The 71,758-nt window shown below is 45.1% G+C and overlaps 1 protein-coding gene across 2 annotated transcripts; it reads left to right on the forward strand.

Annotated features, from left to right (window-relative positions):
* Positions 1-934: 934 nt before the first annotated feature.
* Positions 935-53,342, forward strand: ZCCHC2 (zinc finger CCHC-type containing 2; the record flags this gene model as incomplete). 2 transcript variants are annotated; one of them, XM_081253034.1, is made up of 15 exons in its annotated part: positions 935-1,861; positions 14,411-14,522; positions 17,091-17,167; positions 19,440-19,511; positions 22,713-22,825; positions 28,501-28,595; positions 31,214-31,297; positions 33,202-33,259; positions 35,327-35,462; positions 36,939-37,003; positions 37,393-37,487; positions 41,042-41,170; positions 45,729-47,213; positions 48,143-48,215; positions 52,499-53,342. In XM_081253034.1, 14 exons carry the CDS (start codon positions 935-937, stop codon positions 48,208-48,210), a joined length of 3,516 nt encoding a protein of 1,171 aa, XP_081109160.1. In that variant the 3' UTR covers positions 48,211-48,215; positions 52,499-53,342. The 2 variants fall into 2 exon arrangements, with proteins under 2 accessions (XP_081109160.1, XP_081109159.1); XM_081253033.1 differs by lacking the exon at positions 52,499-53,342 and having other exon boundaries at positions 48,143-50,331.
* Positions 53,343-71,758: the final 18,416 nt, after the last annotated feature.

Raw genomic sequence — 71,758 nt, forward strand, 5'->3', positions numbered from 1 at the left:
AGAGATCCCGGTAAAGCTGCGGTGGGAACTGTCCTGTCGTTGACTTCCAGACAGCCGGCCGGGCAGTGAACCGAAGAAATGCGGGTTAGCGCACTCCCTCCGGAGGAAGCCCGGTTCCTGGGACGCGTACCACGCGGCCGCGAAGGGAACCCGGCGGCGCTCTGGGGCGGCGGCCCCCGCGAGGAGGTAGGGCAGAGTCGGTAGTCACAAGCCGTGCTCGGGCCCTTGGAAAAGGTGCAATTCCCCACTTCCCTCCTCACACGTGGGCCTTGCACCCTCCTCGCCGCGCTCCTGCCCATCTAGCCGCCACCCACGGCGCCACAGCGTCCTCCCCCCGACCCGCAGGCAACCACCAGACATTAGGACCGCGCGGAAGCCGTCCAGAGGGAAGGCGCCTAGAGGGCAGTTGGGCGTGGCTTTTTGGAGAGAGGCGGGCCCCGCGGGCGGGGAGATATACGCAACCATTGGTTCGGGCTGCTGATTGGCTGAAGTGCCTGAGTGGAGTCCGCAAGCGTCTCCGCCCGGACTAGCCGCTCCTCCTCTTCTCCCAGCCGATCGGTCCGCACCGGTTCGCGAGGGAACCGGTCAGGTATCGCCGCCACAGCCCAGTGCCGACGACGGGAGAGAGAGGCGGAAGGAGGACACGCTCGCTCGCTTGCTCGCTCGCACCCGCACCCGGGCTCCTAGAGCCGGCGCGGAGCTCAGGGGGAGGAGCCACTGCGGGCACGCCCCGCCTCCGGCCCGGGAAGACTACGCCAGCGACCCCGCCGGCTGGCCACCGCCCCCCTTGCCGGCCGAGACCCGCCCCCGGCCCTCCCTTGGCGGCATGCAGGGGACCCGCTCCTGACGGCCGCACCGCCGCCTCGGCCCCCGCCCCTCCTCCTGGCCCCTCCCTCCCGCCCCCGCTCGCATGTCCGCGCCGCCTTAGCCGAGGATGCTGAGGATGAAGCTGCCGCTGAAGCCGACGCACCCCGCGGAGCCGCCGCCCGAGGCGGAGGAGCCTGAGGTGGACGCGCGGCCAGGCGCGAAGGCGCCGCCGCGCCGCCGCCGCGACTGCCGCCCCCCGCCGCCGCCGCCGCTCTCGGGCCCGCCGCGGGGCACCCCGCCGCCGCCGCCACCCGGGGGGCTCGGGCAGCCTGTTGCTGGCGGATCGGCGGCGGGGGCGGGCATGCCGAGCGGCGGCGGCGGGCCCACGGCGGCGCTGCGCGAGCAGGAGCGGGTGTATGAGTGGTTCGGGCTGGTGCTGGGCTCGGCGCAGCGCCTGGAGTTCATGTGCGGGCTGCTGGACCTGTGCAACCCGCTGGAGCTGCGCTTCCTCGGCTCGTGCCTGGAGGACCTGGCGCGCAAGGACTACCACTACCTGCGCGACTCGGAGGCCAAGGCCAACGGTCTCTCGGACCCGGGGCCGCTGGCCGACTTCCGAGAGCCCGCCGTGCGCTCGCGCCTCATCGTCTACCTGGCGCTGCTGGGTTCCGAGAACCGTGAGGCCGCCGGCCGCCTGCACCGCCTCCTGCCCCAGGTGGACTCGGTGCTTAAGAGCCTGCGCGCGGCCCGGGGCGACGGCTCGCGGGGCGGCGCGGAGGACGAGCCCGGCGAGGACGGCGACAACGAGGAGGACGCCGAGAAGGACGGCTCCGGCCCGGAAGGCGGCGGCGCCGAGCCCCAGCCCGGCGGCGGGCTGGGCTTCAGGGCCCAGGAGGAACTGCTGCTGCTCTTCACCATGGCCTCGCTGCACCCGGCGTTCTCCTTCCACCAGCGGGTCACCCTGAGGGAGCACCTGGAGAGGCTCCGCGCCGCGCTCCGCGGGAGCCCCGAAGACGGGGAGGCGGAGCCGTGCAACTTTGGCGGCCCCAGGGCCCAGGTAAGGCGCGCCAGCCTCCCTGCGCCCGCGGGGCGGTTACTGCCCCGGCGGCCTCCTCCGCCTGCCTTTCGGACGCCCCTTGACCGAGCCTCACCCCGGCGCAGGTGGCTCTGCATCCCCAGCCCAGGCTCCCAGCCCCAGAGCACTAATCTGCGTTTTGCTGGGCCGCTCAGTTGCACTCCCCCCCCCCGCCCCTACACACACGGGTACCCGCCATAACAGAATGCTCTAGAAGTCTCTTCCGTGCCGGAGTTGTCACGGAAAACATGGAGCTCTCAGCCCCGTCCCCCTCTCGGATGAAGGGTCTCGGGACCTTTCTGGCTTTGAGCATCTCGACGTGCTGGGAAAGGCGAAGCGCTAGGGGAGCCTGTGTGTTGGCCGCAGTCAGCCCTGGGCTGAGCTTTCCCTTTCCTGCCGCCTGGCGCTCTGGTCACACGTTTTAAAGCTCTGCCTTGCCCCTCGGTGGGGCGTCCTAAAGGTGCGCTCCCGGCGTGTGGCCCTGTCTTTGATACAGAGGGGCTCTTTTTGCTCAGTGTCTGCCTGAGTTAAAGGGAGTCGTAGGGTCTTTGGCTCCTGCTTAAAGAACTTGATGTTCCCAGGATAAACGTCAGATGTGGAGACCCGCGAAATGACTCAAATTAGATAAGTCGTAGCGCTGGTTGTGTGGGTAAAGAAACCCCACCTGGGGCGGTTGGTTATGCTCTTTGCCTCTGGCGTGTCCTGGTTTCTAACGGGTTTGAGTCGTGCTTACACATTTGGGTACGGGGATGTTTGTTGGTCCTTTACTGAGGCATAAGTGTTTTCTAAAAAGTTATTAAACGCCAAAGTGTGGAAGACGAGAATTAAGATAAGTCATTTGTCGCAGACATTAAAGAAAATAGTTTTATTTGGCCAAGAAAGCAATTTAATAATAATCTAGGCCCAATATAAAGTCCTTGAGCGTCACAATTTCATGGAGTAGTAGGTTTTATTTAGAGTAAAACCCGTACAGTAAGTTTATTTTCGTGGTTCACAACTATTTAAAAGGTATTTATTTGGATGCCATGTTTTTCAACTTAGGTGATCTCCAGGATGATATATTGGGAAGGGGGAGTTTTTTCACTCCTTGCTTGAAAGTTAAACTTATATATCTGCTGTCGTTCAATACCTTGGAATTTAAACTGGGCATTGTATGTCTCTAATCGCTGTGTGGACTCAGCACCCATAGAACCAAAGGAATTTGGGGGCTGGAAGGGATTTAGGGATAATCTCGGCCGAACCCCTCCTTTTTAAAACAAGGCTTCTGTGAAGTGACTAACTCACATTTTAGGACATACTTTATCAAACTCAGATGTAGTAACGCTAGTATCCAGAATTTTCTTGGTGAGCTTGAAATACTATCTTCCAGTGTCTACTACTAGCATGCAACGGTGTATACTGATGGTATAAGCCCTTACCACTCTTCAGCCTACTCACTAAAATAATTCCAAAAAAATCCTGCGCCCCGGGCTTCCCTGGTGGCGCAGTGGTTGAGAGTCCGCCTGCCGATGCAGGGGACACGGGTTCGTGCCCCGGTCCGGGAAGATCCCACATGCCGCGGAGCGGCTGGGCCCGTGAGCCATGGCCGCTGGGCCTGTGCGTCCGGAGCCTGTGCTCCGCAACGGGAGAGGCCACAACAGTGAGAGGCCCACATACCGCAAAAAAAAAAAAAAAAAAAAAAAAAATCCTGCGCCCGTCATTAAATTTAGAGAAGCAAGTCTGAACTCAGAAGCAGTACTTATATATCTTTAAAAAAATTGTTTTCTTGTAATAGTATATATTGTAAAGATAACCTTAGAGTGTAGATATAATCAGAATGTCCCACAGTGGAGCAGCTTATATTATTCCATTCGTATCATTTCAACAAGGGTAACCGATTTCTGGTTTTAAATGCTGAGTCTTTTTTTTTTTTTTTTTTTTTTGCCTTTAAAATTTGCTTATAATGTGTTGGAAGGTAACTAGACAAGGAGAGAGAAGCATGAAAACCACAGTAATGAAATTTTTATCTTGACTGCAGTGTGTGGCCTTTTCTGGCAACCAGTGAGTGCTGGGAAGAGTGAACAGAGTGAGGCTGGGCATCCTGCCATTAATTTCAGCGCATCATTACTTGTCAGGCAGTGCCTTGTGCTGTGGCCATCGGTAGAAGTGGGGGAATAAATAATAGGGGATACACACACTACAGGTGGCACTGAAAGCTATTTCTAGACGTTGGTGTTGTGATGAACTTTTTTTCTCCAGTAGTTGTTTAGGGTTACCGTAACAAGTCACTTAAGTCTCACTAAATTGTTACTGCCCCACACTTTCTGCTTGTTGGCGTGGACTCGGAGGCCCTCAGCTGTGGCTTGTTCTGGCCTTGAAGCCATTTCCGCGGATCTTACTGCTCCCAGGCTCTCTCTCTAGAGGCGGCAGATGGGGGTGGATTGATTTCAATCCCTGTTCACTGCAGTCCAACCCAGCTGTACCGCGGCCTTGCGCCGTCGATGCACTAGGGGAAGGGAGGGCCCACCTCCGAGTCTGCAGGGAGGTGCCCGAGGCTCGCGCCCGAGGGCCGCCGCGGACCGGCGGACGGCGACTGGGGGCCGGTCCTGCGGGGCTCCTCCCCTCGCCCGCCCTGCAAGATGGCGGCCGCCCGCCTCCCACGTGACTGGCGCTGGCCCCGCCCCCGAGGGAGCGGGCTGAGGACGGGCGGCGCTTCCGAGGGGGTGTTCCTTAGGCCTTCGCTGGGCGAGGCGGAGTCGCAGGGTCGAGCGAAGAACCCGGTGGATTGCATGGTGCACTCTGGGAATGGCAAAGGGGAGTTCTTGTGGCAGCCTTTTTTGGCCCCGGAAGTAACCTTTCAGACCCATACTTGTAACTTCTTCATTGCTTAGGAATAATTCTATTTCTTCACTAGTGTCTTAAGCATCATCTATATTAAATGGATGAAGTAGAACTAATTGTCTTTTCATTTTCTGTTAGAGTAAGGGTGTACTAGCCATGACTTTTATGGGAAGTTTTAGGTTGGTTTGGCTGCAGCAAAGAATACAAACAGTTCACTTAATAAATGCCTTTGGGGAGAGGCTTTTAGAAGATCACAGTTAAGCAGTGATTATTTTAGTAGCAAATGGGAGCTATTGGGTATCCTCCTCCAGTTACTTACATTTTTCTCTGCAGTGGTTTTCTCAGGTAAGGAGAACTCAGGGAAAATCTCACTTATACCGTAAGTTAATATACCATTAATTTTTCTGCAAATTAACTAATGTAATATATATCGTTGTGTTTTTTTTAAATTACCTTTTGTGGGGTTTTTTATGGGATAGGGGACAGGAAGTGTGTTGTAGAGGCTATCAAAGCCTGGAAGAGTGATAGCCATGTTTGGTAGAGCAGTAGACTTGGAGGCTGAAATTCCAGCTCTGCCATTTACTTTGTAATTTTAACCAGGCCACGTAAATCCGTGAGCCTCACTCTGATCTGTAAAATGGGAATAATAACTTATTTTTAAGGTTATGGTGATTGAATTAAGCAGATATGATGCAAAATAATTCACATGGTCTTGAGCACAAATTCTTTGAGAATGACGTTCAGTGCGTTTTCTTTTCCACTAAGATGCAGCCATCCAGATTGTTACATCAGTTGTTTTCAGGAGTAGGTTTTCTTTTTTTTTTTTTTTTAACCTAATAGAAGTCTATACATAATAGTATTTTCTGTATTCTCTATTACCATACCTCTAAATTGATTGGTGCTCAGGAAGGATAAGTAACTAAGCTGGTGTATGAGACACATTTGGGGCAGTTTTGTTAATTCTTACATTGTAAAGATCTGGTATGCTACAGATAAGCCCAAAGGGAAGCATTTCTCTGGGTCACAAATCATTAAAATACGTATTTTCCCCATATTGGATTTGGGGATGGGAATAGAGAAAATACGTATTTTGAATTTGGGTTATCCTGAACTCCCGTGCAACCATAATCTGCTTAAATCTTTTTCACATTTCGTTAGGATGATGTAAAGCTGTTTTGCAGTTTTGTTAAGTTATGTGATTTTTCGTTTATTTCAGAGTGCAGCCTGGAATCCATGGATAATTAAACATTTTTATGCCTTTTTTATAGAAGCTATTAAATTGGCTGATGTTTACGCATATTTAATATTTTTGTTCTTCTTGAGAAATTTTAAGCTTAATTTTTTTTTTTTTAAGAAAAGCAAAAAAAGAGCCTGAACTACCCTGAAAGCAGACTGAGCTTCACTTTTATCAACGTGTTTTCCATTATGGAGGACTGTGTTGTCACAGTGCTCCTTTTCTTCACAGAGAGCGCTTTGTTACACAAGCCGCCTTCATCCAGGCTGTGTAAACAGTCACTCCAGAAGGGAAGTGCCTCATCGGGTGCTTACGTTACAGGTGGCAGAGCTGCTGGGTGCTCCGCAGTCCGTTTCCTTCTGTTCTTCCCTATGCTCCAGGCAACATTGGGCTTTACTGCCCTTCTAAATGTCTGAGTTCATTAGGCCTGTTTAATGCTCATTCAAGAAATAATTTGAGGTCAGGTTTAGGTTTTGAAGAGGTCATTCTTGCAAGTTATTTGGTCTTTCAAGTTTCAGACTGCCTAGTATTGAATGGGGATCTCATCACCAGTTATTGCCTGTAACTGCTGTGAAGATGAACGTGATAACGTACATGAAAATGCTTGGTAAACACGAGTGAGATAGGTCAACCCATCTGCCTCTTGATGGTTCCAAGAGTGGATATAGCACAATTTGGTTGCAGTGGATGAACAGAAATACAGAAGCCTGAAGAGATGATAGGGGTTGGGTTACAGAGGGCCTTGAAGGTCAGATGAAAGAAGCTGGCTGCAGTGGGAGCAGGTGGAAATTTGTGTGTCTCCCTGAAATGTTCACTGTCACTTTAAATTCATATGTATGAAAAGAATGCATCACTGATTTGTAAAAAAAAAAAAAAAAAAAAAGAAAGATCTTCCAGACTCATCCAGTTTTCTCAATGGTACCATTATATTCCTAGTCACTCTGATTTGCTTGATACTCTTAATCCTCTCCACCTCTCATATGCTGAATCCACCCTTCTCTCATCCTTGCTGACACCATTCTGTTTGGGGACTTTTACCTCTGATTCCCTTGCTTTCAGCCTTCCCACTTCTCACCTGTTGGATACCACTGCCAGATACACCTTCCTAAAGCGATATTTAATCATACCATGTTTTCTTACAGTGACTGATGGGACGTGGTCTCTGCTAGGTCTTCGGACTCAGAATCTTTCTTCTGCTCCGTCCTCTCACGTCTGTTCTTTTATTCAAGGCTGACTCATGCCATCACTTCTTGAATGTTGTTCTCTGGAATTGTCCGTATGGTAGTCTTCTCCTAAGACGCTTTGCTGCCTCTGCATTCCAGTAGCGTGTATATTCTGTGTTACAATTTCGGTACGTATCCTATGATTCTTTTTTTTTTCTTTTACTTTGAATTATTTTTAACTTAAAATCCAAGAGGGAAGGTCAATTTTATAAGTTCCCCAAAGACTCAGGCCTCACGTCTCATTTTTTTGTCAACATTGCATATATTGTAAGTGTTCAGTCAAAATTGCCTATGCTTCGGATATTTCAAATATAGCTCTGAAAAGTACCATTATGGTTAATTGCTGTAAGACAAAGTGCATCAGGAAGTGATTTTTTTTGGGGGGGGGGTTGGTGAATTATCAGCTACTTTATGGTTACTTGCATCCATGTCGTATAGGCACAGTTGTTTTGGAAATAATAGAAGGAATTCCTTTAGGTAGAAAGCATGGAACACTATAGATTTGAACTGAAGCTTCAATGAGTGAATGCTGAATAGTTGTGCTTATTAATTATTCTTTCAAAATCAGGTCGTGTGTTATGTACACCACTCCCTAAATTAACTAAGCTTTTGTGTGTAGGGGTGCATATTGGCGCAAACCTATGGATGATGTTTTGATAGGATGGAAAAAGTCACAACTTACAAACTGTATTATTGTTTGGGTAGTTGTAGTTACTGTTGCCCAGTGTTGATCTCTGATCCGTGATTTGCTGGAGGGGTGGTGGGAGCCAGATGTGGAATTGAGATAGTACCTTGCTTATGATCTGAAAGTTAAAAACTTTGGTCACTCAAGTGAGCAGTTCTAACCTAAGAATTGTGGGGTTTTTATGTTTCTTGTTAGGAACGTTTAAATTGGGAGCGTTAAGAAGCATAATGTTCCCTCAGTATAATTGATTCTTGTTTTGGGTATCAAATGCTTGAAATTCTCTAGTGGTCCTGGAAGGAACAGCATGGTTGTGTGTCAGCCACAGTGCTGTGGTATTTGGAGAAGACTTCCTCAGGAAAGAGGTCAGACACTTACAGAGAGGGTGAGGTTGATTGGTTTTGTTAGTTTGGGGAAGGTGCCTGTTCTCCCAGTTGGTATTAAACACAAGTCCTAATGCACTGTTTCCCAACACTAGTAATTACCAGCCTATAAGTCACTTTCTGTCAAGGATGCTTCATAAGCTTTATAAGCTACAATTTCCACATGGTCCCAGGAACATTTCTCCACTGGGGGTGAAGGCTGTGCTTCAGCTGGAAGTCCCTGCAGTGCCATTTGGCGGTCAGGCTCCTGAGCCCAGGCTCACCTCCTACCAAGATCCTTTGGTGTCTGCTGTGGGGTGGGGCTGTGTAGGAGAGGGCAGTTCGGTCATACACGGGCTAGGGAGGAGAGACACCTCCTCGCTAGATCCTTTTGTACCCACGCTCCTGGGTGCGTTCTTTTCAACTCACCCAAGAAACATTCTGGCAAAGTGGGGATTTAAAAATCTGGGGGCTGCTAGCCCAGGGATGTAGCAGTTCTTGTTCAGCCTCCTAATTCCAGGGTAAAAGAAGAGATCTTCCCCCTTCTGTGGTAGGAGAGCAGAAGGTTGGTAAAGGAAACAGACGCTGATGTTAAAGAGGGGGGCACCCCAGCTTTGGTCTAGGCCAGAAGCCATTACCACTACTCCCTGCATTCTATACCTTTGTAGTCCAATACAGTTTATATTTTTTCACCAGTCCACCTATCAACTACAGGTGGCGCTATTGAGGTTCAAAGAGCAGAAACACAAAGGGAGTTTCGTAAACATCACATCCAGGCTGGTTCTCCGGTAAAAACTGCCGCCCTCACCTCTTTCATTCCCTACTCCCCTCATCCCCAGTAGGCTTTTGTATCAGTGTGCTTCTGCTAGATCTTCCCTAATTGTGCATCCTACAAGTTCAGTTCTCTAGAAAAGACGATGACATCGACAATTTTAAAGTTTTTTATTTGTAATAAATTCAGAGTTCCCCAGAATACATAGTAAGTTACAGTGAATCAAGTTTCCCACTCCCATCTTTGTTTGATGCACCCAGTTCCAGGCCACTCCTACTCTACACAGGTAGCCACTGTCCGTTCAGAGATGTCATGTTGGGAAGAACTTAACAGAGCCAGGTCTGGTCTGTGGGCTGTGATGGCAAAGTGTATACATGGATTCAGTACATAGTTTCGCACTTCCTCCCACATTCAGTAACTAGGGCGCGCTTACCCATGCTTTAACATAGTGAATTCTGCCACACTCGTCTTGCTGAATCACCTTATTCGCACATTTCTAGTTAAACAGTAAATTACATAGGAAGTGAATCCATGATCATAGCAGAAATCCATGGCATACTGTTTCTAAGCTGCTGATTCATTGCTCCCACCTTTCTGCACTGTTGGGTCAGTTTTGTTCTTTGCGGCATAACTTTAATACATTTACCATCCGTGTTTCTTCTCACACCAGAACTTGCCTTTTATCAGATTTCTTTGGGCTGGGTTATACTGTTTCATTGAGTAAAGATGAGACAGGTATCTGCTTTTCTACCACATCCTCTCAATTAAAGAGACAGACAGTAATTCTTAAATTCGCCTCAGCTTCTTCCCTCTTCTTCTACCAAAATAGATGAAATTTGACATCTCAGTAATGTTTCTAATAATGAATCATTTTCTGACATTCAAAGGAAGACTTTCTATGAATCTTGCTTAAACAATAGGATGTGCTTTGGGTACAACCCTGGTTATTTAAAGAAGAGAATCTAAAACCTAGAACTGTGACAGATTACCCCAAAACTTAGTGGCTTAAAGCAACAGCCATTTTATTATTATTTCTCATAATTCTGTGGCCCGGGAATTTAGACAGGTAACTAACAGCAGGGGCGACTTGTCTCTACTCCAGGATGTCTGGAGACACAGCTGGGGACGGGGGGCATCTCTCCCCCTCTCCTCTCTCTGCATGGTTTCTGGCACGGCAGCCTCAGGGGAATTGCACTCCTCACAGGCTGGCTCAGGACTCCAAGAGCAAGTGTTCCCAGAGGCCCAGCTGCAAGGCTTCTTATGACCTACCTATAGCCATCCCGGAACATCCCTTCCATCCCATCCGACTGCAGTCAGGTCTCTAAAGTCAGCCCAGATCCACTGGTTGGGAATTAGACCCACCTTTCAGTGGGAGGAGTATCAAAAGTATTTTTGGCTATCTTTCATCTACCACAAAAACTTAATAAGGTGTTGTTGTTATATATACTAGTGTTAAATTCTAAGACTGATTTGATGAGTGTAAAAACTTCTGAAGTTAGTAAAATTAGTAAAAAAAAAAAAACTAAGAAATTCATTTTCTGCTTTTGTTTTTTGTTTCTTTCTTAGAAAGAATGTCTTGGTATTTTAAAATGTACAGTCTGCATGAAAGGACTAGAGGGAGTGTGTAGAACATTGGTAGATGAGCTAAAATAAACTCTACCTACAGTTTGACCTTGGTTAAAGTAAAATGAGACCAGTGTGATCTTTGTTCTAACGATGTGTTTTCAGAGAAGAATCTTTTTAGGACTGTCCGGTCACTGACTATTTCACAGACTTTCTCCACATTTAAGAGATCTCAAGTATGTAATTGTGATGGCTCTACATGTGTAAAATAGAAATCTGAGCAATCTCTAGAATGAACGAGATACATTACATGACATGTGGATTTGAGCTAACCAGGAGCACGCCATAGGTCAGAAAAAGCTTTACACACTCAAATGAGTTATAGGAAGGAGAAGGGCACACACATACGAATGCTCTTTTTGTTTCTGTGCATTCTTTTGCCGGCTTAGAATTTTTAAACTTTGTCTTCTTAATCCAAGCAGAGAAAATTCTCCCACTTTCCCCTTGGTCCTGATTCTTTTTGTAAAATGCCAATTCTGGCATGTCATCTATATTGCATTTGCATGGGAATCTGAACTTAATAGAAAAAGTGGGCGTAATTCCTTCCTGTACGATTCCATTGAACCAGTAGTTCTCAGATTTTATGGCACCTTCCTCTACGCAGAGCAAAGCACACGTGACATGGAGAGGGGAAACGGCAGAACTGACCGCTGTTCACGCTGGGACCAATAAACGCCGTGATTCTGATCTCTGTAGCTCATGAGGCATTAAATTTTTGTTAAATTAATAAAATTTAAAATTTTATAGTTTCTAAATTTAGTCTAAATGATTTTATAGCGTTGGTACATGCTGAGACTTGGTGTTGGGCGGGGGCAGAAAACTTAATTAGTAGATATTTCATGGATTGACGAACTTCAGTCCTTGGATAGAAACTCAAATACCATTTTTCTGCCTATCTTATTAAACTAGGAGGCTTTTTACTTGGTTGTTAAATTGTGTTCTTTAAAGTAACTTCAGGCTTTAAAAATGTGATTTTGATTGTGAAGCAAACTACTTTCACACAGTGGCTTCAATGTAAAATTTGTGGAGACAACATGATAAAATTATTCTTCTTAATTTTTTATTGTGGTAAAATATAATAACAAAATTTGCTGTTTTAACCTTTTTTGAGCGTACAGCTCAGTGGCAGTAAGTGCGTTCACACCGTTGTGCAACCATCCCCACCATCCATGTCCAGAACTTTTCTTTTATCCCACACTGGACCTCTGTATCCATTAAGCAGCTACCCCTTGTTCCCCTCTCTCTGAAGCCCCTGGTAGCCACCATTCTACTTTCTCCATGAATTTGACTGCTCTAAAGTACCCCATATAAGGAGAAGCATACAGTATTTGTCTTTTTGTGTCTGGCTTATTTCCCTTAGCATAATGCCCTCAAGATTCATCCATGTGTCCATTTTATTCCTTTTTAAGGCTGAGTAGTGTTCAGTTGTATATATACCACATTTTGTTTATCTGTTCATCAATGGACATTTGAATTGTTTCCACCTTCTGGCTCTTGTGCATATGAACACTGGAGGACTAATTATCTGCTTGAGCCCCTGCTCTCAGTTCTTTTGGGTATATACGTAGGAGTGGAATTGCTGGATCATATGGTAATTTTATTTTTTTGACGAACCGCTGTACTGTCTTCCACAGTGGCTGCACTGTTTTACACTCCCACCAGCAATGCACAAGGGCTCCAATTTCTCCACATCTTCACCAGTACTTGTCTGTTTTTTGGATAATAGCCATTCTGATGGGTATGAAGTGGTATCTCATTGTAGTTTTGCTTCGCATTTCCCGAATGAAAACTGTTGTTTCGTTTATATTTTGCATTCATTTATATTTAAAGGTGTTATTTTAAACTCATGAACTACATATGAACAGTATGGAAAATACTCTATGTAAAATGGTTGACCTATTCAGCTAAACTTTCATTTACACAAGTATTTGAGAGGATTACAGTATTTTATTTATATTGATTTTTGAAGTATTTACAGCAATTTTAGGCCAATGTGGTTGTATTACTTTGTAGTAAATGATATGGTTTGGGTTAGGAAATACATGATTTTGTTATTGTTAGAAGAATTCCTGTATCCACTTTTTTTTTATTCAGTAATATTAAAATTGGTGAATGCCATTCGAAAGTTGGATGTTGACTTAAGAGGTCGGTCCTCTCCTTCTTAAGTGTTTCTGTGTAGACAGTCTTTACTTCCTTGGGTTTCTAGAACAAGACATACTATAAGGCTGAAGCTTTGCTCCCAAGAGTATCTATTATGAGGCCTTATTCCTAGAAATACAGGTGTCAACTGGCAACCCATACTCATTGGCAGGCCAGGATGAATGATGAGACTATAGAACAAAATATATATTTTTAAACATCTTTATTGTAGTATAATTGCTTTACAATGGTGTGTTAGTTTCTGCTGTATAACTAAGTGAATCAGCTGTACATATACATATATCCCCATATCCCCTCCCTCTTGCATCTCCCTCCCACCCTCCCTATCCCACCCCTCTAGGTGGTCACAAAGCACGGAGCTGATCTCCCTGTGCTATGTGGCTGCTTCCCACTAGCTATCTGTTTTACATTTGGTAATATATATATGTCCATACCACTCTCTCACTTTGTCCCAGCTTACCCTTCCCCCTCCCCGTGTCCTCAAGTCCATTCTCTATGTCTGTGTCTTTAAATTAGGATTCTTGGAAAGTTTAGGGTCTTCTGTTTACTTCATTTCTCTATACAGTTAAAAAAATTAATGTATATTATTTATTGCAGATTTGCAAAATTGTAATTGGTTCCTGTAACTGACATAATTTTGGTCTGAGTAGTGTTTTGAGATTCTGAACATAAAGGGGAGGATAAGATGTGAGTTGTGATAAAGAACGGTGATAAAGCTGTTTTAATTTTTGGCTTACCCAGTGGGTTAGAGTAACAATATATACAAGACAATACTTGAATTCTTTTTTTTTTTTTTTTTTATGGTACGCGGGCCTCCCACTATTGTGGCCCCTCCCGTTGCGGAGCAGAGGCTCCGGACGCGCAGGCTCAGCGGCCATGGCTCACGGGCCCAGCCGCTCCGCGGCATGTGGGATCCTCCCAGACCGGGGCACGAACCCATATCCCCTGCATCGGCAGGCGGACTCTCAACCACCGCACCACCAGGGAAGCCCACAATACTTGAATTCTGAGAGCTGTGTGTAAGATTAGCATGCTCTTCATTACTCCAAGTAGCAGTTCTGGGGTAAAACTTACCTCTAGTTCACTAATGGTAGTGATGGGCTGAGCAAATTCAGTTGCTATTAGATGGTTTAACATTAATAGTAAAGTCATTGTCCACACACATTCTTGTTTAGAATTGTGTATTGATGATACCTTATAAAAAACTTTTTCCTAACAAAGCATCTTGTTAGACTGTCACTAAGACCAAGTGATGAATAAAAATTGCATAATTATTATAAAAAATACAAATACCCTTACATCTGGGGAATAGCATAAAGGGTACCATCTTTCTATATTTATTCCTTCGATCCTGGTTCACTTTGGTAAAGAATTGACATCATTGGCAGTTCTGAATAGCAGTTTGCAAGGTGTCCCAAGAAACTGGGACAGTAAATAATGGATAGAATATTGCCATTAAATGAAGATAAATATTGATACTTCTTTCCCCACTGCTCTGACACTGTACTTTTCTGCTCTTAATGTGTAATCACCTATTTTATCTCTAAAAATTGCTATTAAAATTATTGCTATTAAAAGTAATCTGGTTTATTTTTGTGGCATTCACTCTTCTTAGTCTCTGTTAAGATTAACATGTGCCCCTCTTTCTCCTCTAGAATGACTCTGCTCATGGTGATTATATGCAAAGTAATGAGGCCAGTTTAATGGAACAAGCCCCGATACCTCATGATGGACTTACTGTGGCACCTCATAGAACCCAGCGAGAAGGTATGCTGTATTTTTCCTAAACTTTAAAACATCTGTACACGAAAAGATTGCAGAGCGCTATTGACATTGGTTAACTCACTCCACTTTCTCCTTTTTGAAGTAGAGAAAGCCTACAGGTCCTGGGTTTAGCTCAAATGCCAGCCCTCCCACTTCCTTGACTCTGTGTCTGGGTTCTGGCTCTGCAGCCCCTGGCCTGTCCCAGCCCACGCTTACTTGGTTCTGCCTTGTGGTCCCTTGTCTTAAATCTGATTGCATACTTCTGGAGGACAAAGACCTTAACCTACTCCCAGAGTATTAGCATAGTGCTTTATCTGTAGAATGTGCTCAGTGTCTACTGAAGAAATTAATTTTACAGAAGTTCACTGCAAGAGAGTGAAGAAATTCCTTACAAGCCCGTTCTTCCTGCAGTAATGCAGTTTTCAGGAGGACTGGGTGGAGGAGTGAAAGGACATTGCCACCTGAAAAGAAATGAGTTCAGATATTCTCTTCTCCTCACATCTGGGGAGTCCGTTAACCTGTATTGAGGGAAATTTGAAATGGCAAATGTAGACTGCCGCCTGGGCGGTCTTGGAAGGGTGAAGGATGTACAGTTAGCATCACATTCAGTTATAACAGCTTTGAATTGATGTCGTTTTGCTTCCTTTTAATTCCAGTAATAATCCTTTCGTGTAATGCATTTTTCTTCACGGAGGAAAAATAGGTGTGAATGTTTAATGTTTAGAAAATGTCTACAGAATTACCACTTCTATTCAATACTATTAAACTACTCGAATCATGAACTGAACTGCTTCAGCCAGGCTCAGTGAGCCTACCAGTAACCTAAAGCAGAGTTTGGTTTTGCAGTGAAGGTCCTTTTTTTAAAAGAAGTAAAGATATTAAAAAAAAAAAAACATAAAGACTACATCAAAAAGGTAACAATTAACTGTAACGTGGTACTCATAGATGGTTTTTCCTTTATTCTTAATTTGTAAACAAATGTACACAGTCCATGCTTTTCAGTTTTAATTTATGAGGGTTAGGGGATCTCCTGTTATCAGCCATTCCTCACCACATACTCCTTTGTTTTCCTCATCTTGATTCTGATAGATCACAGCAGGTATAACTTGAAATCAAGGCTGAAGCCATAGCCATGTTCCCGTACCCACACTGCCCCGGTGGTCCCCTTCCCTAGAAGTAAAGCTGCTTCATATTTTGGAACACTGATTAGTTCAGGTGGTTTTTATTTAATAGCATCGTCCTTCACATAATTTAATAGAACAGCTTTTGGAAACAGCAGACTCTCACTTCCCCACTTTGGCTTTTATCATACTGCAGCAGTTGTGAGCAATTGAAGGCTTCTCACCTGGCTTCTGAGATTTTCTTTTGTCCCATTCTCAACATTTCTCACCCACCAAGGGAAATTGGCCCAGAAGCAGGCCACCAAACACTATACATTTGGAAAGTTAACACAAAATACTGGTAATGGTACCTCCTTAGTTTATTATACCTGTTTACCAGCAAATTTCTGTAATCTTATGTTTCCTGCTTTCTCAGTGCCCACCTTCTGTGATCTACAGCAATCTTAATTCTTCCTGTATACTTTTGTTACTTTGTACATTCTACTTCGCCTATTTTAACTTCTTCTTTTAAGGCAGAGTGAGTCCTTCCCTTTTCTTCTCCATCTCCTGTCCCCTGAGTCCAACAGTGACCTTCTGTTGAGTCACTTTCCTAACTTCTTCCCTGTGACCTTTATCATCTTCATGACTATTTCTTCTACTTACACCGTGAGCAACAATCTTTTTTTTTTTTTTCCTTAAGTCCTTATATTATGCTTAGTAGACTGGCTCTTTTCAATTTGTAAAGAGATTTACTTGCTAAGGTGATAACTTTTACTGAAGGATGTATGAAATGAGTAGTTTGGGGATTTGCACTTCTGCTTATTCACGAGTAAGCTGACCATCTTATCTAGTTCAATTCAGAGTAATTGTTCTTAAGTCATTAATATAATTTATAATCACTATTTTATCTGTATAATAAATTTTGCTACAGTGAACCATCATAGTTTGTTATAATGTTAAGTTTGTGTTACTGTTGTGTGATATTAAGGGTCACATTCGAGAAAAACAATTTTTAAATTCTCAATTGGAAGGAAATTTTTACCAGTTCATATTACTTTTGAAGGGTTTTTTCCCCCCAATTAAAAAAAATGTTCTAGTTTACACCTAATATGCATAAATAACTGAATGACTCTAAAGTGCTGTATTTGTGGTAATCTGAATTAACAGTTCTGAAGATTTCATCTAGAAAAATAATCTTCACTGCAGGCGCCTTTTATTATTTATCTTTGGTGCTTAGCAGAGTGCTTGAAATGACTTCAGCCATTCAGCATGCTTAGTGGATATAGAAATAAATTACTTCATGGATGGACAGCACATTGCTGTGCTTCTGGGTTTTTTTGTTTTATTTCATGATGAAGGCTAGTAGTAAAGATGAAGATAAATAGCTTAGTCGTTTGGCTTTGTCAGGTTGGGTAACTGAAATATGTATCTAGTCTCTGTAGAACAAGTCAGCATGTTTTCTTTCTTTCAGCTGTACACATTGAGAAGATAATGTTGAAAGGAGTCCAGAGAAAAAGGGCTGACAAATATTGGGAGTACACCTTCAAAGTAAGCTACTCTCATCACCCAAAAAGATATCTCATACTATGTTAAATGATCTTTTGGAAAGAATGAAAATTGATCTTTGGAACAACTTAATGGCAGGTTTGCCAATTTAAGGGAAGCTATACCCATGTCTGTGTCTGTCTTAATTAAGGGAATGTACTGTTTTCAGTATAGACTGCATGGTTTGCCAAGTGTTAAAAATTGTATCACATTAAAGTTACTCTGACAGTTTTATTAAAAAGAAATAAGAGCCTTAGATTTAAGGTGTAAGATATATCTTTAAAAAGTGAAAGTAAACATTCACCAGTATTTTTAAAAATCAAGATCACAGGCATTGTCTTTTCCTGGTATTTTTCTCCTCCTCTTCTTTCTCCAAGGCTTTTATTTTCTGGCCTTTGTTGGCTTTTCTTATCTCTAATTGCCCTGCTGTCATTCTGGCCTTCACACAGCTTTCTGATTAACTGCAGAGCCCAGCTCTGTTAGTCCCCATGGCTCCTTTTTGCCTGTTGACTGTGATGTGCATTCCGAGTCCACGTCTGCCTTCCTCCCTGCTCGGGCTTCGCTGTCAAGCCCTTTCTTCTGACGTGGGACTGCCCACGCCTTGAAGCCACATGGAAGGACGTTGTGTTTCTGTGCGTCCTCACTTCACTTCCTACCCAAAGGTGTTGCTTGCCCAACTTCAGCTGTACTTGTCTCGCAAAGTCATTTCTGATCCTCCAGCAGAACGTTTTTTCGTTCATCCCAGGTGTACCAGCATCATCCCTTTCCCAGATTCTTACTTGGGGTTACATGATTTTTCTTTCCAGAAGGCTGTCATCTCATAGAGAGCAGGAATCTTCATCCTCTGCATCTCGCCATATCTGACTTGCTTAGTACCTTAGTTGGAGGGTCAGGACTCTGGCTTCTGCCTTCTCCTGTGAGAAATAGCCTCAGTTTTCAAATTTTAAGTCCTTATCTCCATGTTTCACCTACGTTTTGTAACATTTAACACAAGTCCCCCTGCTCTCTTCATTCAGTTAGACCAGCTCTCCTTTTGTTGCTGGAGCTCTAAGCACATTCCTTCCTTAAGGCCTTCGTTGTCCTCTGGCTCTGGAACGATATTCCCCCAGACCCTGGCACAGCTGACGTCCCTTCAGCTCACACACAGGCTCGACGGCCCCTACTCTGAGGCTTTTCTTGGCACCCCTCTGACGTGCTTCTCCCAGCTCCTGCTGCATGCCCAGCTCGTTTTCTTTGGAGCACTGATCGCTGATGGAACTCCTTGTACATTCATTGGCTCTAATCTGACTCCTGCACTAGACTCTGACCTCAGCCAGCAGAGGCTTCACTGTCTTGTCCACTCCTGTATCCTTTCATAAGAGCAGTGTCTGACACAAGTAGCTGCTCAGCAAACATTTGAATAATTAAAAATCATTTAAAAGATGTGCCAGTTAATAAGGATATTTGTTTGAGGGTTGCTAGATAAAATTTTGTATGCTTAAGTATCTGGTTAATTGTGGCATGATTGGTTGGTAAGGCTTATGTATTAGCATAGTTCAAGTATTCACTCAGCTCAAATAATTGTGACGTAGAAATTATTAGTGGGCTACCATCGAGTCCACTGGGTTAAAGGTATCCAAGAAGTAGGTGGGTAATAGATTTTAGTTCTGGCTCTTCTGCTTACCTAGAGTTGAATCTAAGTAAGTTAACCTTTTTGAGTTTCAGTTTCTCCATCTGAAAACGGAAGTAGTCATATCTGCCTCATCTACGTTAATAGGATTGTAAAGCATTAAGATAAAGATGAAATCTTTTCATAAACCATAAGTCCCCATAAAAATGCAATACAGTACTACCAAACAAGGGCAGTAAACTTGGTATTTCTCTTAAGAATGTATATTTAATAAGTTCCAGGAGATCGAGTTTTTCTTTTTTCTTGGGGCATAGATCTGTGCTGTCGAAGTGTCATTCTAGAGTCCCTACAATGTCACCAAAAGGAACGTAAGACATTTCCCTTTCTGAAAAATTACTAAAGTATAGTCACATTTTTAGAAGACAGCTTGTTTTGAAAACCATGTGCTTTGAAAGGAGTTATTAAAATTTTTTAAGTAGAATGTCAATACACAGTTAATTTTAACAGTTTTGAAGAAATTATGACAATATCAGATGAACTTTATATTTCTAATTGTTAATCTTGATAAAGTTAAAGTAAGGTCATTTGTTTTACACATGGCTTTTTTCCAGTCAGTTCCTGCCTAAGAAATAACTGTATAACGTGGTTTTTTTTTTTTTAAATCAGGTAAATTGGTCTGATCTTTCAGTCACAACAGTAACAAAAACCCACCAAGAACTACAGGAATTTCTCCTGAAGGTAAAAGTGTAGATTTTGTTGTTAAAATGATTTTTACGTGATATACAGCAGGGGTCCCCAACCCCCGGGCAGCGGGCAGGTAGCGGTCCTCGGCCTGTTGGGAACTGGCCGCGCAGCAGGAGGTGAGTGGCGGTGAGCAAAGCTTCCCCTGACGCTCCCTGTCGCGCCCCATCGCTGGCATCACTGCCTGAACCATCCCATCCCACCACCCCCCGCCCCGGTCCATGGAAGAATGGTCTTCCACGAGACCGGTCCCTGGTGCCAAAAAGGTTGGGGACCGCTGGTACACAGAATCCAAAAACCTTAGTACCAAAACAAACACCAGGAAAATTAAAGCGTGTGTATAGAGGCTGGCTTACAACTCTTCATGAACATTCCTGTAGAAAATGTCATGTTATTTTAAACATAGATTTTGTTACCTTACATTACCAATATAAGGAATTGATGGTTTTCCACATTAAAAAAAAAAAAAAAGGTGGGGGGGAACCTTATTCCTGGCTCCTTGCTGAGATGTATATCGTTGGTGGCTCTGCACCTGGCGCCCGACAGGGTCTCTCCTCTGGGTTTCCCTAAACTTTATCTACTCTTTGTCTTGACAGATTTCATTTTTCAGTCACAGAATTTCTCTAAAGGCTTAGGTGTTTTTTTAAAAAAAATGCAGCCCGAAATAAATAATTTGCTCTTCAAAATCACAATAATTAATGGTCCCCCTGCTTAGCCAACATCTGAATATAGTGTTTTTTCCATAGGACCAATGCCTTATCAGGTTGTATGAAATAATTGGCAACTAGCATACTTCTAGGAATGAATTGCCAATTATGAAATATCCTCTCAAGTTTACCATATGTCTCTTTTCCTTTTCATCTTCCTTTTAAAATCATCTACATAAGCTGTCCGCTTGACCACCTGTACATACTGACAGTCTTTAACTTCTGTGGAGGCTGTTGAACTGCACCTAAAGTTTGCCATAGTGAGGAAGGTCAGTGAGTTTGCTGTAGCGAGTTTGAAGCCAGTGCCTTCCAATCCTTTTTTCCATATCCGTAGCAGCCTCTGTCCTCCACATCCTGGCCTCCTTCCCCTGCTGCTCCTTGACAGCTGTGTCTGGCACCTGTGTTGTTTCTCCTTGCCAGAAAGGAAGCTCCGTGAAGGCAGGGTTCTTGTTTCATCCTCACTGCTGTATCCACAGTGCCAGAAACAGTACTTAGGATGGGGTCGGAGTTTGAACTATATGTTGACTCAATGAATGAATGGATTAATGGGGAGAGTTGCAAAAACCAAATTGTAATGAGATTTTGTAGATGCTTATCCGTCAGGCCTCAGTGTTTTTAAAGAAAAACTTGTACCGAGGTGTGAATGCCTTCCAGCATGCTGAGCTTGTGCTGTGGCTGAGCCGGGGCCCTGGAGGTGGGGGACTGGGTATGCTGGAACAAAGACCAGGCAGGTGAGAAAGTTCGAGTGACTTGTATAGAAGAGACATGTATTTTTAGCGAATATGCCTTTCTCTAGGACTGGAAGTAGTCCCTGGATATTGAAGATAAAAGCACTTGAAAATAAATCAGTTTGCAAATACTGATGGCTGCATATCCGCACTCTGCCCAGTCACGTGAGCAGTCACTGACCAGGTGAAAACGAATATATTCTCACCTTCCTGTGTTTAGAAGAGCCATCAGTCATTCGGTAGTTGAAATAAGCTTCTCCACTGAAGCTGGTTTTGGCTGTGTACAGATATTCAGGAGAAATTGTGTTTAAAATGGGCAATGTGATATATGCCTAATGTTCTAAATCTGTATTAAAATGATAACATCAAAGTATAAATACTGAAATGAATGGTCATTTCCTTGTTTGGAAAAATGTGTAGGTCCAGAACGTGTTTCTTCCTGTTAGTGGTCTGAGGACGTGATTTACACAGTGGGTGTGTGGAATGCCAGCAGAGCGTTTGACCTTACCACGTTAATAAAAGGGCCAGGAAGAGCTTCATTCTGTTATAACATCTTGATTCCATAGTCTTACTGTGCCTAAAATAGTAATACTTACGCTACCTTTGTTAAATTTTCCATTTCTGAATTGTTGACTCAGAATGCTTATTTGTCAGAAGAATACTTACTTTGGGTTCTCCAATTAAAAATTAATATGTAAACTCACAAATTTGTATAGATTGTTATATTCCCGTGGCACGTTAGATAAATGTGTTAATGGTTCTATTCTTAATTTTAGTGAAAGTGCCTGCAGTTCATGAGTTAATTGCAAAGACTAGTTATCAAAAGTCAAATGTAAAACTTCGACTTCTTGAAAGACTTGGAAAATTAGTTTTATAAGGGATCAATTTATTAGGCATTTTAATAGGTAAACTAGTTAATAAAAACAAAGTTTTAAGTCATTTTATTTAATTAAAAAATTTTCTTGGGGGCTTCCCTGGTGGCGCAAGTGGTGGGGAGTCCGCCTGCTGATGCAGGGGACACGGGTTTGTGCCCTGGTCCGGGAGGATCCCACATGCCGCGGAGCGGCTGGGCCCGTGAGCCATGGCCGCTGAGCCTGCGCATCTGGAGCCTGTGCTCCGCAATGGCAGAGGCCAAGGCAGTGAGAGACCTGCATACCGCAAAAAACAAACAAGCAAACAAAAATTTTCTTGGTCAAGTGATGATTTTTTTGTGATTTCTCGTACATGGCTCTGAGGCCACCTCCATCACACTGAGGAAAAGGTTACTAAACCTCCAATTAATCTTTTTATGTAAGATTCTGAGTTTTCACCCCATCTTTCACACCCAGGTCTTTATTTGGTGTGTCGCGTTGACAGTCTGACATGGCCTGAGGTTCACACGTGATACAGAAGGCACAAAAGTGATAACTATAAAGGCAGAGATCACGGTTTTCAGAATACTATTTGAGGATAAAAATAATACTCCCTGCCCTGCGAAAGGCTCCACTTCACTAAAGAACCTTGGTGTGGTGTCCTGGGATGGGAGGGGAGTGCCGGCGGGCCCAGAGCAGGCTTAGCGCTGCCGGCACCCTGGGCCCCTCCCGTTCCCTCGGGACCCCGTGGTGCCCTGTGCAGTGCCGCTTTTGGGGAAGATCTAGAAAAGGAACTGCTTGGGGATGATTTCTGAGTAGGAGGCATTCATCTTCCTTTTGTGCCTCTGGTGTGTGACATATTTGCCAGTAAGTGAGAAACTTAACGTCGGTCGTGCGGTTTTTCTTTCCTAGCTTCCAAAGGAGTTGTCCTCGGAGACTTTTGACAAGACCATCTTAAGAGCCCTGAATCAGGGCTCACTGAAGAGGGAAGAACGGCGGCACCCTGACCTGGAGCCCATCCTGAGGTAACGGTTTACTGGCACCTGCCCGGCAGCCTCCCAGGCTGGGCCACGGCCGTCCCGGGGCTGAGGCTGGAGTTCTAGGGGAGATCACAGAGATTCCTCCTCTGGAGTACTTTTCAGAATGGACTTTTTAATCCTTGTGTTATTTAGATCTAGGCTAGTAGTAGACACCAAACGAATTTCTCATATCATTGTACTTTTCAGCTGTCTGTTATCATAAAAATCGTTTCTAAAGTATGCAAATACTCAGTGAAACCTCTTATTTTCACCATAAAATGCTTATTGAAAGAGGCCCTTGTCCAAGAGCTCAGCTTTGGAGATGGTTTTGGATCTAAGCTGCTGAGTAAGGTTAGGCTGATGGGTGGGAAAGTGAAGGGTGGCCGAGGTTTGCAGTGTGGTTTCGGTCATTGTTGGCGCTCATCCCTCTCTGAGGGCCCCCCCTTTAGGAGAGAGAAACTAAGGGATGACGGCCAAGGAAACAAATGCTGTTACACTGGAAACTTGCAGTTATTAGTAAGTAAAATAGTGAAAGCAGTGTTGGCGCGTATGTGGCTTAGAGTCGGGGCTTAGGTGAGACTGATCTGCCCTCTGAAGCTAAGCGGCCCCAGCTGGGAGGAAGACTTGCTGAGGCAGAGGTGCGAGCCTTTTCATGCAGTGACCCTCCTGCTGCCCCCGAGGCCCCCTGAGTATTCTCAGGATGGGGTGGGGCTGGGGACAGAAGCAGAAATCCGGGAGGGAGGGTATTTTCATTGTATGACAAGATTTAGGGTGTGATTTGGAAGCAAATGAGGGAAACCAGAGAGGAGATGGAGGGAGTGACTGGGAAAAGGCAGCGGAGCAGAGAGCGGGAGGGTCCGACTCGAAGCCCCCCTACGAGCACGAGCACGATGGGCCGTGAGGAAAGCGGGCGGGCCGGCAGGACTTCAGAGTCAGAAGGCACCAGCCCGTTCACTGAGGGCGGGCGTCCCAGAGGGCACAGTGGGAGGGTCCAGAGAAGGACGAGGAGAAGTGGGAGGGGCTGGGTCTCTTGGGGGTGGGCACAGAGAGCATTCCAGGGCTGAGATGGGGTGGGGTTGGGTGAGGAAGAGTCCCCTGTGCTGCTGCTCAAGCATCGGTGGGCGTGTACATCCCTAGGGAGCCTGTTAAAGGGCAGAGTCGTGCCCCACAGTACTGGGGTGGGCGCAGTGCTGGGATTCTAGGCTGCTGGGGGCGCGGGGTCCGCAGAGCACGCCTTAGAGGGTGGCGAGCTCTCAGGCCCCCGCACGTACAGGTGGCTCAGGAGGGGCTTGTGCAGCTGTGGTACGGGGGTGGGGGGTGGCAGCGCGAGCCTGGTGTCTGCGCTTTGTGACAGCCTCTGGGGAGGGAAGTCATTCGCCCCCGGGTGATGGTGGTGGGAGGCCTGGCCTAATGTTCCAGAGGGTGCACACGTGACAGGTGGCCTGGCAGGGCGTGGGGCCCAGATGGGGTCAGGAGGGTGTACGCGCAGGGCTCCGAAGGGAGAAGCAGTGACAGTGGGAGACAGATGAGCTTACTACAGGGGCATGGGCCTAGTTAGGGTGTATATTAAGAATCATGAGAAGCAAGTTTCTCTGTTGGAGAAGAGAGTTATGGTATGGAAAGGAGAAAACCAGAATGAAATTAAAGATATCTGTGCAGACTCATGATTTTCAGTATATATAGGTAGATACAGAAATAAATATGGTTGTGTGTGTACACGTGTGTTCCCTGGCTCTGGTCATTGAAAGGGTCTGGAAGCAGCCACACCCCAGTAGCGGTGGGCATCCCTGGTGTCCAGAGCTTGACTTGTAACTCCGTTCTCCACTGAACAGAGCTAGGGCTCCTTGGAGGAGAAGCTGATTGCAGGGCTGGAGGAGGAAAAATACAAGATGAGCCCGTTGTGCCAGAGAGCAGGGAAGCGCTCAGGGAATGTTTGGCTTGGTCACAAGGACAAAGGCCAGCTTGAAGGGGCTCCTAGTGGTCAAATCTGGAGCAAATTGAACATCAAAATAAATAAGAACAGTAACGTTGAATAAAATAGGAAACCATGGGTCCATGTTGAAATAAGTAATAAACGAATAGATTGAACGTTTGAGGACTAGGACATTTACATTGTCAAAGTCATTTCCCAGTGCTTATTACTTCTAAAGGAGGGAGAGTAACTCTGGGTGGAGAAGTCTGACAGATGCTACTTGGATCCAGGACAGTGAACTTGACTCAGGACCGCCTACCACACAGTAGGCGGCAACGAAGGAGCACTGCCTCGCTCCTGTGATGTTCCTGCAGTGAACCTAATCTCGGGGAGACAGCAGACAAACCCAAATTGTGACCATTCCACGGAACATCTGCGCTGTCCTCTTAAAGCCAGGACAGTCGAGGGAGGGCTGAGAAGATAGCACGGCTAGCTGGATGCAGCGCAGGATCTGAACCGGGTCTTCGTGGTAAAAAGGATACTTTGGGACCAATTGGCAAAATTTAAAGGGCAGATGGGGGTTAGGAGGCCACAATTTATCAGTGTTAGTGTCCCGATTTTGATTGTAGGAGAATGTCTTTGTAGGAATACTTACGTTTCACCCGGGGTTGGGGCAGCAGAGGTCGGTTATTTATGGTTTAGAAAGAAAATTCTCTTTATTTGCAACTTCTCTGTAAGTTTGAGGTTTTCAGAGGGAAAAGAATACTTCCGCAAGGAGCCACTTTCAGAAACTTGGCTCTTGGCCAACACCACAATTAAGAAGTATGTGTTGGGGCTTCCCTGGTGGCGCAGTGGTTGAGAGTCCGCCTGCCGATGCAGGGGACGCGGGTTCGTTCCCCGGTCCGGGAAGATCCCACATGCCGCGGAGTGGGCCTGTGAGCCATGGCCACTGAGCCTGCGCGTCCGGAGCCTGTGCTCCGCAACGGGAGAGGCCACAGCAGTGAGAGGCCCGCGTACCACAAAAAAAAAAAAAAAAAAGTATGTGTTGGACTCCTTGTTATAGCTTTTAGGGTTCTCCTCATACGATCCTGTGTGTGTGTGTGTGGATAGCTTTTTCACTATAAAGATGTTATTCAAGCTATTTGTGGAGAATGCAAAGGAAGGTGTAATGTGAAAAGTCCCTAATATCCCTTTCTTCAAGTCTAGGCACTAGAAGTGGCCTTCATTAAAACCTTCCATACCTTTCCAAAAATTTTCTGTGCATGTACACATCCCTGACTTTGTTTATTTGTGTGTATTTCCTTTGCACAAATGAACTCTCCTTTGCACACGTTTTTGCCCCTTAGTCTTTTCATTAAATATAGTGGACGTGGTAAAGCATCAGTACATGTGAAAAGATGGCTGCCTCAGTGTTTATTTGCTACATAATGTTCCATTTTTAGCTGTACCATAATTAAACTAATCAGTGTATTTTATGGCTGTTTTGGTTCTTCCTAAATATTTTAACGCTGCAAGAATATTACAGTGACTGTCCACATACATGTTTCTTAACACACTTCTCTGTAAGAGAAATGCGTGGAATTGGAATTTTTGGTCAGAAGCACAGTGTGCATTTTTTAACATGCGGTACTTCCTGGTTCCTTCTCAGCGGGCAGCAGCACTTTATACCCTCAGAAGCCTTGTTTTTGCGTCTCCTCCACACCTCAGCCGACAGAAATACCCTCAGCTTCTCATCTTTGCCAGTCTCTAAAAAAGGAAGACTGTATCTCATTTTACTCTGTATTTGAGTGGCCATCTGTACTTTCCTCTGACTGAATTTTTCAGTCCCTTTCACTTTTTTATTGATTACTAATTTATAAGAGTTATTTGTTAGGTAAAAGAAAGGAGCACTGTTTGTCATTATTTCTTGACCATGCAAAAGGTTTAAATTTTTATGTAGTTGGATTTATCAGTCTTTTCTCTTACAGGTTCAGGGTTTTGTGTCCAGCTTGAAAAGACTTTTTCTCTTCAAAAATTATATTTTTAAAATGTTTTCTTCGTAATACTTCCTTTTAAAAACATCTTTGATTCTTTTGTATGGCTAGCCTGTGGTCTCAACACCATTAACTGGATTTTAGGACACTTATTCTCAGTTTGTGAATTTTAGATTAGTATTGCTGTAATTCATTTAAGAAATGTAGCAATTATAAAGGAGAGGGAGAAATGAAAGCAAGAGGTAGGTAATGAATTTATAAGTGAAGTGGAGATTGGATTGGTACAGGACATACTGCATTTACTTCCAAGTACACTGTAAATTAGGAAAATGAAGGTATGGCACTGAAATGTACATTTGGGGTTGGATGACTTCTGTTATGTCAAAATGTAATCCTGTTTTTCTTATTTGATTGCTTGAGTAGTTTATAGCCACTTTGGGTTCTAGTTGGGTATAACTGCCATCTTGTGGTTATGCAGCAATGAACCCTGACTTGAGTCTGTATGCTGATTCCAACCAAGCCCCTGCCTTTATCTCAGGTGTGGTTTTCCTATACTGGATATGCCTGTACTTTTGACCAGTTAATTTGGTTTGTAAATGTAACTGGGCAGTAGATGCCTTTGGATTTTAATCTTCAGCCTTAGGATTAAATGTGTTCAGACATTTAATGTGAACACATTAAATGTGTTCAGACCTGGAAATTTAGATTAGCTCCATACTTTGTATCTCAATTTCTCTTCCATCTCTTCATTTCCTCCCTTTGTATTCCTACTGAATATTTGCCTCCACATTTGAGAACCAAGAAGCAATTTTGTCTAATGCACAAGGCAACTTTGGTCCATAGGGGTCATCTCTTGATAGGGTATTTTGATGATTTTATAACTAATCTGAAAGATAGGTCCAAAACCTTGGGGAGACATTAAGAATTAAATTTTTAAATGAGCATTTAAAATGTTCAAAAGTAATGGAAGGGGGTTTGGATGTTGAGCAGGGTGACAGTTTAATATGCGTATACTATTTGAGTGTCATAACCTTGAAGAATGTTAGTATATTCCCTAAGAAGAAATCGGAACTGAAAGGCCAGATAATTTGTTTAGGGTGATTCAGCTTTTAAGTGATTGAGCTGGTATTCAGATCCCAAGTAACTGTGCTGTAACTATGCCCCTTTCTGCAGAGTAACCTTTTGTGGGGAAGACCTCCAGTTGGAATCTTTTAATGACATTAATAAAACATGAGGAAAGCTGTTTTTTAAAGATAACAGCTTAGAATTGTGTTATGATACATATTGAGATGAATCATCAGTCATACCTTAGTCTGTAGTAATACTTGTGACTAACTTGGCCGCTGCGTTCCGTTCGTAGTTTCCAGAACTCCTGCATCCCGAACTTCCCAACCTCTTACTTTCAGACTGTGGGAAGGTGCCTTCATGGTACACCCAAATGATGAAAAGTAACACCTATGAAGAAGGGTAAAGAAACTGAAGTTGTTTTTCTGAGCAGAAAGGCGACTATTGGACCACTTGGGTAAAAGGCTGAAATAATACACAGTTGGTTAGAATTGAAGCGTTACCACTAGATTATATAAAATTAAAAATAAGCCTGTTTTATTAGATTCTTGTAAATAAGTCTTTTATTCACTTCCTCTTATGGGAAATACATTAGAAAATAATATTCTTTTCCTTAGGAAAACAATTTTTTATACCTGAATTAAACTGCCACTGGGTTTGTTTACAATCTAAACTATCTCATGGATTTGTAGTACATGAAATTAATGAATGTCTTTTCTTTTTATATGCAGGCAGCTATTTTCAACTTCATCACGAGCTTTTCTACAGAATCAGAAAGTACACAGCTTTTTTCAGTCCATATCATCAGACCCTCTACACAGCCTCAGTAAGTGTCCCTTTGCTTCTCTGTAGAAATTTGGCCTTTTTCTTGCTTGGATTTCTTGCTTTACCATGCCATCTTGTATGGGATTGTCATTTTAGTTAAGGTCAAGGAATAGTGGCATACAAAATTAGAAACATTTGTAGTTTTTAGTGAATTTTATACTGCAGTTTTAAAGAAAATAACTTACAACAGCTAATGTGACAAAACAGTAATGACCTATATGCAAAAAGAATATAAAAAAGAGTGGATGTATGTATATATATAACTGATTCACTTTGCTGTACAGCAGAAACTAACACAACACTGTAAATCAGCTATACTCTAGTAAAAATTAAAAAATTAAAAAAAAAAGCTAACGTCACAAAACAGACTGATTCCAAGGCAAGGGCCAAGTATCTCAAACTCGTGGGCATACTGCATCCTCAAATTCCTTGAGAGATCTGGCTTACAGGTTGTAGAGATGCTTCAGTGCTGCTTGCATGATGGATAACCTCTCGTGATGTGCCCCTGTTCCCATAATGACCTCCCCAGCCTCCCAGGCTGGAAACTCTGGCCTTACTCTTTTCACCTTTCCTCTTTGTATTCAGTCATTTAAAGGCCAAGTCACGCCAGACAAAGGACATCATCCTTTTTACCCCTCCTCACCAATCCCATTGTTAGTTAGGTCTTTTTTTCATGCACAGACTGTGCAAAGCCTCACTTCTCTCAGATTCTAGTTTCTTACTGTACTATAACCTGTCCTGGGCTTGTCTCGGGGATCAATTTGTTAATCCTCTATTTAGAACCTTAAACGTTTGCTGTGAAATTCAAGCCCTGCTGTGAGCCCCTTGAGCCGCCTCTCACCTCTCGGGCTCCCAGGGCTCGCGGGCTTGGCAGCCACCGCGGGCTTGGCAGCCACCGCGGGCTTGGCAGCCACTCAGGACACCCTGCCTTTTCCTGTCCCAGGGTCTTGTCTCGTTCTGCACCCCCTCTTTTGTTACAGTCTGTTAAAATCACCCCTGTTTCAGGACCCAACTGAAATAACACCTCATGAGGATTTCCTAGATTTCTCGTATGTTCCTGTGGTTTGGTTTTGCCCGCGTGTTTCAGCATTCATCATGGTCTGCCTTGAGTTTAGCTTTATAGACGTCTATCTCAGCTGCCTTTTTTAACAAATATTTTGCCAGTAACATCGACGTGTGCTTTAGGAGAATTTCTGCTAACTTTAAGCACAGCCATTACGGCAAGTCGCTGTGTATTTTTCTTGTTTTTTGAATCTTTCCTTCTGCTTTCAACAAAGCCATGTCTCCCTGTACCTAGAGGGGAAAGAAAATGCATTTTTCCTCAGTTCAAAGTGGGAGGAAAAAAAGAGGTAAAAAAAAAATAGTATGAGTGGATATTTATTGTAACATAGGGGTTAACTTTTAGTTTTTCTAATCATTTGTGTATATGTATATATGCCTTAAACATTTTAAACAAAAAGTAGCAACTAGAATTAACGACTCTTCATGACTAAGACAAGATGAACAACTCCATGTTTAAATTCACGTCTGAATAGTGGCAATAGCTTTTTTAAAAGAGAATCCTGATCATTCTAGAGATGTTAATAGATTTAACAGTCAGTGCTTTCCACTTGAACCAAGTGTGGTTTTTAATGAATATCTATAAATAGCATCTGTCTAATTCTAAAAAAGCATTGAAGCATGAAGTTAAACTTTTAATTCAGATTTTAGCAGGCTGCCTAGGAAAATGTACCCAAGTGAGTAGTACACACATAAATAACAGAAAACCCGTCTGGAGAGTTTGGCAGTATCTAAATTATATGAGCAATGCTAAAGAGGCTGGTAGATTTTAAGATATCAAATTGTTGTGAAATCAAAATAGTGTATTAAGGGACATGTTTTGAGATTGTGGAAAATCTGGTCAGGATGTTCAAATTATTTCACCAAAGAACACATCATTGGCAAAGTTCATTTGCACTTACTCTTTTAAGAAATGACAGCTCTAACTTCCCCTGCCCCACAATAGAGAGCAATATTCCATATCCCGACAGCTGAGAGAACAAATGTTAAACTCCTGAATGACTTAAAATGTTGACCTCCAGAAGCCTACTGGTCTGTATTTTAATGGACACGTAATCCAATGCATCAAAGTGGGTTCTGTGGGTCAGTGCTGGTCCATGATTGCTGCTCACTGGTCTATGGTAGAAGAACAGGAGCAGAGAGGAGATGCTGGGAGTAATCTCACGTTGCCACATTATACTGTCTTTCATAAAAGGAGCGATCCACACAAACTGGAAATTCTGAAAAACCTTACACAGCACAGATAGTTGAGAAGCACTAATCTAGTCCATCTCCTCATTTTGCACAAGAGCACACGGGGGCAGGCAGATGTGAAGCAGCTTGCTTCACTCCTGTGGCTTTTATGGGGAGAGCTGGCTCCGTGCTTCAGGGTCCCCACTCACATTCCAGGGTTTTGTGCTATGTCCTCTAGCTTTCTTCAAAGTCCTAACTACTAGACGTGTTCTCTTTACCATTAACTCTCCACTCTCATCCTCCGTGGGAGAAGAGTAATGATTATATTTGTTTTTCTCACTATTATAATTTTCCCTAAAAGTTAATGGTATTTAATACTTCCCGCAGATAACTTACAATCCTCTCTGAAGACTTCTAAGATATTAGAACACTTAAAAGAAGACAGCTCAGAAGCTTCAAGTCAAGAAGAAGGTAAACGCTGATTCACTGGAATAAGTCATTCTGCGTGATATTGTCACAGGGATAGGTAAACAAACCGTTAGAACAGATTAAGGAACTGAGAAACAGACATATGGGAACTTGGAATGTGACAGGTGGCCTTACAGAAAAGTGGGGAAAGAATATGCAATAAATGGTATTGGCTGGCTTTCCAGTCAAAAAAAGTGTTATATAATTAGATCCCTACTTCTGTTGGGCACAGAAAGTTTCAAATGAATAACAAATTATTTGCAACATATATAAACTTAATGTAATATGTAAAATGTAAAACTTAAATTTTTAAATATTAATAGTCTGGGATGAGAAGGCTTTCTTGACAGGACAAAGCATGACCATAGTGGAGATCTTTCTAATCTAAATTAAAGCTTCACAAGTGACAAAAGGTTTCCATTCAGAGGACATTTGCAGGATATTTACAGGTGTAAAGACTATACATCCAGACTATAGATTCTTTTAAAAATCATTGAGAAAATCAGTCTGGTCAACAATATGGGGAAAGATAAACACAGGCAGTTCTCACAGAAGAACCTTGAATGGTTCAGCCTCACGAGTAGTCCAGAAAGCGCAAACTAAAAACAATGAGAGGGGCTTCCCTGGTGGCTCAGTGGGTAAGAATCCGCCTGCCAATGCAGGGGACATGGGTTCGAGCCCTGGTCCACAAAGACCCCACATGCCGCAGAGCAACTGAGCCCGTGCACCACAACTACTGAGCCTGTGCTGTAGAGCCCGTGAGCCACAACCACTGAGCCCGTGTGCCACAACTACGGAAGCCCGTGTGCCTAGAGCCCATGCTCTGCAACAAGAGAAGCCACCGCAATGAGAAGTCTGTGCACCGCAACGAAGAGTAGCCCCCCGCTCGCCGCAACTAGAGAAAGCCCGCGCGCAGCAACGAAGACCCAATGCAGCCAAAAATAAATAAATAAAATAATTAAAAAACAAAAGAACAATGAGAGATTAGTTCACACTCATCAGATTGGCAAACCATTTTCAAGTCTGACATTATCAAAGATATGAAGTAATGGGAATCCTCATCTACTGTTGATGGGAATTTAAATTGGTACAACTATTGGTACAACTATTTTGGACAAAAATTTGACACTCTCGTGAAGTTGGAGGTGATTAATGCTACTCCCCAGCAGTTCTGCTTCTATGAAAATTGTCGTCCGTGTCTTCAGGGGACAGGGATTCAGGCTCTCCTAGCAGCTTATGGGTAACAGCAAGTACTTGGATGTTAACCCAAATGTTTCAAATGTTAATAAAGTTATAAATAGATTGTGGTACATTCATGCTAGGTGGCAATTAAAATAAAGGGTATTTATAGTATATTCAAACATGTAGCACCACTGTGTGTTTGTGAATACAGGGGTAGTTAAAATAAAAACATGCACTAGATTATTTCAACTAGTTAACCTCTGTGGAGGGAGGGAGCTGAATGGAATGGAGGGAGGCCTTTGGTTGTTTCTGGGATATTTCCTTTCCTAATAAAAAGAGGCAAATACAGAGGTATCTGGGAGGTGGGTACATGGGTGCTGGTTTTATTAACATGTGGTTTTTTGATATTTGAGACACTTCTTTTTTTTCTAATGGTTAAAAAAGAGCCTGAAATTGAATGTGTGGTTTTGCAGCGTAATGCTCACGTCAAATTTCGTAGTCTTGGACAAAATTGATTTTGCTATTAGGTGGAACATATTTGAGAGGATATTTAAGGAAATTACTGTGTCTTTGAAAAATTGTTTCTTTAAGGAATTGTGAAAAATGCTTGGACGTGCTCTACGTGGTCTGTCAACACTGTTATGGTCACATACATTAGTTGCGTCTTCCTTTTGGATTTTGCAGAAGCATATGGTATAATAAATTGTTTTTTTCCTCCACCCTAGATGTGTTACAGCACACCATAATCCACAAGAAACATACCGGAAAAAGTCCCCTTGTGAAGTAGGTATCTAGTTCCTAAAACATGAATGACTTTGTGTGTTTTTAAATCACCATCACGTTTACTTACTGATGTATTTGGCTATAATTCTGCCGGTTTACTGTTTGCTTGTTATTTGTCTCACCTTTCCTGTGTTCTCCTTTCTTGCTTTTGGGCGATTTTTTTTTAATTCTGTTTTTCTCTTCTATTAGCCTTGATAGTTTTCCATACATTGTTTTTCGATTCTTCTGATGGTTACCTAGAGGTTTTATTCTACATCTTTGACTTAGGAAGGTCTGATATTTGTGCTTGTACCATTTCCCACGTGAGGACCTTGGATCACTGTAACTTCACTTACCTCCTCCCAGCTTATAAACTGTAGCTGTCATGCATCTTAATTCTGTTTTAAACCTCATGCAACCTTTTTGCATTAATCATTTAGGTGTTTACCATTCCACTGTTCTTCATTCCTTCCAGTGTGCCTGAGCATCCTTCTAACTGAAGAACACTTGAGAATTCCCTGTCATCATATCTGCCAGTAATGAAATCACTTTGTTTTTATCTGGAAAAAATGTCTATTTTGCCTTCAGTTTTGAAAGACATTTTTGCTCATATGACATAGGACTCCAGGCTGGCAGTTACTTTCTGTGAGTGCTCGGAAGCTCCAGTGTCGCTGTCTCCGGTCTAGTGCCCTTGGTCCTTCACATCATATCCTCTCAGCCCAGTTTGATTTCTGCTGCAAGCCACATAAAATCATTTATGTGACTTCTGACCCCCCTCACACTGCGACCGTCCCTCCGCAGGCCCTGCCTTGTGACTGTCCGCCTCCTGCCTCAGGGCCCGCGCTGATTCTATGAGCCTGCTCAGCCCTTGAGCCAGCCCAGTTCAGAGCTGCACGTTAATTTGCCCCACGGGTCAACCCTCAACTGGTGGGGAGCTCCAGCTTCCTGCCCTTTGGGGAGATAATTCTGGGAGGTCCCAGCTGGTTCGAGCTTCTGTCGCTCAGAGCGGCAGCCTCGCTAACGGACCCACACGCTGGTTTTTCCTCCTTTCCTGTTTCATTCTCCCCACTCCTTGTTCCCACTTCTGGATCACCTCCCAAATCAACTGTGTCATCGCCAGATTCTGCTTTTAGGGGTGTCCATTGTTCTTCAATCTTATCGCTGCTCTTTGAAAGTTAGTGTGCTTTTCCAAACTGACTGTGTTTTTGAATTTTCCCATTGTCTGGTTTTCAGCAGTTTCCTGTGATACATTTGTAGCTTTCTTTGAATGCGTTCTGCTTTCCTAAGTCTGAAGTTTGATACAGTTCTGTTTCAGAGAAGCCCAGGCCATTCTCTCTTCACATATTGCTTCTGCCTGTTCTCTTGCTCCCTCTTCTGAGGCTCGGGGTGCTTACAGGTTAGACTTTTCACCATGTCCTAGGTGTTCTCTCAAATTTTTTTTTGTTTTCCACATTCTTTTCCTCTCAGTGTTCCAGTCTATTGTCTCATGATGAAATTTCCTCTTCAGTGATTTTTTTCATCCGTTTCCATCCATTGAGTTCTTAATTTCAGTTTACTGTACAGTTCTAGAATTTAAATTTGGTTCTTTTTTTTCTATATTCCAGTATTCTTCCAAAATCCTGTCGTCTTGCAGTCCTTGACCGATGTGTGAAACACTGTTAATTCAGAGTCCACGTCCAATCACTTCATTCTCTGGATTCTCTCTGAGTCTCCTTCTGTTGTGTGTTTCTCTTGGTTTTCAGTCACATTATCCTGTCCCTTTACTTGCCTTAGACACACACAGGACATAGTGGTTCTCTTGAGATTGGGGTTAACGCCCCAGCTGTGAGTGGTACAGGATGAGTCTAAAGACAGGCTGTGCCTCTGTTGTCAACCTCCTCAGAGGCAGGTATTAATTATTAAATAGGTAAGAGAGGTGTGAACTGGTTTATTCTTACAGTAGACTTTTTTCCTTAGAGCTGTTGCTAGGCCTTCTATAAAAAACGAATACACTGAAGAAAGGGTTAGTATAGCTTCTTCATTATGAGATGAGAAGGTTAGCTGATTGAGGACAGAGTTTCATACTTGCGTGAACTCTTCTTTTGGTAGCACTATTGGTACAAGTTGTTCTCCGTTGGATGGGCTCACCATGCAGTATTCTGAACAGAATGGAATCATGGATTGGAGGAAGCAAACCTGCACCACCATTCAGCACCCGGAGCACTGTGTGGCCTTAGCTGACCAGGTACGGGGGCTTTGTTTTGTCTTCGTGCCATACTGTTCAAGCATTGTCACTGCATGAGAGTCGAGTTCTTTAAGCATTATTATGTCAGATAGTGTATCTGGTAAGAAGAAATGAAGGAATGTTTGAATGTAAGACTTCAAAGTTAATTGGTGTACATGATCTAAGCTCCTCTGTGACCTGAAGAAGTGTATATGTATTACTTTGTTTTTTTGTTTTTTGTTTTAATTTTTATTTATTTATTTATTTTTGGCTATGTTGGGTCTTTGTTGCTGCGCGTGGGCTTTCTCTAGCTGAGGCAAGCCGGGGCTACTCTTTGTTGCTGTGCGTGGGCTTCTCATTGTGGTGGCTTCTCTTGTTGCAGAGCACGGGCTCTAGGCGTGTGGGCTTTAGTAGTTGTGGCACGCGTGCTCAGTCGTTGTGGCTCACGGGTTCTAGAGCACAGGCTCAGTAGTTGTGGCACGTGGGCTTAGCTGCTCCATGGCGTGTGGGATCTTCCCGGACCAGCGTTCGAACCCCTGTCCCTTGCACTGGCAGGCAGATTCTTAACCACTGCACCACGTGGGAAGCCCTGTATTACTTGTATTGCTCAAAAATATTAGTACATTTTATTGTGATGCCTAAAATGTTTCACTAGGGATGCATTGTTATGCCAGGTTTTTTGCTTTTGAATTATTCACATTTCAGTCACTGTCTTGCTGTTTATTGGTGATGTGAATTTTGAAACGGACCTTCCCTCATGAGTTGTTGGGCCAGTTTACCAGCAGTCCTGAATGTACTTAGGAAATACTTGGTTTTTAGGAGTTGGTGTAATCAGAGAACAGAATGCTCTCAAGTGTGTTTAGGTAACATGGCACCACAGATACATGAGAGATACTTACTGGTACAGCTATGGAGAGAACCACCTTCTCTCTAGAAAATTGATTTTTATTACTGGCCAACACTCAGATCCAAATGTTTACCTTTACTGGAACGTGTTTTTATGAACTGAAGCATTAAAACATACTTTGAGAAATTGTGTGTTATCGGAGTCATACTTCCTTAATGGCCGAGTTTCAGGTCTCTGTGATTATACTTTTTCTCCCACTACTTCAGTGCTAGCACCGTTTCTTCTTAGAGTTGACGCAACTGTGTGTTGCAGTTTTACCAACCTGAACTTTACGAGAATATTAGTAAACGTATAGCAAATACCGGTTACTTGGTTGTGTTTCATTTTGTGATAAGAAGAAAAAATACACATCCATTTTAAAAGCAAAATACGAGATAGGTATTTTACTCATAATTAATATTAAGTATTTGTCAGAATATGCAGATTTTAGTGGGTCAAGTAGGTAACTTCAAAAAAGAGGTTGGAAATAAAAACGTGTTAGAATATACAGCTGGGACTGCATTATTTTAATGTTTTTTATCAGAATAAGAGGATACCTACACGAGTATGGTCTCACTTTAGTCTGATTTTTTTTTTATTCTTTTCCCTAGCATTCAACTGAAAAACGAAGTTTATCTTCAATAAATAAGAAGAAAGGAAAGCCACAAATAGAAAAGTAGGTTCAATTTAATCTTTCCAGCAATAGAAATTGGTAAGAAGAGACAACATTTGATAATGGGCATGTTTAATTTATGTAGTATAAATAGTATTTTTCCATTAGTTTTCTTTATATTTTTACTCTGGACTTAATTTTTTCAGTTCTAAATAATCAACACATGCAGGTGATAAAAATAAAGCTATTGTCAAATATTATATTCAGTTTGGAGAGGCAAAATTCTCAGCCCTGTAAACTAAAGGGTGAATCTTGGATTTACATTGTACCTTACTAAACATTTTTTTTTAATTATAAAAAAAATTTGAGGGGAATTTTATTAATACTGTACTTAGTGTGTTCTCTAGGGACTCTTATAAACAATGTGGGTAACATGTATACTTTCGGCTTAGGGAGAAAATTAAGAAAACTGACAACAGATTGAATAGTAGAATAAATGGTATTCGAATCTCCGCTCCTCAGCACGCCCACGGTGGTTCTGTGAAAGGTAAGGGTGTTTTTCTTTCAAATACACGTCACCTAAATATATTTAGCAGGGTACCTATTATTGTAGGTATTAGGCTGTTGTGTCAAAGCCTGCTAACACTTTTTTCCTGCGTTAATGTGAATAGTGATTTCTAAATTGACTCCATTAATACTTCAGAATTGTTTAGTGCAGGAAATTTGATTCGGCCACGGAGGTAAATTTCTCCTTTGCCACAGTGACACTCTGGCACCTTTTCCTTCCCCGGGTAGCAGCAGTCTCCTCGATTGTTTCCTTCTCAGCCAATCCCTGCTCCAGAGCAGAGGCTGCGGGACCTGCGGGGTCTTTCCACCCTCGTGGACGCCTGTACTCGTTGTGTAAAGTCACCTGTAAAAATCCTGTTGACTTTTTCATGTTTTAATGACTGTCCTTTGTGGAGTTTTATGGGACTTCCCGGGAATTCAGACCCTCAGATTTTCGTTGTACTAGGTTTGTGTGGTTTCCATCTACCCACCATTATTTTAAGGTCCTTTTATTTATTTATTTATTTATTTATTTTTGCGGTACGCGGGCCTCTCACTGTTGTGGCCTCTCCCGTTGCGGAGCACAGGCTCCGGACGCGCAGGCTCAGCGGCCATGGCTCACGGGCCCAGCCGCTCCGCGGCATGTGGGATCTTCCCAGACCGGGGCACGAACCCGTGTCCCCTGCATCGGCAGGCGGACTCTCAACCACTGCTCCACCAGGGAAGCCCAAAGGTCCTTTTATTTTTAAGTGAAAGATTTTATGTTCATTTGACTGAGAAATGTCCCTTGTGCTGGTTCATTGGTAACTTTTCTGTGTTACATTTACCTTCACCACTCATAGTAAAGATTTTTAAAAAAAGAGTAAAAGCTCACAGACCTCTAGGAAAGTGTTTGTCCATGTGTGTTTCTAACACATGTAGCTGACCCTACAAATAAGACTTGTTTAATTTAAATTTTATTCAAATGTTAGTACCTTCAGTTGTGATGCAACATAAATAACCAGAATATATCCATTTTTTTAATGGAGTATATTTTTAAACTAGCTATTTCTTTAGAGAGATTTAATATTGATAAGGAAATATAGTTGCATTTTGACTCTAAAATCATCTGGCCCACTCATTGAATTAATTAACTGAGCTGTCTTTGGGGGGAAAATGACATGGGGAAAAACCATGTTTATGAGTATATTGTAACACTTCAGTATCTTTGAGGTTTCCTGTGGTGATGGCAGCTAAAAGGAGGGGGAGAAGCTAAAATAAGGAAGACAAGAGTTCCCTGTCAGTGGATGATTAGAAATAGCTTCTGCCAGGCCTCCCTGTCTGTTTCCTCCTTCTGGTTTATTTTCTGCACTGTCTTCTAAAGCACACACTAAATCAGGTCATTCTATAGTTGAAATTCCTGTCAAATATATACCACCCTCATGACATCACTCTCTCTCGTCTCTCACATGATTTGGGAACTACGCCAAAAAAGCTTGTGCAACAGTTCTTTCCCTTTTAGCTTCATATTTTCAGAGAAGTGTGTGGACTTTGATCTCAGACAGATGTGGGTTTGAATCCTTACTCCACCAGTTTCTTAAATTTGTAAAAGAAGAAGAATATCTACCTCACCAGACTGTAAAACTTAAATGTGATAACATGAAAAGCATTTAGCTAGTATCAAGCACAGAGGTGTTCAATAATGTGGTTCCTTTTCCCTATTCTAATAAGTTAGAAGAAAACATACACTGTATAGGTTATTAAAAACTTTTTTAAAAAAAACATCTTTATTGGAGTATAATTGCTTTACTGTGGTGTGTTTCTGCTTTATAACAAAGTCAATCAGCTATACATAAAAATATATCCCCATATCCCCTCCCTCTTGTGTCTCCCTCCCACCCTCCCTATCCCACTCCTCTAGGTGGTCACAAGCACCGAGCTGATCTCCCTGTGCTATGTGACGGCTTCCTACTAGCTATCTATAAGAACTTTTGATAACATCTCAGGCTCTAATTCCTTTATTTCTTTATTTTCAAATATTATGAAAGTACAGTCTCAGGATTTTTGATTCAAGATTAACCTTTTCTGTCTATTTTGTTCTCTATATATGTCACTGATTCATATATATTTATATTTATAGAGTACGACTATAAATATATATATCAATACTTTGTACAACTTGTCTTATTGTCTAGTATAGCTCAGATGTTTGCTGGCTCCAACTTAAAGGGAAAACCCTCTGTTTATTAATTCCCCTTTGAAATACTAAGGAATTACCTTTAAGAAGGTGATTACTTTTAAGCATTCAGTAAACTTAAGATATATTTAAGATTTTTTTAAATAGGACAATCACACATATCATAAATGTAGGTACTATACTGAAGCTGAAAATTTTAAATAACTCAGTTAAAAATAAGTATTATTTATTTTTAATTTAAAATTTAACTTCTATTTTGAGTAAAATACATTTATGTGGTTCAAAATTCTGAAGGTACAAAAGGGAACAAAATAAATCCCTCACTGCGTCCCTCCGTGTTGTCTTCTCCCCAAAGCAGTCAGTGCTGTTCATCATCTGTGTTTTTGCAGTGTGTTTGCTTTTAAAATCTCTTTGAGACATGATAAATAAAACAGTTTATCTCTCTGTTTAAAAGGGCAATTTGTGGAATAGCCTTTGGCATAGTTATTTCATCCTCACCTTCCAGCCACACCTCTGACTCCAAAGGATCACATATTTTTTTATTATATAAATTCCAAAGACTCTACACAATTCTGAAGCGCCTGGATTGTCAGAAAGGGAAAATTATGTTCAGTATAGATTTACATTTATGTATTTAGTTCTTTGAAAATTGCAAATTAATATATGACGTTTGGTGGTTAGAATATTTGCTAGCTATATAATCTAAACAAAATCATTTCATAAATTCATTTTGAGAAATAGCTACCTTTTTTTTCCCTTCTTTTTACATTTCTGAAACTTACTCTTTAGAGTTTCAAAGTCTTCACTGCGTTTTAGTGAGCAAATCTTGGCTCACTCTATCCCAATGGTTTTTTTTTTTTGTTTGTTTTTCCCCAGTCCATCATTTCTGGTTAGAACTCAGGGGTTACTCAGTCTACCTGATGGGAAGCAATTTACTCTTTTTAAATATTCAGGCATAGAAATTTTAACTGAATAGGCATTTTTGGCAGTCAGTTCTAATTTTGAGTTCTTTTAAAGAAAGAATTTTACAACATGCTCTGAGGAGTTAAAATATATAGACTTAAGTGGCTCAATGTGCTAATATTGGACAGATCCTACAAAGAATCTTAATTCTGATTTTTTAAAGTCGGTTATATTGATTTTTTTCCTCTGCCTTTGTTTTAAGAATGCATTTGTCCCCCCCAAAACAGTCGTCAATTATTTTCAAATAAAATTGTGCTTCAGTAATGAATTTTTACCTAGGTCAGAGGCCAGCTTTTTATGTAATTATAGAAAAACTTGGGGAAAAAAATTTAAGGGTGTAACTAATTTCTGATGGTTCAATTCAGAAATTTATTTAACTAAACAATTCTATTTTTAAAAAATCACGTTATTTTTAGATGTGAATTTGGACATTGGATCTGGACATGACACCTGTGGAGAAACATCTTCAGAGAGTTACAGTTCTCCGTCTAGCCCACGACATGATGGAAGAGAAAGTTTTGAAAGTGAAGAAGAAAAAGACAGAGGTTTGCTCTTTGGAGGGATTTGGGGGTGTCAGAGGAAAATGTGTGCTCTTAAAATCAGTCAAACATAAGTATTTTTATGGTACTGTAAATGTCATTATTGACTTTAATTTGTATAAAGGGTGTCTTGTAGACCACTGACTTAGCAGTTTCTAGTGATGTTGATTTTTTTAAACCTATTTCACTGCATATGAAATTAAAGAGAAAGAAGACAGTCACAACAAAATGTAGAGTTAATGTAGAAAGATTGAAAACTTGCATATTGTTAGATGCACATATATTTATAATGTTTATGTCTTCCTGATGGATTGACCCTTTTTATCATTATAAATATCCTTCTTTGTCTCTACTGACAATTTTTTTCTTAAAATCTATTTTGTCTGATAAAATAGATAGCTCTCTTTTGGGTGTTTGCAGGGTACCTCTTTTTCCATCCTTTTACTTTAAGCTTATTTGTGTCTTTGACTCTAAAGTATCTCTTAAAGACACCTTATAGTTGGATTATGGTTTTTAGCAATTCTGCCCATCTCTGCCATTTGATTGGAGTGTTTAACCTATTGAAATTTACTGTAATTACTGATAAGGTAGGATTTACATCTGCTCTTTTGCACTTTGTTTTCTGTATGTACTATGTCTTCAATTCCTCCTTAAATGGAGGCTCAGAGTCAGCCAGAAATAAGAGTTTAGAGCCTTCTTAGGTCTCTCCTGGGCATGCATATACAGCCCTAGATATGAGCATGGCCTTTTAGATTCCCAGGAATATATTGAAGCTTTTCAGAGCTCCCTGTGAACATCTCATTCTTCAGCTTTTCCTTTTAAGTCTTTTGGTCAGACTATTGTTAGCCTCAACTGGTAATGCCAGCCCAGGCAGCCAAATTGTTAAACAGTTGCCGCAGATCGACTGTGACACATGCCCTGTGGGTAAGCAGGTGTTAACACAGAGTGAACTCAAGTTGCCAGACAGATAGTGACGGTTCCTTAGGAAGGTGCTTTTATAGAGTTCCAAATCCATGTTTCTTAGAGTGGCTGCTAGGCTGCTTGTTTTCATCGCTACTGTAGTTGCAAGACTATTAGTTTACAAGGCTACTTCAGAGGTGGAGAATGTGAGCAAGAATTAGGGCAAGGTGAAATACTGCAGTGGTTGCTATTCTTACAAGATTCAGCTGTTTTTCTTTAATAAACACTCTTCACATTGCTGCAAGCCTTTAACTGATTTCCAGAGTTCTGAAAAAGTTGATTTTGATAGTTTTTGCCAGGATTTTTGTTGCTTTTATGGAGGAGTGGAGTGTCAGAGGTTCTTACCCTGCCATTCCAGAAATGAGGTATCAAAAATGTATATGTTGGGACTTCCCTGGTGGTCCAGTGATTAAGACTCCCCCTTCCAATGCAGGGGGTGTGGGGTTTGATCCCTGGTCGGGGAGCTAAGATCCCCCATGCCTCGCAGCCAAAAAAAAAATGGAAACATAAAAAAAAGAAGCAATATTGCAACAAATTCAATAAAGACTTTAAAAGTGGTCCACAGACACACAAAAAATGTATATGCTGAATGAGGATGTCATTCTTTACAATGATAATGATATCTGATAACATCTTGGCTATAAACGTCTTAGTAATACTGTCTTGGTTATAAGGTGTGTCCATGCTGGTGGGCAGTAATAAATGGTTTCTCTTGGGCCGCTTAAAGATCATAAAGATCCTTTAACAACAGCATTTCAGACACGTGGCTTTTTCCTGCACAGTCCACAACTCTTCGAGACCTTAGCCTTTCTGTTATAGCGTCAGGTCGCATCTTAGGGAGCTATGACAATGATTCTGCTGCATCACATACAGTTAAAGCCAGTTTTTACTTTGAAGTTATTTTGAAGTCGTAACAAATGTAACATGCAGTGACTACTGCCAGTTCTACTAATCTGAGGCAACACTGCACTTCTGATCTGCAGTTTCCTCATGAAAGAAGAAAAATGAAAGTAACTGCCCAGAGCCCTTATGAAGGTTAAACGAGAGAATTTTTATGCCTTATCCAGAATAGAGAAGCTTTCAATATGCTATGCTCGATTCTGTAGGATGTACCAATAATCCATGGCTCTTAAGCTAACAATGCAGATTTGCCTCTTTGTCAGAATTACGGGTACATCTGCCTAGATGACTTTGCAGCAGTCCTTTCCTGTCATCAGATAGGGTGAGCTGGTGGGCCTGTATAGAGGAGCTTGCCCTTTTTCAGATAGGCTCTGTTATCGCATGACTAAATGAGCCTTCCATAAATGAAGGATCATTAAGGGCTCACTGAAACCATCCAGGGGGGAAAACGTCCACTGTGATAACAAGTGTTGATCATCTTTAGAATTTCGAGTGCATGAAAAGGTTGCTTTGAAAAGCATGTGGCTTTGTTGTTCTTGTTGGTCATAAAGGGGTTTTGTTGTGAGACTTTATACTTTTCAGAGTCAGCGCAAAAAAGGAGGACCTCTCTCTAAATAGCTGGGTGAGTCCTTATAATGCTTAGAAAACCATTTGGATCAGGGGGCCATTTGCTATGACTTAAGAAGATTTAAACAAAGCCCAATTCCTATAGAAATTTAATTGATCATCTGAAAAATACTACAGCTTCTTTTGAACTTAAATGTTTATTTTTAACTCTATACTTGTATGAAGGTATAGATATAAATACAGTGCCTTAAGTAAGTTACTAATTTTTGGATACTTTTTGTTTTGCAAAGTTTAACAAGAAACTCCTCAGCTATTAAGGGGAGTATATGTTAGAACCATTTACTCATAAGTTGAATCTCTTCTAATATAAATTATTATTGTTGAATTAATAACATTGTTGACATTCTGTAGGTTGGTTCAGGTTTAACCTTTCTCCAGGAAGGTTCTATTTAACCTTTCTCCAGGAAGACTAGTATGATTTGTTTTTAGTATTGTTTCAAAACATTTTAGCATCTTAACTGAATATAACTAGTTATTACCTTAACAAATATAAACACTTTAAGTACACAATGCAATTCTGCTTATATTTACGAGCAGAAAGATGTTAAATTAGGCACTACATTTAACTGAATGGTCTCTATACATAGTACTGCAGTATCTGGGTTTACGATATTTAAACATTGTGAGTTAGATTTTGTCTTTTGTCCCCTTTATACCAAAAGTCAAGAAATCCAGGGGAAGTCTAGATTGAAGTTATTTCTGTTTACAAGCAGAAGAGTGATGCGGTAATAAAAACAAATGCAGTACAATTTTGTATCTGCCACTTTGCTGTTTTGTTTTAGGAGAAATGGCACTGCTCTCATATTTGCCCTGCTTCTTGTGCTCTAGCACACTTGTTTTATGACCATAATGGTAGCTTTAAATTTTCTTTCCCCCACTGAAATATTTAAAAGTAAGAATATTTATTCCATTCCAGGAAAACTCTCTTCCCTTCCCTATCTCTGGATATTTGAGTTAAATATAGTCCTTTTTTTTTTATTAAATAAATATATTTATTTATTTTCGGCTGTGTTGGGTCTTCGTTGCTGCACACGGGCTTTCTCTAGTTGTGGTGTGCGGGCTTCTCATTGCGGTGGCCTCTCGTTGTGGAGCATGGGCTCTAGGCATGCGGGATTCAGTAGTTACAGCACGCAGGCTCAATAGTTGTGGTGCACGGGCTTAGCTGCTCCGTGGCATGTGGGATCTTCCCAGAGCGGGGCTCAAACCCGTGTCCCCATGCATTGGCAGGTGGATTCTTAACTTCTGCGCCACCAGGGAAGTCCCGAGTTAAATATAGTCTTGATTGAACTCCTTTAAATTGTATTATTTATGTGAGACAAATGTGAAGACCTCGGCTTTAGTAGTACAGGATATAAATCAAGTGAATTGCCTAAAATTGATTAAGGTTAAAAATATCTGATCCCTTTCTCTGTAATAAAGGTCTGTATTTTATACTGTGCTTCATTCCGTCTCCATTAACCTTTTGTTTCTTACCTCTCCATGGATTTTTTTTTTAAGATTTAATTTATTTAGAGCAGTTTTGGGTTTACTGTAAAATTGAGAGAAAGATGCAGACATTTCCCATGTATTCCCTGCTCTCACACATATATAGTCTGCCCTGTTATTAACATTGCTCCCTAGAATGGCACATGTTTTACCAAGGATGAACTAATCTACTTTGACGCATCATTATCACCCAAAGTCCATGGTTTATCCAAGGGTTCACCTTCAGTGGCTTTGGACAAATGTATAATGATACATATCCGTCGTCACAGCATCACACAGAGTATTTCCACTGCCCTGAAAACACCCCAGGCTCTGCCCGTTCATCCTTCTCCGGGGCCCCCACCCCTGGCAGCCACCAAGCTTTTATTGTTTCCATAGTCTTGCCTCTTTTCCAGAATCTCCATATGTTTACAGTGAAGTCCACAGAAAGCCAAAAATTAAAAGAAGGTCGGCTTGGTAGTCAGGAAGCTTAGGGATACAGTTATTAGTCCAAACTTCAGTGTTTATTTTAGATATACTTAAAGTTTGTTTCTAGCAAGAAGGTTGGGAGATTATGCTTGTGTTAACCTCTAGTTATGTTTGTTTCCCTCAGACACAGACAGCAATTCTGAGGATTCTGGAAATCCATCAACAACCAGGTTTACAGCTTATGGTTCTGTCAACCAGACTGTCACTGTCAAGCCACCTGTTCAGATGGCTGCATTAGGAAACGACGATGCAAACCTTTTAGAAGATCCCTTAAACTCACCCAAGTATCAGCATATTTCTTTTATGCCAACTTTACACTGTGTCATGCACAATGGTGCCCAGAAGTCTGAGGTGGTTGTTCCTCCACCCAAATCTGCTGATGGTAAAACAATAGGGATGCTTGTTCCTGGCCCTGTTGCTATCTCTGCGGTAAGGGAGTCCACGAACTCAACCCCCGTTGGAATACTAGGGTCAGCAGCTTCTACTGCAGAATCAGAAAAGCACCTTGAATTACTGGCATCCCCTTTACCTGTTCCATCAACATTCCTCCCACATAGCAGTACTCCCGCTTTGCACCTCACAATTCAGAGGCTAAAACTGCCGCCGCCGCAGGGATCTTCCGAGAGTTGCACGGTGAACCTCTCCCAGCAACCAACCGGGAGTCTGAGCGTCGGATCACCAAACACTGCCTTTATTCCTGTCCATAATCCAGGTAGTTTTCCAGGATCTCCTGTTGCTACCACAGACCCCATCACAAAATCTGCATCTCAAGTGGTAGGACTAAATCAAATGGTGCCTCAGATTGAGGGAAACACAGGGACAGCCCCTCAGCCTACCAACGTGAAGGTAGTTCTTCCAGCAGCCGGCCTCTCGGCCGTACAGCCACCAGCTTCCTACCCCTTGCCAGGCTCTCCCCTTGCTGCTGGCGTGTTACCCAGCCAGAATTCCACCGTCCTCAGCACGGCGGCGCCGTCTGCCCAGGCCGCGGGAGCGGGCATCAGCCAGGCCCAGTCGAGTGTTCCTCCCGCGGTTCCTACCCACACGCCCGGTCCCGCCCCAAGCCCGAGCCCTGCTCTGACACACAGTACTGCGCAGGGCGACAGCACGTCTTACATCAGTGCTGTGGGAAACACGAACGCCAGCGGGGCGGTGTTGCCTCCACAGCAGATGGGCTCAGGTCCTTGTGGTTCTTGTGGGCGAAGGTGCAGCTGTGGGACCAATGGAAACCTCCAGCTAAATAGTTACTATTATCCTAACCCAATGCCTGGACCAATGTACCGAGTCCCTTCGTTCTTTACCCTGCCATCCATCTGCAATGGCAGCTACCTCAACCAAGCACATCAGAGCAATGGAAACCAACTTCCTTTTTTTCTGCCTCAGACTCCGTATGCAAATGGACTGGTGCATGACCCAGTCCAAGCCAACTATGGCATGCAGCAGATGGCAGGATTCGGGAGGTTCTATCCTGTGTATCCAGCACCTAACGTAGTCGCCAGCACGAGTGGTTCGGGGCCCAAGAAGAATGGGAACGTTTCATGTTACAACTGTGGTGTGAGCGGGCACTATGCACAGGAGTGTAAGCAGTCGTCCATGGAGGCCAGTCAACAAGGTAATCATGAGAGCTCCCAGAGGACTTGCTTTTGAGTGTGCCCGTCCCTCCCTCCCCTGGTGATCACGGTGATCCTGTTGGAGCAGAAAGAGCTGTGGTGTGTTTGTTTTCGGATGTTGTGCTTTCAGTGACAAATCGTAAAATGCAAACGGCAAAACCCAAAAACTAGCATGGACACACACAGGACACACACACAGCACAAGAAGTTCAGAGAAATTCAGTTTCCAGTTAAGGAATAAACCATAAAGGCACTTCTTAAGGAATATAATGAGGATTTGCGAATCTCTTGCTCGCAGCGCTTTTTTTTAAAGCTACAATCCTATGTCATAGCGTAAGCACAACTTTTAAATGCTGAAAAACTAGGAAGTGACAGTCACCTGACATGGAAGCTTTTTAGTTGTTTGGGTCCATCTGTGCATAACAACTGGCCTCACGCTACACCCTCCCTTCCCAGCAGACGCTTTTTCTTTTTTTCAGTGCTATTGCATTTTAAAAGGCACAAAATATTTAAGCACTGGTTTGTGGAGTAAGGAGATTCAAACTGAGTTTAATATTATTACCACCAGAATAAAGAAATTGTTCTTAAATGAGTACATGTAAGATACCAAATTCAGCGTAGACCTGAAACTGTTACCTTTCACTCACATTAGGCTTTTGTCATTTTGCCAGATCTCACACAGAGAAACAGTCTTGACTTGGGAGTATGTGCTTGACATTTTCAAGGGAAAATTGAGTTTGATAGCTTTAGGTTGAACTTAAAGCACAAACTTCATTATTACTTTTTAAAAGTCATTTTATGGACCATTTTGCGGTCCGAGTATTGCCGAAGGAGCAGCGGCTGAGGAGCATGCCCATTTGATATCTTGTAGTGGTTTGTGATGCATTGCCTTGTACGCAGTGACTTAGCAGTTCTGTCTTTCCCGTTTTAGGCACTTACAGACTGAGATACGCACCTCCCCTCCCCCCTTCTAATGACACGTTGGATTCTGCAGACTGAAACAAGTAAAGCTTGCCTACTTAATACACTGAAGTGTGGGGAGTCATGGTTGGGGTGTGGAGGGGAGGAAAGGAAAGGTATTTTGTTTGTGTTTCTTTGTCTATACATTTCCTAGATTTCTATGCAGTTGGGATTTTTCATTTCTCTTGTACCAATGTCCAAAACAAAAGAGAATGCGTTGCTTTTGAGCCTCTGGTCTCCTGGTACAACAACAGGCTTATCTGTATGATACATGTAATTTAAACATCCAAACAAACTACCAAAAGGAAAACGTTGATGCGTGCTTTTTTTTTCTTTTTTTACACTGAATACTTGCTGTGTGCAATGTTTACTGAATCTTTAAAACTGTGTATCTGACCTTTTTTAATAACACTGGTGACAGTCCTATGGTTTTGGAAAAAAACTTTGCTTCTTCCCCAATTTTTCTCACTTTCGCCCTACACTCCGCTTTCCTCCCCCACCCTCTTTCCAGTGGCCGCAGGAGTGGTTGGCACTGCATTGTCCACACTTTGTAAACTGCTCTGCATATAAATTGAGGGTAGAATGTTTCACCTTAATCATAAGGGAGAATCACATTCCCAAAATAGTGTGTATATGTGTAATAAACAGCACCACGTAAATACATATATGCAGCACTTGTCCAAATAAAAATTAAAATAAGTGGAAGAGAGAGGAGGAAGTAAAATCATATGAAACTGAGGAAATATGACATATGGAGTGGACAAAGAGCTTTTTCTTTTAAAAAAAGAAAAACTTATTACTTCATCATACTTTTTTAGCCTGTTGCTTCAGAGAGACATAAAGTGAACCAACTAGTGTGAGTGTGGTTCTTCTGTGTGTTTGTGTTTGTCATGAAAATCAACAGCCAGTTTTACCTGTAGTCTACCACTGTGTCACGTAAAAGAGACACTTGAGTCAAGATTTCTTTTCCTACACCAACTGTTACAGTGTTCCATTGTGTTTAAAATGTGTATACTTTATTGCAATCTGAACAGAAGCTCTGCGTTTCTACAAAAGGCAGGTATTTGTTCCCTAACTTGTCTCGTAGCAAAGTCACTTTTATAACAGTTTACCACTATGCTTGATTATAATGTGAAAGACTGAATTCTGCGTGTGTTGAGATGGTATGAATCATGTCAGTGTCACATCACTAAGTTTAATGCTGCTGTTTAAAAACAAAAGTTTTTTTAAAGCCAATCTATGTACTAAATTGCTTCCAGGTAATTTTTGATTTCCTAAAGTGCACTGAGGTTATCTGGAAGACGGGGTGCAGGTTTGGACTGCTGCATTCAACAGCAGTGAGCAGCTACCACTGTAGAGTCGCAGGTTGAGGGCTTGGGGTTGGGTTTGTTTGTTTCCCCATCCTCAGTACAGGGCAGAATCGACAGATGTTTGTTGTGTGGGGTCACGTTGGTGTGGAGCAGAGGAACTTGAATATCTGGTCTCGGTTCAGAAGCCTAACAGATTGCCAGACAAAAGGAAACACTTGAAGAAAGAAGCTTCTGTGTAATGCTTCACAGATAGAATTTATATTTATAGCACCAATGTACATTTTGAAACCTTCTTTCCGGGGTGGGAGTTAAAGGGGAAGGAAAGGGGGTATGTGAAAGGGGGGTAGACGAAAGCTTTAATTTGAAAAGAGAAGAAGTCCGAGTAAAGGAAATTATTTTGATTAAATGTATTTTGTTTGATCTGGGTATTTTTGGACCACATGATTGAATTAATTGTTGAGCTGCAGTTGAGTTGTTCAAGTGAGAGTTTTGATAAGCCCCATCTGGACCGCATTGTGAACCACTTGCCAGTTGTACTTTATGGAGCTTATTTTATGATTTAAAAGACTGTACTGTACATAGGAGGTATGTTACCTTCTCCTTATTTGTATGTTTACCATATACTTTGATATTTGAAATGTTATGTACTGGAAAGGCCACTTATATTTCTAGAACAGATTGGATTTTATGCAACCTTTTTTCCTTGAATTAACAGCAATAAAAAAAATGAAAAATGGCTTAAGAATTGTGCTTTATTGCAAATTTTGTAAAAGTGAAAGATAGGACATCATACCTGGTGGGTTTGGGGTTTTTTCCCTTTTTAAAGAATCAACCCGTTATTTTCCTGCAATGTGGGCAGTGAATCCGCAAGTTATTTACCATCTGGAAATGTTTCCCACAAGCAGCCTTACTATGTATGTGGGTCACCTGTGTGACCGCCGAAAGAAGAGTCTGCACTTGTGTGCTTCCTGAGCGCACACCGTGTGCCAGAGGGCACTGTGGCGGCTCAGACAGAGTCCTTATCAGCCGAGAGCGGTGATTCTGGTTCAGGCCCTCCCTCACCCAAAGTGTAGAGGACCTAACTTACTTCCTCAAATTTATTAATACCATTTTGTTTTCCAGGCAACTCTCCCAGTACAGTACCTTTGATTACATTGGTTCTGTCTTCTGTAATCCAGTCTCAAGTCAGTCTTTACACAATCAGTAACTTTATAAGAGATTGTGGGGAGGCGCTTTCCACGTATCCATGCATCAGTCATGTCCTCTGGTGACGACTGATGTCACTCAGCCCAGCCCCTCCCGTTGTCCCCAGCGTTCCGTGCAGTGATGGACACTAAGAATGATTGTCCTGAGCCACCTAACGCACGTTCCCTCCGTACCCAGTTGGGCAGTGGGTTTGAAAAGATCACAGGACCCCCGATGGCTTTTCCGTTAGCCAGCAAACAGGCACCTACACGTAACACACGGCAGTTATGGACCCGCCTCCAGTTAACTCACACACCTCCAGTGTCACCACCTGTGTCCCTTAACCGACCCTTCTCCTTCCTTCCCTCACTGCGCAAGGTCACCACTACTCTCAGTCTCACTATTCCTCTTTTCCCCTCACATTTTACATCCTCCTTCCCCAAATACACAGTGTATTTTTACTTTTCTTGAGCTTTATAGAAAGGGTACCCTTTACCTCATCTTCCGTGACTGCTCGCCTGGTTTTACAGTCCTGATGTTGCATTCCTTCAGTTCATTTTCACTAACTTTACAATATTCCACTGTATCAGGGGAGAACAACACACACACACACACACACACAATTTATCCATTCTGTCAGCAGACATTTGGGTGATTTTCCCTCGTTTGCTCTTGTAACAGGAGCAGTTTTGTACCAGTCTCCTGGCTTGTATGTGCGCGAGTTCCCTGGGTTATACATCTAGGAATGCAAGTGCTGGGTTGTAGGACACGCTGAGTATTCAGTTTTCCCAGATTCGCCATGTGGTTTTCCAAGTGGTTTACACTCTCACCAGCAGCGTGCATGCCCCTCAGTCCGTATCTCGAGGCTGTGATAGTGCCCGGGGCAGCTTGGCGAGGGAGGAGTAAGTGTAGGCTTGGAGGGACGTGTGAGGCTTCATGGAGGAGGTGAGTGTGGAGGAGAGCCTGACAGGACAGCGCGGGCGGCGTTTGGACCAGTGTGGACCCGGGGATGCGCTCTAGGCAGAAGGTGTGTCTAAAGGCACAGGACCCGAGGTGGTGGTCGTAGAGGGAACGTCTTCAAAGAGTGACGAGATTTGTGGTCCAGTAGGTAAAATAGAGCCAGACTGGAGAATTTGGAGTTGATTGAGTGAAAAATTGGAAGTTGCCAAGTTCTAAGTAGAGGAAACAATACGTTGACGATAGTTTTTGAACGTGTCGGATGCTTGAAAGAGGCTTGGGAGTTGAGAGACCGGTTAGGGTGAGGCGACAGGAAGGAGGAGGATGGAAGGAACCCTGGGCTTCAGAGCCACGTTTTCCCCAGATAGAAGATGAGCTTGTCTAAGTTACGGCTGTGAGGATTACATGATATATGGGAAAGGTCCAGCATGATGAAGTAGCACCAAGGAGGCACCCAAATGTTAGTTGAATTCCGTTTCAACGAACAGGAGAATTGTGATTCTGTTTTCAGAGATGAGGAAAATGTGGACGAGAGTTAAGTCTGTGTGAAGGCAGTGGTTCTCTGGGTGGCAAGGAGCCTGGTAACTGTAGTTCTTCATTATATTAAGCTTAGTTGTTTCAGCTCTATCCACTTACAAAAGACAAAATATTTCTTGTGCTCAAAAGTCAAATCTGTTTGCAGGTAGCTATGGGCTCTATACCCATGGGCTGAGTCTTGCAGTACCAAAGTAGAGCAAGGTCTTACAAGGCAAATCCACATTTAATTTTTTTATGTAATTGCTAAACATCTAATTTTTCTGAGAAGTTTCCAAAAAGATTAAAGCACAGTGTAAAATAATTTCTCTCTCTCTCTCTCTCTCTTTTTTTTTTAACAGGTAGCATCTAGTACTTGAGCACCACCATCCATTTGAGCTTGGAGGACACTTTTCAATTCTACATACTGATTACAAAAACATTTAAGGTTAAGGCAGTGAAACCAAGTGGAGGCAAGCTGTGACCGTAGTTAAACCCATAACCCTTCCATCTTTCCTCTCAAAGGATAAAGAAAAATGCTGACTCCCCCCGCCTACCCCACCCATAGAGAGGGCCCGTTTCTGTCCAGAGAAATGAGTTGAGGTCTGGGGGATGAAGGAAGAGAGGTGCCCTGACCTTAAACATGGTGGCTGCATCTCTGGACCTTTCCTCGGGGATGGAAGACAGTCTGAAGTTGGGTTCTATTATGAGAATGAAGGGCTCCGGGGCCCGAGATTGAGAGGCGGGTGTATACTCAGATGAGGGCGTGTTCTCACTGCAGTGCCCTAGACTGCCTGCAGAGGGCTGCACCATCCTTTCCCAGAGCACGCCCATCCGCTTGCACGGTTTGGCTACCTAAGGTCAATTGGACATCCGTATTTTAGTATACCACTGCTTATGAATCACAGCGGTTGTACTCATATGTGCAAAAATAACTTTTCCACGTTTCAGGAAAAACTGACCTAATTCTTAAATGCTGTCCTCTTTTGAAAACTGTGAGCCCCTACATTGGAGCATGGGTACACATGACGTGAACTCTGTGTATGCAAATGTCTGTCCATCTTGGAAGCAAGACGGCTTTAGGCTCCCTCTTTCCTGCTCTGGAAAGGGGGGTACATCACAAGTGTGGGCATCACAAATCCTTCCTGCAGTCACACCTCTTCTTCAGTGACTGCTGCCCTCAAGTCTCCAGAGCTCTTAATCCCAAGATCCTGATTTGCTACTTGAACTTTGGGGGTGGGGCGAGGTGGGGGGCTGGGTGGTTCTTCACTGTCTTTCTTTTTCCTCTTGCAGCTCCAACTTGATCCGCTGTAAAAGGTCTCGCTCGGCCGGCCAGCCTCTCACCAGAAGAAATTGCTAATTGGGAAGCAGCGCCACCTGGTGGGAGACGAGGACAATGCAAGCAAGCAGACGTCATTGCCCTGTTGACCTGATACAGAGAAAATTGAACGTAAGGCAGAAAACATTTGAGATTGTAAACCTGTGCTCAGAACCTTAAAGAATGCAGGCAACTGGCCATAAAAGTAATCTGAGCTGTCTCCTCTTTCAGCCATTGCAATCTCAGTTTGTTATAAACATCTTAAACACATTGATGGTACTTTAGAGTTTCCTTCGCACTTTTCTCTGTGCCCATTGGCCTGCACAACTGTGAAGGGTATGGGGTCTTCCTCCTCCCTGTTTTACAGGTTAGGAGCTCAGGGTTCAGAGGGGTTAAGTGCCACAGACATGCCACCAGTGATGAAGGCCAGGCCCCAACTTCAGATTAGTGCTTACCTCCTGCCCCACTTCCTGGCCTGCAGCTGCTTCTTCACTGAACCCAGGGCAATGACCTTTTAAACCGTATAAAGCGATAGGCACCCATGGTCTTAAGAACCATGGGGCCTCTGGATTCCTGAGAGAGGAGGGGGCTGGGTCCTGGTCAGTCAGAATATCTCTTTTCTGTATCTCTGTTGAAGGGGTGAGGGAAAGTTTGCAGAGCTGGGAGACCTCAGGACTTTTAGAACTAGGCTTTCAGCATTTGCCTGTCTCAGATGAATTCAAGGAGCAGCAACTGTTGCCTACATCCAAGGTTTGAAACATGCACCAATATACTCTGTTGGAACACTGAGTCTTGCTCTGCAAAGGTTTTTATTATGCCCAGATGTCTCGGTGACTATTGAGCATTTGGTGACTATTCCATTAATTTTAAGGCTTCAGAACTTAAGAAATGCAGTAGCAGGGCACACAGAAAAGACACTTCACTGCTGATATTTGAAAAGCTCTGGCAGTTATATATAGATTGTCCCAAGCACTCCCTCTACCTGCCACCGCTACTCAAAGACACTCCAAAGACCAAAAATGACGGAAGCAAAGTCACCTTCAAGCAGGAACAGTGACAGTTACACCCACCCCAAAAGCCTTTCTGGATGTTAAGAATGCCACCAGGTCACCGAGTACTCGGTGCTCATTCTTGCTAGCGTATCAGGGTTGGGTATTTGTGACATGGTAACTCACTTTTGCGTTGGAAGCCTCCATCAGATGAACTTGTACAAAGAGGTGGCGCTGGTGAAGCCTTATTTTCAGCACCCACCCACAGTACGCATGGCTTTTCTCAGGCTCATTTACAGAATGGGGATAACATCCACTTTGTTAGAATTGTTATAAGGATTGAATCTGGCAAAATACATAAAGCACTCAGCGTCTGGCACACAGTAGGTGCTCAGGAAATTCGTGATGGTGGCGAACGCCTTCATGCCCAGCGGGGGGCAGGCACGGTTTCAGCCTCACCGCAGCCTTATGAGGTGGGTACTCCGTTCCATCTTACAGTTGGGGAGGTTGAGGCATGAAGGCCGCCCACGCGTCTGAGGGCACAGAGCGGTTCAGTGGCAGGGCTGGGGCTGGAACCCGCTGCTCTTAGCCCCCAGGCTCCTCCAATTCTTTGTGCCCGGGTCACAGGATGCTACAGGCATGGCGTGACAGTGCAGGGCACCCCGCACTGGGGTCAGGTAGGCAGGACTCAGGCCGCCTCTGCCGTAAACTCTGTCGTCTTGAACACCTGGCCCTCCTGGACCTTCATTTTTCTTACCCGAAAGCTGAGTGTTGCTTGGAAAAGAGTGGTAGAACTGAGCTAAATGACCTTAGAATTCTGTGGCTTGAAGCTTACTTTTTCACTTTAAGTGATTTATCAAGTTTTTATAATTCTTTACCTTTACACTTTTGTTTTAACTGATTTGAAGTCCTTTTTGGGTGTGGCCAGGAGCACCGACCCCAGCTGTCACCATGTGCTAACAGGACAGGAAATGTTTCCAGGTCCTTAGGGAGCGGCGAGAGAAAAGACCCCAATCGCGGCTGTCTGGGCACTAGGTGGCAGCACCGGCTTCTGACTGTGTCCGGTCCAGCTGAGGAGCAGGCGCTCTGTCCTCTGTCCTCAAGATTCTAGGCTCTCCTCTACTTGTACTGATAAAGTTTTCACTTGGGGGTGGGGGGCTTCCAGTCAAAAAACGAAGCTCGCGTACCGAGTCCTGTGCTGAAGGACACAGGGTTAGCCGTAGCTCACAGGTCGGCAACACGTAGAGATGGACAAACTACGGTCCACAGCTAAGAATGGTTTTTACATCTTTAAATGGTTGAAAAGAATACGTTTTCATGACGCATAAAAAAATTATATGAAATTCACATTTCAGTGTGCGCAAATAAAGTTTCTTGGAACACGGCCACTCGTTTGTCTCGTTGTGGCTGCTTTCGTCGGAAATGGCCAAGTTGAGCAGTTATGACAGAGACCACGTGGCCCTCAGAGCCTGAGGTACTCTCTGTGCCTTTATGGAAAAAGCTTGCTGACCCCTGACACATAGCAACCTTCTCTAAGTAAAGGTGCGCTCTCCGATGTCTTTCAGGTCCTCCGGGCGAGTGCAGGAATTTCACTCTCTCCTTTTTGCTGCTGGGTCTTCTTAGCAAAATGAGATCACCTCTGGTGCACACATTCCATCAGCCGTTTAGCAAATATCTCTTGGCTGGGAGCTGAGTGTCACGAGGGGCATAAGCAGCTACAGCCTGGTCACAAGCCGTGGGGTCCCAGTGGGGGGACAGGTGAACTCTGCCTGCTGAGAACTGGGAAAGGGTTTTCAAAGGACAACATTTCCGCTGGGCCAGAAAGGAAGAAGTGAGATAGTCTTAGTGAAGAGGGAGAGAGATGGCGAAGAAAATGTCATCGAAGATGGACTTCAGGAGTGTTGGGTAGGGGGGTGAGAGGGCGGGAGGAACAGGCAGGGGCGGGTGCGGGCAGCAGGGCACCATGACGGGAGGGAGCCAGGACGGGCCGGGGTTTGGAAGAAAAAAACATGGATTCTTTTGCTCTTGCTGAATTTGTGGTGCTGAGTGACACCTGGTCATCCAGTGTTTGTCTCACAGTGTGGCCCTGGGTCACCTGCAGCAGAGTCACCTGAAGGGCGTAACGAAAACACACACTCCTCAACTCTCCCTCCCCCCAGACACACACCTAGAGAATGGAAGTTCCCAATGTGTATTTTGGTGGGTGCAGGGGAGGGCAAAGCCGATCCGTCAAAGAAGGCTGAGAAGGAGAATCCAGATAGTGGAGAATGTTCCCGGAAGACCGGAAGATAAACTTTGAGAATGAAATGGTCGTTATTGCCACATACAGTAGAGGTCAGGAGGTATGGCCATGAGCTTGACAGTCACGAGGTCACTGGTAACTTTAAGAGGACAGTTACGGGGGATTGAGGGGAGAGCCAGAGGAAGACAGAAGGATGTGAGGATGGACAACTAACCTCACTCTAGTTGCTACTTATTTTTAAAGGCAGTATAATGTAGTGCTTTGAATCCCAAGGCTGTCACTTGAGCCGGGGCCTCTGAGCAAGTTCCCTTACCTGTAAACAAAAATTACAAGAGTGTCAACCTCCTAGGGTTTTTGTGAGGGTTAAAACGTTCCAACGTGGTGCCAGGCATACAGGGAGCACTAACACAAGGTTATATTTCCTTTAAAACTATTTTCTTATTCAGAACCTGCCTTCCTATTTTAGGGCCTGTCAAAATTAGGAATGCCTCCCTTTGGATTATGACTGTGCTTTGTTCTTTTCTGTTAGCTGCTATTTTTGTTTTACATAATTGCAGTCATCCTATACACGCATTTTATATCTTTTCTTTTGTTTACAGCTGATGAGCCAATATCGACACTTTATTACTAACTACAGTCCACGGGTTTACATCAAGTTCACTCTTGGTCTTGTACATTCGGTGGGTTTTGACAAATGTATGATGACATGTATCCAGCATTGTCGTATCACACAGAATAGTTTCACTGCCCAAAACATCCCATGCTCTCCCTATTCACCCCTCCCTCCCACCCCTGGCATCCACTGATCTTTTTACTGTCTCTATAGTTCTGCATTTTCCAGGTGGTCATATAGTTGGAATCACACAGTATGTAGCCTTTTCAGATTGGCTTCTTTCACTTAGTAATATGCGTGTAAGTTTGTAAGTTTCCTCTCTCTCTTTTCATGGCTCAATAGCTCTTTTTTTTTTTCTCTGAATAATCCACTGTCTGGATGTGCCAGTTTGTTGATCCACTCACCTACTGAAGGACGTCTTGTCTGCTTCCAGGTTTTGGCAATTATAAATAAAGCTGCTCTAAACATCCCCGTGCAGGTTTTTGTGTGGATGTAAGTTTTCATCTTACTTGGGTAAATGCCAAAGAGTGCGATTGCTGGATCATATGGTAAGCTATGTTTAGTTTTGTAAGAATCTGCCAAACTGTCTTCCAAAGTGGCGCCCCGTTTCCATTCCCACCCGCAGTGAACACAAGTCCTTGTTGCTCCACATCCTTACCAACACTTGGTGTTGTCCTTGTGTGGATTGTAGCCGTTACAAGAAGTACGTAGTAGCACCTTATTGTGTGAACTTGCAATTCTCTAATGACATAAGATGTGGAGCATTTTTCACGTGTTTGTCTTTTTTGGTGAGGTGTCCAGATCTTTTGCTGATATTTTTTAAGTGGGCTGTTTATTTCCTTATTATTGAGTTTTAAGCATTCTTTGTATGTTTTGGACACCAATCCTTTGTGCTTTGCAAATATTTTCTCCTTAAAAGCATTCTTTTAACGCTTTTTTCTTTTTATTGGGATGAAACGGGAATGTGAGGCCACCAAGGGATAGAGCCCACAGGGTCCCCCTGCGTCTTTACTCTTCTCAGACACAGCGCCAGACATCTCCAGCGGGCGACCGGCAACATGTCCGAAGCGGGATCCCGCAGTGGTTGCCAGGTCCTCAATGCAGAGCTGGGAGCGCACTTGTCAACTGGGGTGGGACCCTGGGGGCTTCCAAGTACCTCCTCTGAAGGGACAACCGGCAAGATTAAACGGCTGGGCCACCGCTGGCCCCTTTATTACTTGCCCAGACAACAGAAATTGTGGGTCTACAGCGACATCCCTTCGTAACTTCTTCAACCTTATTTGGGACACAGAGGACCGAGTTCCTCCCCAGTGTGTTTACAGAGACGTGCACGGCAAAGGAAGCAAGCCGTTTCCACGCCAGGCTTCAAGCAGGGCTGCCGGCGTTGCCTGTGCTCCTCGGTGTGGATGAGCTTCCTTTCCGCCAGACACAAACAGACCTTGGCGGGGCCTCGGCGGAACAAGAGACAATAGTGCTTCCCCCAGGATGGAAGGTCGTCACCCCGCAGCGGACGGGAAGTTCAGCTCCACAGAGGGGCTTTGCCTGTGGGTCTTCAGATCTCCCCTCCCACCCACCCACCTCGTGATAAATTGATGCAATGCCCTAATGCTTCCACATAGCTGAGTATCTTCTCTGGAGTTCAGTATCGAAATAGGCATATTTCTGGCTACATTGAAAAACCTGGCGAGGAGGAAGTGAACTACCCTAGAGTGTGTGATCCCATTGGAAATAAATCATTGTGCCCAGCTCGTTCTGAATCCCAGTTTCCTCTTAAGCCAGACTTTCCACCTAATGGAAAGTGGAGGTGTGTTTACTCTAGCAAAGATGGTCTCTTGATTGAAAACGGTTGGAAAAGGCCCGTCACGTGGAGGGAAATTGGTGGAGCGCATTGTTTCTCCCAGTGCCGTGCCGTCCGGGGAGCCCCTTGGGACGCCTCCAGCACCACCACCACCGCCCCCCGGCCCCCCCCCTGCACAGGATGCCTGGCGGAGGGCGCAAGAGCGAGCCCTTCACAAGCTCTCCATTCCCATGCACAAAATTTTGAAAATCATTCAGTTAAACTTCAGAAGCCTAAAAAGCTGGCTTTAGATCTTGACTCTGTCACCCAGTAGCCCTGTGACTTTGGGAAAATAGTTAAATGGCTTCGTTCTTATCTGCAAAATGGGAATAATAACAATGGGGTCGTGGAGACCCCCCAGTGCCTGCACAGCTACCAAAGCTAAAGTGCTTGAAACATGTACTGATACACACAAGAGGTCCTCAGAAGACAAGAAAAAGGGGCTTCAGAAAGTGTAGGCTGTCCCCCTCCTCTACTGTGGGGTTTTGTTTGTTTTACACGAAGTAATAATGACTAGCTTTTATTTGAGTCCATATCATGCACCAGGCATTATCCTGAGCACTTCCACGAACTATTAACCCTCAAACAAGCCTATAAAATAGGTATAATTGTGATACCCACTTTATAGATGGAGAAATCGAGTCAAGGACAGGTTAAGGAATTGCCCACTCAGTTTCGAAGTCTGCATTTGCATGCGGGACCTCGGAGCCTGGAGCTCTCTTCTCCTTGGGCCTCTAGCCCTTAAAGACCTGACAGTGAACTGACAGAGAAAAATGGAAGTCCACTTCCTGGGAAACAGTGGAGGTTTAACTCCTCTTCAGCAACCACATGGTAAGCATGGAATGTTCAGATAATTATTACTGTGGAGCCCAAGGCAGAGCAATGTTTTCTCCGACGAGCCTCACAAACAGTATCCTTTCTGAGACGCTCAGTCTAAACCCGAGCTGTCCAATCTGGTAGCCAGTAGCCACAGATAGTTACTTAAGTCAATCGATCCCTGGAAGAGACTAGAGAGTCCGGATGTAGACCCACACATATGCCCAAAACTGATTTTTGACAAAGGTGCCGCGGCAGGTGCAGCCGGCTGACCTCGGGCGCCCAGGGACTGACCGGCTGCAGGGCTGGGGGCGGCGGCGGGGCAGGCGAGGAGGGGCCTTCTCAGCGACACCCCCGGCCTCGGCCCCCCTACCCCCGGCCGCGTGGATGCCCCTCTGCGCTTCTCCGAACGCATTTTAGGACCGAGAGAGCCGCCCAGGTGATCTTCCCCCGGTTCGCCGCCCCCAGGGGTGTTGTCCTGCCAGAGCTGAGGATGCTAAATGTCCTGACAGAGGCCCGCACCAGCAAGGACGGTCCCCCCGGAAAGGCGACCGGGCGCGGAGGAGGCCTCGGCCCTCCCGCCCGCGCGGGGTCCACGTGGAGGCCTCACCCCGCCCTCCGGCGCTCGGGATCCACTTGGAAGCCTCGCCCCTCCCACCCGCGCGCGGGGGCCACGTGGAGGCCTAGCCCCGCCCTCTCGCGCGGCGTCCACATGGCGGCCTCGCCTCGCCCCGCCCGCTCGCGCCCCCTCGGCCTGCGCGGCGGCCTGGAAGAGCCGAAGAGCCGGGGAGGTCGGCCCCAATCCCGCACCACCTGTCCTTTGGAGCAACGGTGTGTGCGGGTCTCGAAGACGGTGAGAAGGGGGCCTTTCCAAGAGGCTCAGGACAGTTTCCCCAGGGTTGGTCTAGAAAGTGCTCTCCGTCCCTTCAGCTGGTTCCCGGCGCCGCAACTGGAACTGTCCTGACCGCGAGGCCAGGACACTTTCCCCTTGGATGGGCTTGTCCCTCTGTGCACGCGGCCCGCCCTCAGCCCGGATCCTAATGCCTCAGACTTAGCGTCACAGCCTTTGGTTCTATCCTGAGTTGAGCAGGGAGGGATTTGGACCTGGGAATATCTGGAAAACAAGCGGTGTCTGTATCTAACAGACTCTCGGTAAATGTTACAGGAAGGCATGCATGAAGTGAGGAACCACCCCCCAGCCGCCACGGTTCCCTTTGTTCCTCCACGAACCAGAAAATGACGAGTGTATTCTGAGGGGGCATTCTAGGACCGCAGCCCTAATGAGAAAGAATTATGAGGACTTTATACTCCTGGGTTTCCCCCCCACCCCTTGAGACGAGAAAAGGCTGTTCAAAGCCATTAACCTCCTTAGAACAAGCAGATAGGAAAGGCGGAAAGCAACGCTTTGAAAACAAAAGCAAATGGCCTTATTTACCTTTAAAAATGATACACGTGGGCTTCCCTGGTGGCGCAGTGGTTGAGAGTCCGCCTGCCGATGCAGGGGACACGGGTTCGAGCCCCGGTCCGGGAAAATCCCATATGCCGCGGAGCAGCTGGACCCGTGAGCCATGGCCGCTGAGCCTGTGCTCCGCAACGGGAGAGGCCACAACAGTGAGAGGCCCGTGTACCGCCAAAAAAAAAAAAAAAAAGATACACGTAAAACATGAACATATGTTCAAAAAGAATATATTTCTGAAAAGTGTAAACAGTTAAAATCCCTGGTCCCAGAGCCCCAGTCTTAATTCCCTCCCCAGGTGTCACCTCACCCCACCTCACCCCACCTCACCCCATGGCCCTCCTTGCTCTCTGCGCAGCTCCAGCTGCGGGTTTCTGGCTTTCCTCCACGAGGGACAGTACACCTGCAAGCCTCTTGCTTATTATTCCCTCCACCTGGAAAGCCACCCCCACTTTCGTTTCCCTCTTTTGGGGGAAGGGGTATTTAATTTTATTTGAAGGATAAGTGCACAAGCCTTAAAGTGTGCAGCTGGATGAATTTTTACATACTTTTCTGCATATATATTCACCCAGATTCAGATGCAGACCATCTCCAGCACACGAAGCCTGCCCCCGTACCTCCCAGAGTCAGTACCCTCCCCAGAGGTAAGCACTGTTCTGACCTCCATCGCGGCAGATTCCTTTTGTCTGTTCCTGTAAATGTCCTAACGTCCTTCGGAGTCTCCAGCACTTTCTTTGGGAGCTCATTCCCATCCTCCAGGTCTCAGCTCAGATGTCATCTCCTCTCCTGTTCCTTTCGATAGCAGTATCCATAGCAGTATCCTGTGCCTTTCCTTCAGAGCCCTTCAGGGTTTGCAATTTGTTTACTTGTTTGCTGTTTGTCTCCCCAACTGGAAGGTAAGAGTCCTCTTACCTGAGCTCCCCTGTTCACTGCTGTCTCCTGAACCCCTAGCCCATTGTCTACCATATGTAGACAATCACCAAATAGTTATTCAATGAATGCATACATGTGTGAATGAAAGGAAGAAACGCCCCAGGTATCAGTTTGTATGGTCCTGAATCCAAAACTAATTATAGTCATCCAGACACGCCAGAGGCCTCTGCGCTGTTGGTGACAAAGGCAATATTCACCAAATTCAAATGTGAAGATTTAGAAAGAAATACTGGAGTTGTTCCAGTCTGCCTGGAAGCAAAAAGTGGGCTAATTCTCCCCCTCTATAACAGGATTGCTTTCTCCACCAAGACTGGGCTTTTGCTTTATTGTTTTGAATCAGTGTTTTGTAAAACAACTCCACTTTGGCTACATAAAAAGACTCTCTCAACAGTGGTAGACTCTGTTGGAGTGATAGAGGATGATGTTTTTAAAACTTCCTTTATATTTTGTCATGTTTTAAAAATGAGCACATAATACTTAAAAAAATTTTTTTAATTGTGATAAAATACACATAACATGAAATTTACCATCTTAAATTATTTAGAGTGTACATACAGTTTAGTGGTTCTAAGTACCTTCACACTGTTGTGCAGCCCATCTCCAGAACTCTTTTCAGCTTGCAAAACTGAAACTCTGTAGCCATTAAACAAGTCCCCCATCCCCTCTCCCCCCGTCCTTGGCAACCATCGTTCTACTTTATGTCTCTATGAATTTGACTACTATGGAACCTTATGTAAGTGGAATCTGTAATACAGTATTTGTCCTAGTGACTGACTTATTTCACTTAGCATAATGTGTTCAAGGTTCTTTCATGTTGTAGCACGTGTGAGAACTTCCTTCCTTTTAATGGCTGAATAATAGTCCACTGTATGTTAAACCACATTTTGTTTATCCATTCATCCATTGATGGACACTTGAGTTGCTTCCAACCTTTGGCTGTTGTAAATAGTGCTGCTGTGAACATGGGTGTGTAGGTATATCTTTGAGAACCTGCTTTCAGTTCTTTTGGGTAATAACCAGAAGTGGAATTGTTGGATCATATGATAATTCTGTTTAATTTTTTGAGGAACTGCCATGCTGTTTTCCACAGCATCTGCATCATCTTACATTCCCAGCAGCAGTGCACCAGTGTTCCAGTTTCTCCACATTCTCGCCAGCACTTGACATTTTCTGGTTTTTTGATTGCAACCATCCTATGGATGTGAGGTGGTATCTTTTTGTGATTTTAATTTGTATTTCCCTAATGAAAGATGATGTCGACAGCATCTTTTCATGTGTTTGTTGGCTATTTGTATATTTTCTTTGGAGAAATGTCTAGTCAAGGCCTGTGTCCATCTTTCATCAGCTTGTTTGCTTCTGTTGTTGGTGTTGGGTTCTGGGCACGTATTACTTTTAAAATCAGGAAAGAATTTTATTTTATGAAGAAATGGGGAAAATGCATATAGAAAGCCAGTTAAAAGAGAGTGTGGTGGTTAAAAGCTTTGGGCTCTGGAATTAGAACACGCAGTCACCGTAATTATTGAGTACCTGCTGTATAAGTCGGGGTACGGTAACTACTCTGACATACAACCCTAAAAGTGACCTAGTACAATAAAAACGTTGCTCGCTTACTTCAAGCCCATGGTGGTCTGAGGCAGAGGTGGGGGAAGGGCAGGACTTATGGAGGGACACTGTGTCATTTGGGGACTCTGAGTGACATAGTCATTCAGGAACCTCGGCTGCATCCATCCTGTGACACTTGACATCCTCAACATGTGGCCTCCAAGGTCACCAAAGGACGGGATAAAAGGGAGGATTACACAAGGGCATCATTTTAGGGACCGGTCTTTGCCTGTATCGCATCAACCTAAAGTTGTGATTCAGCCTCACCCACTACAGAGGAGACTGGGAAACATCCTCTTCCTGGGTGCCCAGAAGGAAAGGCAATTGCGTTGTCTCTGCCCCAGGACGTCCTTTTGGTGACCAGCCATCTCGTTCTTCTTCCTCTCCACACACAGTCTCATCCCCTTCTCTCAGGAGACAACCCAAAGTTACATCCAGGATCTCCGGGTCCTGTGTCTGGTGACCAGTGAACCAAGGGGGGGTGAGTTGTCTGCCTGCCCCCCTGGCACCCAACGTACAGAGCTGAAGTAGAAGTGACAGATTCCCATTGAGCAAAGGGAGGGCACAGTAGCCCCTGGTTCACAAAAGTGACAGATTCTTTCCTGAGAGACAGGTTTTGTGAGGGTTCCCAGCCCTGACAAGGGGAATGTTCCCTTAGGTTTCTGATCTGGCCTCCAAAGGGCACCCCAGCTTCATCTCAAAGGAGTTTCTCCTATTTCATTATCTTCCCTGACTACACCTGAAATTCTCCTTGGGGAGTAAACCCTTCTCCTTGGCTTCCTCACCCGGTTCTTGGAGCGTTCTTCCTGCTCATGGAACCCAAAGGGATGTTTTAAGTCTGCTATATGCATAGTCAAAGACATTTTCAGGGTGACTTTGTGATTTCTTCGGCAATAATCTTCTCAGAAAGGTAGTGGGCTGAGTGAAATAGGGAAAACTCTGGGAAGGGTAGATTGGAGATGCCGACCGGAAATCCCTGCACAGATGTAGACTAGTTGGATGTAGGAGCCTGGCATCGGGGAGGAGTCCAGGCTGGAGGGATACGTGGGGAGCCGTCACCATCTGGCTGGCATTTATCAGGAGGCTGGCACATGTAGTGGGAAGAGAAGAGGTCCAAAGACTCAGCCTGGGTCCCTCCAGTGGCCAGAGGTGAGGACGAGGGGTGCGTGCCACAAGCCGGGAGATGAAAAGGAGGGCCTGGGAGGCAAGTAAAAACCCAGAAGAGTGGGGGGGGGGGTCTCAGAATAAGAAGGAAGAACACGTCTCAAGGGGGAGGGTGCCCTCAACCAATCCAGTGGTGCTGAGGGATCAGTTGGCTGAGGACTGAGGGTGGACACCAGAGGTGGTCACCGGTGACTTAGGCGAGAGCCGTTCCTGTGGAGCACTGGAGTGACAGTCCCACTGAGGTGGGCTCAGCCGACAGCGGGAGGGGAACATGAGTGGACGTGACTGCGGACAGGGTGGTCTTGCTGTGAAGGGGAGTGGGGTCTGGTGCACAAGGGCAGCAGGGACGCTTCGCCCCTGGTAACCGCCCTGAGACGGGGCAGAGGATGTGGCCGGAGCTGCCGGGAGGCGGGGCAGCGAGAGCCCGGGCAAGTGAAATGTGCAGAGTGAAAGGAGAGCCTGGGCAGCAGCTGAGAGTGAGGATGAAGAGGCGTGTTGGGGGTCCGAGGAGAGAGGGAACTGCCGCGCGCAGGAGTGGCTGGAGGGCGGGGCGTGGGTGGCCTCGGGACCTGTGGCGCCGAGCAGCAGGAAGGCCCCCCGGCGGCCGGGGTCATGCCTTTAAGGAGGGACGCCCCCCGCCCGTCCCGGTCGTGGCTGTGCCTCCTCGGCAGAGCGCAGCCTCGTGGGCATGGGCGTGGAGCAGGCAGAGCGGGATTTAACCGCGTTCAGGGGTTTTGCCGCCGTCGGCTCCCCTGGTTCTCAGGCCTTAGGTTTGGACCGGAACTACACGCCGGCCCCCAGCTTGCAGAGGGCGGATCGTGGGGCTTCTCAGCCTCCACCGTTGCATGAGCCAGTCCCTCATAATGGATTTCTTTGTGTATATCTGCATCCATCCTCTTCGTTCTGACTAATCCAAGGCGTATTGGGGGAGGTGATGGGGCGGCGGGGGGGGTGGCTGGCTTAGGGAGGAGAGCACAGTTCTGGGGGCCAAGCAGGAGCGAGGAGGCGGGAGGACAAGTGTCACTTGAGAGGCTCCGGAGCCGCAGCGCCCGCTGGGCAGAGCCAGGCTGAGGTTCGCACGTGCAGGTGAAGAGAACATTCAGAGAAGAGGTTGCAGATGCAGGAACTGGGGAGTTGGGGAGGGTGGGGATGGGGGCGCAGGGCCCACGGGAGGCTTCGTGCAGTGGGGAAGGGGTTTGGATCGTAGATGTTTATGAATGCAGTGTCCTTCCTCAGGGAGGATAAGAAGCTCACCCAGGGTCACCAGACTACTCAGTGACGGGGAAGCGGTCCTGATGCCAAAGCCTGGACTCCCTCCTCTGAGTCCAGGCTTTTCTGTGAGAAACACGGAAGTCGCTTGTCTGCCTCCTGTTCCAGAAAACCCCAGCACTCCAGTCACCTTTCCTTTTCTACTATGGAGAGCCCATGTTGCTCTCTGGGCTCCCAGATCTCTTCAAGATGCTGGATAAAGTCTGCGGATTTTCCCCAGAAAAGTGTGCATGTGCACAAAGCCTCTGCATTTCAGGGGTCGTGGACCCTTCAGGACCCATCCAGAGCCCTCAGGTTGACACATCCTGCCCTGTGGCCTCTATCAGGAGGCGGAGCTGAGGTGAGCTGGATGTCGATCCTGAAACGAAACGGTCCAGCCGCCCTGACGTGACCGTGACCAGCAGCGCCCAGTTACTAAAGGCCAGGTGGCTAAGCCGCCACTTGGGCACCCCGCTGCCCTGTCGGGATCTCCGTGCAGTTGCCTGGACACCGGGACAAAGGAGGAGACGGTGGATGGAAGTGGGAGCCAGCGGTGTGCCACTGCCACCCGCCGCAGCTCGGGGCTCTTCACGTGTGTCCTGCTGCACCCAAGAGGTGCTGAGCAGGTCCCCTGGCCTGCCCACGAACCCTTCGGGGCTGCGTCAGCACTCAGCAGACCAGCCCTGTCTGGGAAGCTTCCAGGGACCCCTCTCTGTGGACACAACTCCAAGAAGCTAGGCCTGGCTGGGGGCTGGCTAGGATTTCTTCGTTCCCTGAACCCCAGGGCAGAGCTCCTCCAAGGATGCCTTATGCTCTTGTCTAGTCTCCAAAGTAACAGCCATCTGCACCTGGAAACCACTACTTAACACCTGTGAGGGCAGCAGGAGTGCAGCCTGTCTGAGGCTTCTGAAAAGGTTTGCAGCAGATACCCTCGGGCATTAGCAGAACATTGAATTAGCTTGCTGGCCAGAAGTGCCTCATTCTTCGGGATCCCGCAGGAGTCCCTGGATTTCTCTGTCTTTTCATTTAATGCTGGAGAGACCCAGCCATTGTTTCTCGCTCTCGATTCTTTCTCTGGAAAGGAAACAATCCTTCTTTCTCCCCGTCCCCTCCTATCCCCCCTTTTCACCTAAGAAAATGTAAAAGCTCTCCATACAGTAACTACAGTGAAAGCAGTCCTTCATCTTATCAATGATGACAAGAATTAGAAACACCAAAGTAAAGCAGGCATCTTAGCCGTTAGGGTGTTAAAATGTCCTCAGGCTGGATATGCTGAGCAACCAGGACTCCTATTCTGACGAGAAAACCAAAGCCTGATTTCTGGGCAGTTACTATGTCACCAGATTCCTAGCACCCATGTAGACTAGATCATTTCCTAGTCCAGTAGGAAATGTGCTCTAGTTAGGCTCTTTTCATAGCAAGAGTCTTAAGTTACTAAAAATGACATAAAATAAAATACTTTTTTTTTTATAAAAGGGGGTTTATTTTAAGGATACCCATGACCGGCGAGAACTGGCCTGGGTCACTGTCGGGGGTTGTGAGGGCTCTGCGTGGTGGCCGGCAGGACCCCGCTCTCCTGCTGTGAGCCTCTGCTTCTCCCTCTGCTGGGTGTTGCTCTCTCCTCCGTCCCACTGCTTCAACGTCCGCAGAGCCACTTCCTCAGGAGGCGGCCCATCACACTCCCGACCTCCCAGCATCACACTTCAGATTCCCCTTCCGTGGCCAACGGCCTCTTGGCTCCAGTTCCAAAGAGAGAGACGGGTGGACTGGCCCATGTGATAGTTTTCTGGGGCTGCCCTTGGCTCAGGCCACTTCTGTTCCAGTCAGCTGTGCGGAAGTGTGTCTTACGTGATACAACATGGTGAGAAGTGGGGACAGCTTGCTGCTCCCAGGAAAGGCGTGGATCTGAGGCCCCATGACACGCCTTCCACTACGTAGTTTCAGTATATTCCCTTCTAATATGATGCAGCTGTCAAAACACACCTCAACGGAAGCCACATCTAGTTATTGCCTTAGAATCACTAGGCAGGGCCATTTCAGAAACCACCTGCTCAGCAGTCAGTTTCATCCCGGGTTATGTTGAGATCCCTTCTAGATATCCCTCTCCATTCTGTAATCCATGTACTAAATGGCTCATGTAACCACAGCCAATATAGATCCCATATGACAGTGGCACAGAAGTGAAGCCATTGCATGGCCAGAAAGGGAGCCACCTCCTCCGCTTGGCTCCTGGACCCACAAATTCCAGTGATGGCAGGGACAGCACCATCATTGTGACTTGTCCCCAGACTGCCCTGAGCCCTGCAGGCGCCATCCTAGCCTCATGGTGTGGGACCTCTGCTGTCAGATTGACCACCTGTGGGTGGTGGGAGAATTTGGGAGACCCCATGTGAACTCACTTCTTTGTACTGCAGTGAGTTGCAGTTGCTCAGTGTGACTTCTGGAGCTTCTGCCTGTTGACAGGGTTGTGCCACTACATCACAGGGAGAGCTAGCTGGCTTTGCAGCTCTGTTCTGAGGTCTCAGGATAAATTGAGGGACCAAGATTCCCTGCAGTGTTTGAGTGAGACACACCCCTTTTTATTAGGCTGAGGACTTTTATGATGCTACAGCTCCTGCAGAGTCCCTGGGGCCTGCCCATCAGTTCCCATTCTGGAATCTCTTGGCTTCTAGATGAATGATTTTGCTTCTCCAGGCGTTTGGATCACCACACCCTTTGGAGTCACCAGCTGTCATAGCCACAACTAGGTCCAAAAGACCACTGCCCTAAGGCTTTTGTTGCTTACCAAGGACCTGGGCTGGCCTCCCCGTTTTAGTGGAGGTGGGGAAGGGCATAAGAGCCTATCCGTTGAAGCGCTTTTCCTCCTGGAACTGACTTTGACCTTGTTGCATGATTGTAGGCTGGACAGCCTCACCATAGAAGCTGTGGGTGGGGCAGGCACTGGGAGCACACATTGCAGACTGTCATTACGTTCTATGAAATTGAACACCCTTTAAAAATAAACGCGTCCCTTTGGCAAGCTGTCAGTGGGGTGCCATTTCCACCCACGGTACCACCCCGCCCCTCCTGAGGGCCCCTGGAGTTGTACACTCTGCTTCCCCAGCCGTGCTCCAAACCATCCTCGAGTCTGCGTGTAGGATTCTGCATCTTATAAATGGGGAAACGGAGGCAGAGAACACTTAGGTGATTTGTTCAAGGTAACAGGGCACGAATAAGGACTTTAACTTCCTAACTCCTAACCCTATTCTGGGCCTTTAGCTTGGCGGGAGCGACTCTTTACACTTTTAGCAGGGAGATGTGTCCACGAGGGCTGGTTCTCAAGAAAGAAAGGATGACATCCTTAGATGCTTAATTAAGAAGGTCACCCCCCTCCTGTCTGGAGCTGCTCCCCAGTCTTGGCTTCCTCATTATCTTGGTTAGAAATTCACTTTGCCTTCTTCCGCGCTCCTAACACGTCGTTGGTTATGTTGGCGGCAGAAGGAATCATCCACTAGCAGGCTTGGCCTCCCTTTGTTCCCAGCATTCTGCCTCCCCCCTGCCTTTTTCCTCCAGAGATCAAACTCTTTCATGCCTTTTTCTAGTTTCCTTTGATGCGAGCCTTGATGGCTGCGAGGCTGTGCTTGTCAGTTGCTGTTTGAACAACTCAGAGGTCATCTCGGTCCCTGCTTCTGTAGAAACGATAAGTCTGGAGGGAGGCAACCCAGCGGCCCCCCCTTCCTCCGCTCCGTTTGTTTATGTGTTTGCATCAGTCTCTCTTCGGCCGTCATTGTCCTGTATATGAAAATGTGAACCTGGTTTTGACAGCTGGCAGTGTCTTTGATATTGGAAGATGGCATTTGGAAAAGAGGGGGAATGACAGCAGATGGGCGGCAGCTGGTCTGCACGGCGGTGGCCCCTGGGCGCAGCTGTGGGTGGCTGGGCTGGGGTTTGGGGGGTGGGAGTGTGTGTGCGCAGTTGTCTCTGTTTCGTGTGTTGCCAAATTCCCCGGGCTGGATGTCATTAGGCCACAGCATCGTGCTCCATCTCGTTAGAACCGGGAGTTCCCGGAGCCAAGAGACGGGACGAGAGGAGAGAAGAGAGCACCCCAAAGGTCGGGTCGGAGCGAAGTGGGGGGAGAAAGGGGAAGACAAGGGGGTGGGTAACGGGGAGCTGGGTGCGTGGAGGGGCTGACTGCCCGAGGTGGGCTTTGTCCTGGTCCGTTTATAATAAACCTCCACAGACTGGGTGGTTTGTAAACAAGATAAGTTTATTTCTCACCATTCTGGAGGCTGGAAGTCCAAGGTCAGGGGGCCAGCCTGGTCGGGTTCCGGTGAAGGCCCTCTGCCATGGACAGCAGGCTCCTCCTGGCTGTGTCCTCGCAGGGAGGAAGGAGGGAACTCTGTGGGGCGTCTGTAAGGAGGCAGCTGATCCCATCCACGAGGGCTCCACCATCAGGACCAAGCATCTCCCAAAGGCCCCACCCCTTAATAGCATCACCTTGGCGGGTAGGATCTCATCATGTGAATTTCAGGAGGACAGAAGCGTTCAGTGCAGAGCAGGCTCTTTCCCAAGATCTGGCACTTCTCCAGCCGTTTGTGCTGATCGGCATCACGGGGCAACCACGGCCTTGGCACAGGGAGAGGGGAAGCTTTAGGGCTCAAGGCTGTCCTTGAGGGCACCAAGGGCCCACCTGCTGCCGACCACCCACCCTCATAGCAGCCGGGCCAGGCTCCCATCAGCAAGTGAAGGTGAGAAGCAGAAAGCCATTCGCCAGCTGACCTGCTCTGCGGGCTGCCTGTATGGTATCCTAAGCCTCTAAACATGGGAGAAGTGACTTTCTAGCTCTTTCTCAGGGTCCCAAGGCAGCCGGCGAATGGTCAGAAAGGCTACGATGTTGCTGTTCCCTTGAGACTGTCAGCGCCTGGGGCTGCCTGGCACCGGGATCCGCTCAGGGCCCTCCCACCCCACACCCCGGTCCTCCACTCTCCCTCCTTCTGTTTCCGGGTTCCTGTGCTGGGTGGTCCTTGTCACCACCGGCAGCAAGTCCTGCTCTAAGGCCCACAGACACCAGGGCTGTGCAGGGAAATCTGGCCTAGCTCCATCCCTGGGGTTCAAGGGTCAAAACAAGAATCCCAGAGACAGGTGTCTGCTTTATTACGTGCAGAGAGGACCCTTCAAGTAGAGCCAGACACAGGTGCAGGAGTGGACACCCTCCAGGGTCTGTGCCTGGGCCGTCGGCCACAGGACATCAGGAAGGGGGCGCCCTCCTTGGCCTCCTGCCCACAGCTGCCGGGGCTTGCCGGTCCAAACCCAGATTTGCCCACTAAACCAGGGCAGCTGGGAACAAGCCTCTGACCGCAGAGCAGAACCACAGCCCAGGGGTGTTGGTTGCTGGGGAGGCCCCGAGCCAGGCGGGGTCAGCTGC

Source organism: Mesoplodon bidens (assembly GCF_964165515.1).
Source record: "Mesoplodon bidens genome assembly, chromosome: 13".
NCBI lineage: Eukaryota > Metazoa > Chordata > Mammalia > Artiodactyla > Ziphiidae > Mesoplodon > Mesoplodon bidens.